Raw genomic sequence first — 63,757 nt, forward strand, 5'->3', positions numbered from 1 at the left:
ACACATTCCAGTGTTAATTCCATGTCCAAAGTTTCATTTAGTGATCATCAAAATTAGGTACGGGTGAAACTTGAGATATGAGTCATCCTGAGGCAATATTCCACTCCAGCTAAGAACCTAAACAGCTGCCTCCTGGGCCCGTGGTGGGAGTGGCAGCCCTGAGAATCTCTAAATCACCTTTGGGGTTATTTTCCCCTTTCTTAAAGGATAAGGCATTTGAATAGCTCTGTTATCCTATTCTGTAGAACCCCAGAAGTCCAAAATCCTTCCACTAGCAAGTCTTAAAAAAAAAAAAAAATCAAGCCCCTGTTCCCTTTGGTAGTGTCTCTGCTGGTATAATCCCATCTCTACTCCTAGCTTCTTCTGAGGTGGCTGATTCACTCCTTGGTTAATCATGGACAATCTCCTGATGGGGTGATTGTCTAGCCATACACTTGATGTTCTCTCTGGAACAAGCTTTCTTATTTTTGCAATATGAATAGGCTGAGAACTTCCCAAATCTCCACGTTCTGCTTCTTTTTTTGCTTAATCTTTCCTTCAATTCCTTTCTCTCCTCTTGCATTCTACTCTAAGTAAACAGCAAGGAGAAGCCAGGTCAGGCCATCAACGCTTTGCTTAGCAATCTCCTCAGCTTGATAGCCAAATTCATTGCTTTTAAGTTCTACCTTTCAGGTAACTCCATAACACAATTCAGCCAGGTCCTTTACCATTTGCAACAAAGATTGTTTTTCCTCCAGTTTCCAATAACATATTCATCACTTCAGTTTGAATCCTCACTGGAAGCACTGTTAGTATTCATATTTCTACCAAGTCCCTTCAGGGCAATCTAGGCTTTTTCTAACATGCATTCCTAGCATGCATCCAGTCTATACCCATACCCGGTTCCAAAGCCACTTTCACATTTTTTATGTATTTATTACATCAATACCCCACTTCATGGTAACAATCTGTATTGGGAAGAGTTCTCCAGAGAAACAGAAACCTTAGGATATCTAAGGAACTGGTTTATGTGGTTATGCAGACTGACTAATTCCAAGATCTGCAGAGTGAGTTGGCAAACTGGAGCCCCAGGAGAGCTGATGGTGTAGTTCTGGTCCCAGTAAGAAGATCTGAGAACCAGGAGAGCTGATGATGCTGTCTCAGTCCTAAGGCTGGCAACCTCAAGACCCAGGAAGAGCCAATGTATTAGCTTGACTCTGACAGCAGGAAAAAGTAGTTCCAAGGCAGTCAGGTAGGAGAAATTTTCTCTTATTCCAGAGACGGTCAGCCTTTTTGTTCTATTCAGGCCTTCAACTGATTGGATGACATCCACCCACATCATGGATGACAATCTTCTTCACTCGGTCTCTCAATTCAAATGTTAATCCTATCCAAAACACCTTCTCAGAAACGCTCAGAATAATGTTTGTTCAAATATCTAGGCAACCAGTGGCCCAGTCAAGTTGAAACATAAATTAACCATCACAGTAATTCCCTGTCTTATTTATTATAGCCATTCCAATGAATGTGAAGTGATGTCTCACTGTGGTTTTTGTTTACATTTCTCTAATGACTAATGGTGTTGAGTACATTTTTGTATGCTTAATAGCCATTTGTATATCTTCTTTGGTGAAAGATCAATTTATATGTTTGCTCATTTTTTTTTTTTAATTTGGGTTGTTTGTCTTCTTATTGAGCCTAATGTGTTTTGCAATTAATTTTTTTCTTATGAGCTCATATTTATTGACACTTTTTATGTGGGAGCTTTGGGGTCAGGTTGAGGGGGAAACCCAGAGGTACTACAGACATTGGTCCACTTTCAATCAAATTCTCCCTGTAGTTTCTAGGTCAAACAGGTAATGTAATTTTCTGCTTTTAATTTTGATGTGGCTCTGGTGACCTTATTTTCTTAACAACAACAACAACAACAAATCAGGATGCACGGTCAGAATGGAAGTACTTGTGGGAACCAAGGACAAGAGTATTTAATAACATGACTACCTGGGAAATCCAAATTGTATATAGTGATAGGACCATCCTCACCCTGAGCTTTGGAGCCTGGCAGGGCCAAGTAGACAGAACATGATGTTATGAAAGTATCATCTATAATTTAAATACTTTAAACAGCATGATATGTGTATGCTATTTTCAATCGGTATTTTGGGGACCGTTAATTAACAATTGACATGCCCAGGTGAGAACTATAAACTCCAGGAGAGATTGATTAGCTGTTGGAAGATTCTAAACAGATGTTCACACTTTAGAGAGAGAGCTTCCAGCATTTTATCTCCAATTACCACTGAGACTACACAGATTTTCCTTCGGTGAAATAAATAGTATTTGTGATGTATGAACTGGCTACAAATACTGTACAGAGGCCACTTATTCTTGCATGACAGGATATAGAAATCTAGGGAACCTAATGCGTAGACCCTTTTTAATGGTGCTCTGGTTTAGATTACAAAATCAACAGCTTTAGAAAATTATCTGAGGATTGCTATTGTGAAGATCTGCTGAATCTTCCCCTTAAAATACTTCTTGAGTATGGGATGAATCTTTTATAAAAGGTTTAGTAAGAGTGTACTGGAGGGCAACTGAGTCCAGGGCTCATTCTGCCTGTGCTGCTCAGCAAATAGACTGACACAGGAGTTAGTTATTTAGAATAAGTTTTTATTGTCAGAGCACCAGTGATCTGAGAAGGCAACAGGTTAACACCTTCAAAAACTGCCTTCCCTTCTCAGTCGGGCTTAGGGTATTTGAAGGAAAATCTGGGCATTATTCCAGGGGCTACGCAATGGTTCCAGGGAGTCTGTTGTGCTTAATGGGAGATGTTCCTCTGGCAATATGGTCCTCTGGTGGCATTAGCAACCCAGGAGCAAAGATGGGAGTAGTTTCAAAAGAATGCTAGACCAGGATTATGATCAGTAAGCATGAGGGCATTCGTCATAAGTTTCAGGGCAACTTTTTATGGCAGGAGATTTTCCAAGCTCTGGGGACAATCTATTGTTAAGCTATAGAACATGAAAAAGTGAAGTCGAGGATGCTGTGAGGCCTCTACTACAGGGGTTCCCAACTGGGCTCTTCTTCAAGAATGAGTACCTACCTATAAGGCCAGGGAGTTGGGCCTTTATCAATGTTACAGAACAGTTGTATATCTTTTTGAGTGCATTTGCTACTAAATGTTTGGAAAGGCAACAAAATAATTCTGCCTATATGTTATGATAACATAACATTGTAACATTGTAAGGTAGAAAGGTTGTAGGGGTTGAAGAACTTACAATGTTATAATATAATTTTAAACAAATAACATTTACAAAGAGCTAAGGGGTATCCTGTCAATAGATCCTGTTTTGGAAACCTTCCTGCTCCAATAATTTCCAATCCATCCTGATTTGGGAAGGAGAAGAGTGTTCTTGAATGTATGGATTAAAACAGATTTGAGAAATCTCAGGCTTGGAAAAGGCTTCTTTTATCTTTTTCCACACAAAGCATTTGTATGTCTCTAAGGCGTCAGCCAAGATCTTTCCAAGCTTGACCCCAACCACTTCAGAAAAACGGATTGTAGGGTGGTGGTGGTGGTGGTGGTGGTGCCTGTTACTGCCAAAATGGTTGGGAGAGGGGGAGAAATCTTTATTTCTTTAGGTGAACATATTTTGTAATTGAAGAATTAACCATCAATCGTTTTATATAGTTTGAAGAAAGCTCTTCTTGGCTCACAGATTCAGGCATCAACAAATAGGCAATTTATAGGCAACATTTATTGCAGGCAATCTTCTTGTGGTATTTCACATACATCGTCTCATGAATGTATGTACATTTCTATACAATCCTATGGATGCTTTAATTCCTATTTCCTATGCATAAGGAAAATGAGGCGCAGAGATCACATACTTAGTCGTTTGAACGTAAACTGAACCTTACTCTTTCCTATTCACCACCTATACCCCTATATTGTCTAACCGGGAAAGGTGAGACAAGTCAATTTCAACATGAGCCTGGAAGCTAAATCTGTTTACAGGAGTTGCCCACATAAAAGAGTCAGGATTTTTTAAAAATGTGACTCTTCAATGCTTAGACTCACTCCTGATATCTGGACCCCCATTTCCAGCGCCCCTTTGGAACGAACCTCCCTGTAGAGCAAGGCTGCTAGAAAGGGAGAGGTTCTTTCTGTAGGGGAGCCAATGACATGGCTGGATATCGTGAGCGGCACGTCGTTGAGCCAATGGGCTCAGGCGCTGAGGTCCCGCGAGAGGACTGGAAATTGGCGTCTGAGCATGTGGGCCTTTGGGCGTGGCGGGTGCGTTGAACGCAGGGTTCTCTGGAGGCTCGCAAAGCCAGCTGAGGGCTCGGGCCCTGGTGAGTGGACTGGACGGAGGTGCGGAAGGCCGGAGAGGCCGAGGCCGCCCTCCTGAAGGCTGGTGGGCTTTCACGCAAGCTCGTGGTGGTGAGCGGGGTCCCTCCAGGCCCCCTGCGGACCTTCCCCTCCCCCCGCCAGGCGCAAGGGGCTCTGGGCCCCGGCTGCGGCGGGAAGTCGTTATTTGAGGCTGGGTGTGTAGGAGAAGGCAGGACCTTGAAAAGGTGGTAGCTGGAGGAGAGAAGGAACCCACGTGGGGTTTGATTGGACGTGAGTGTTATTTGTACCGAAAGAGTGGGCCGGGCATCCAGGTTTGGGGAATGGTACATTTTCTGGGATGGAAGGAGGGGAGGATTTGCCTTAGGGAGGCTCACTTCCTGTTAGGCCTCTGTCCTATTGCCCCAGCTCGAGCTTGCTCCTGGAGGTAGGAAAGGTAGGCCTTGCCTGTCCTGGGACCTTTCCCTGTTGGATCTATGGTCAGCTAACTTTCTAAGGAGAGAGGGCCTCTTGGAGGAGGTGCCCAAATCTATAGATAATGGAGGTGAGGGAAGAGGTGGACAAAGAGGATTCCAGAAATCCTGTAACTGGTAGGTGTTATGGCATCTCGCCGTGTGTACCAGTTAAGCAGCAGATTGTTCTGGATTCTTCAGGTGGTGGTGGGAAGGTGTGAGCGAAGAGGTCAGGCTAACGGGAATGGAGTTTAAGCAATTAGAACTGTTGTAGTGTTGTAGTGTTTGACGAAGGGAGGCATATCTTGCCATTTTAGTGTTAAAAAGTTTAATTAAAATTTTTGTCAGATTCTGAACTACCTCCACCTAAAGTATTGACTTAGGAATTATGTGTCAGTCAGTCTTTGTGTACATGGCCTGATTGCTCTGTAGCTAATACTTAAGACAGGTTTGCGAAAGTTAAGAAGAGGCTTGTTTAACTTTTCAGCTGTAAATGATTTTTCAGAGATCCAGGGTGGGTCAGGACAATGGAGGGGGCCCATTAAAGGAGTCCTGAAATCTATAGGTTATTAAATGATTTTGGGGAGGCCTAGTGGACCTGAGATTTGGGGAGCAGGAAGAGCCTCATCCCTGATTACCCTGGCAAGGAGAAAAATATGTAACATGTCATCTGAGATCCAGCAGGTATTGTAGGCTCAAATCAAAAAGGGTCTGTTCCGGTGAAGTTTGAAGTTTTATATAGGAGTTGGGTAAAGATGTAGAGAAGCCACTAAGGAGATCAAGGAGGAAATAAAATAGTATAATGTGATAATGGACTGGAAAAAATGAGAACTCTGGTAAAGGAAAGAGGCCAAAAACAAAACCCATAAATATTTTTTGACAGAATAATTTTATAATATGGTTGTGTTAACTGTAAGCTTTCTTATGCTCATATATAAAAAATACTTCCTTCTACGACAGGTGGTTAACATAAGGACTGGGTTCTCCGAGAGTCTGTTTAAGAAGAAAATACAAGAAAATTCACGGATGGGTTGGCAGCTAAGGGATTGCTAATAGGGAACATCTAGAATATTCTGGGCTACATAGAAGCTTTCGAAGTGAACATGGTATAGAAGGCTGGTTGTATCTCTGGTCTGACCTAAAGTTAGTTTTTTCATTTGTTTGTTTGTTTGTTTAATGCTTTGTGAGTCTGTCTTGAAGGAAAAGGAAAACAATTAGGACTCTTCCATCTTTATAAAATACTGGCAGGTAATTAACCAGAACAGGATCGTCAACTGTTTCTACTGCAACCTTTCAATGGATCATGTCCGACCACCCTTCAGGGGCCCTTCTCCTGGGCACCCATCTCAGTATGTGCGGATGCCAGGGTCTTGGATACATACTCCTAAACCTTTGGACTCAGCTTTGGGCAGGGCAAGGCCTGTGGGCAGAGGCCATGTATTTGGAAAGCCAGAGGAACCCAGCGCACAGAGTGGGCCAGCACAAAGGGTAAGACCATGTCTGGATGCATAGTAGTGGCATACAGCTTGTCAGAGAAAATAATGGGTTTCAAAATGCTTAGAAGCGTGAAGTCCTGAGTGAAAACAAGGATTGGTTGTTACTATTTTTTTGTTTTGGGTTTTTTTTTTTTCATTGTTCTTGTTTTTCCTTTGCCAAGTAGTTGCATCTTCTGGGCACATATTTCAAATCCTAGAGTTGAGAATCTAGATAAAGTGCCTCATAATGAGTGCTGGATGGACTTGGGTAAATGCTTTAGTCCTCTAGTTTATACAAATATAAATACATACATAAATGGTAGATTTAAATGTACGTTACATTTTGGAATGACTTCATTTTTTGACTTTGCGTAGGAACCTATGGGTTTGGTCTCCATGTTCCGAGGCCTGGGCCTTGAAACAGTGTCGCGGACCCCTCCGAAATGGGAAATGCCTTCTTTAGGTATGTGGAAAACTAACTTAAAACATGATGGTGTGTATGATTGCTTTGTTCTTAAATTCATAGTTTATCTTCAGAAAAATAACTGCTTTATAACATGTTCAACTCACAGTTAAAGCTGGGGTTTGATTATTTATTTAGGTAGAGGCATTTTAGGTCGAGGTTTGTCTACCAATATGTTGCACAAGGACAAAGAAGAACCCCGTCCCACTTTTCCGGATCCGTCATTGTTGGCAGCTGGGGATAGCAAGATGGCAGAGGCCTCCATTGGTTGGAATAGGTGGGTAAAGTTGCCTTCTCAGGGAACTGTCAGATTCAGATGAAATATCTCTTATAAGTCCAAAAAGAAACTCTAAAAAGGCTGTATTATGTCACAAACAAATAATGTATGGTTTTATATAAAACAATGGATACTTTCTAAGAATAGTCAGCAGCTATTGATCCAGTCAGTCATTGCAAAAGGGTAAAAACGTAATTCTCCACTGGGCAGTTCACAACTTCATTTGCCCTCTTAAGTTAACCTGATTGTAGTGGTCCTTTAAGTGAGTCAAACTCCACCTCAATTCTGGCAGGGAAGTTGGTTGGCTCTGAGAGTCAGTATTAGTAGGAATTGGTGAGTCATGTTGATATATCGGACTTGTAGAGCAGTGGTCCCCAACCTTTTTGGCACCAGGGACAGGTGCTCCTATGAGAATCTAGTGTCTGATGATCTGAGGCGGAGCTGAGGCGGTGATGCTAGCGCTGGGGAGCGGCTGGAAACACAGATGAAACTTTGCTCGCTTGCTACTCACCTCCTGCTGTGCAGCCTGGTTCTAAATAGGCCACTGACTGGTTCCAGTCTGCGCCCTGGGGTTAGGGACCCCTGTTGTAGAGAATCTCGAGGCTTGGGTCCCTCCTGCTGACCTCTCCAAAAGGAGAGTGTAGACTTGGAGAATCATTTGCATGGGGCAGACATAGAAGCATGATTAAGAAATTCCTGATTTGCTCTTTTCAACGTTTCAGAATGCTTGGAAGAGGAAATTCAGATACGACTATATTACCATTGGGAAGAGCAGCTGGCGGTATAGGCAGAGGCGTGTACAAGGCTCCCGGTGCTGTCAGCACGGCTTCTAGGGGTCCTGCCCAGCAGCCGTCACCGCCACCTCCGCCCTTGTCATCACTGCACTCTCTGGATCGTCTTCCGCTGGGGACTGGAGAACACAAGGAAAAGTAAGCCAGAAGCTGGCCTTCTCTGCTTGGGGGTGATGTGAGAGGGGGCCTTCTCATAGTATTGTAAACGCTATTTCTCTTGTAGCCGAAGTCCTCTGTGGGCGGGTGGTACTGCAGGGTTGTTCGTTTCGTTTTTTGCTTGTAGGGAGAATGGCAAAGAGGTGGGACATTCCTAATGAAGTGAAAATGACGTTAGTATAGAGTGTACCAGAGAGTGGACTCATGACTTTACATTTTATTCCCAATTCAGACATAGCCATTCTTTGTCATGTTGAAGATTAGGGAATTATTTAGGAAAAATACTGCAGGAGTTATATATTTCTCTATAGAATTAATTCTTGTGTTCTTAGTTGGCCTAGTTTAGTGATATTACTAGAACAAATAGGGTGACCTTGCTTCTTAATAGAGATTGCTATTCATTTGTCTACTAGCCTTTAAAGCTTATGTTTGTGTATCTCAGTTCTTGCTTTGTGTATCTGTAAGCAAAGGGTGAATTACTACTTTTTCTTTTCCTTTTTGATTTTGTGGTGTGGGTTATTTGGGTTTTTGGTTTTGGTATGTGTAGGTGCTTTTGTTTTTTTTTATTTTCCAGAGAGCGTCTTGTGAAGCAAGGATCAAAAGGAATACCTCAATGTTTGGGATTGAATCTTATCAAAATACAGTGTCATAATGAAGCAGTTTACCAATATCATGTGACTTTTAGGTATTCACAGCTTTTTTCTCTGTAGCCACTTCTTAGCAGTAATGAAATCATTCCCCTGGAATAACAATATTTTCTGTGTAATTCCTGACGAACCTCTCTCCCCACCCCCCCACAATAATGCATGTACTCAGATCCTTGCAATGAGTTAAAGGTTACTGTTTTCTTTTTGTATTAGGCTATATTGCCAATTCAGATTATAACTTAATAGGTGCAGTTTTATGCAACTATTGTGAGATTAGAGGTGGATTTACTGTGAAGTTAACAGCTTAAGTTCAGGGCCTTGTATTTACATAGACCCCTTCCATGACCTTTTAACTTACTTTGTATTTGTAATTTTGTGTTCCTCCTCTTAAAAGGTGTCCCTCTTCCCCAGTGGTACAAGGTACACATCCCACAATACCTAGATCCTCCCTGCATGAATCTCATACCAGTATTTGACGATTCTCAAGTGACAGTCTAGGGTTAAACTTAAGTGTGAGAAAATCAGAGAAAATAACTTCAGTGTTATATCAGTGAATTTAGGATTGATCACATGGCCGGGGGTTGGGGACCTCTAATGTACTGGGGCAATTGTGTTACAAAGTACCTACTAGAGCTTTTCAAAGCTGTAATATTTGTGGTAGTGAATCAATAAAAAGTTGAAATAGCCATGAGCGAAAAAAGGATGAAGTAAAATCTCATAATAAAGTTTTACTGGAACATAGCCGTGCTTATTGGTTTGCATATTTGGTCTGTGATGCTTTTGTGCTATGTCAGCAGAGCTGAGTAGTTGCAGTACAGATCATATGGCCCATAAAGCCTAAAATATTTACTGCCTGGCACTTTACAGGAAAAATTTTCCGATCCTGTGGTCTAAACTCTGGAAGAATGCATACTGACATGCTAAGGCAGTTGTCTTTGGGGGTTGGAATTATGGTTTTTAAAAAATGTTTTGTGAGCGAATATCTGTGGGTCAAAGTTCTTTTTCAGTCAGATACAGTATTTGAATTTTTAATATGACCACTAGATGGAGCAGTAGTTACAAGAGACTGTTAGAGAAGCAAACCTATTGCACGGCTATAAAAAAGACTGCTCTTTGAGTAAAACTGAAATAAAATCCTCTTTATTATTTTCTAGCCCCAATGTGGAGTGCAAAAGTATGAGGTTTGGCATGCTGAAGGACCATCAAGGTGTCACTGGAAACGTCACTGCTTTCGATGGATCCATTCTCTATCTGCCTATTAAGCTTCAACAAGTGAGACCAAATAGGAAATGTACTTTCAGATGAAACCTAAGAGTTTTGAATGGTGGGAAATCATTTGAGTTGTACTTTCCTATTCTTAGAGGGAAGGCAGACTTCTCCGTAATAAAGAAGTGACAGACTGAGAAACTTACATTTGAGTTCTTCACGAAGTCCCTTCTCGCATAAGAGATGGGATTGGAAGCCTTTGACCTGATGACAAAGGTTTCAGATTTCAAATTTAAAGGGATCTATTGCCAGTTCTCATTGGGTTTCTTCGACCAAATCCTGTCTTGAATCTGATTGTCATGCTGTGATTTTGTCCAGTGTGGGCAGCAAATTGATGGGGAAGTAGAAAACATGTTTAAGATGTTTTAGTGTTTTCTAGGACACAGTTGGATTAGATTAGAGTTTGGTTGTTTTGTATTTCTTTTTACTTGCGTATGTTTATTTGTTAGGTTCTTGAGTTAAAAAGTCAAAGGAAAACTGATGGTGCCGAGATCAGCGTTAAGATTCAGTTGACCAAGATCCTGGAGCCCTGTTCTGACTTGTGCATTCCCTTCTACAATGTTGTTTTCCGTCGGTGAGAAAACAGTTGACATCTTATTTTCTTTAACCTCAGTCTTGTGTTTGTAACAGTGCTCTTCAAGACGCTTGGATGGTACTACACTACAGAATGTATATAGAAGAGTTTGGGAACATTTAATAAATAAATGGATGATATTGAGGCTAACTTACTCAAAAGTTATCCCAAGTGATTGACCAGATTTGGGTATGTGAAAGTAGGTGTAAACTAGTTGGATGGGGGATGGGTTCCTTTGGATTCATTCAGGAACTTTAAAAACAGATGTTTATAGGATATACTTATTGATATTAGTAATGGGGCTATTTGAAGAGGTAGTTTGTAAAAATTTTGGCTGGGAGAATTTTTCCCTACTCCCTTGAATTTTTGGATACAGAGTGCTTATGATTTTTAAACTTTTTTAAAGACTCATTTTCGTAATGTTATTCCCAAACCACCTTTTTTTTTTTTTTAATAAAACACAGGACCTAATTTCTACCTAGTAAGTCGAACTACCAAGAATAAACATAACTTCCTATGTCAGACTGATATTCACAAATTTAGAAATTAACTCTCATGTTTTTTTTAATTAATGGTGAAAGTCATATAAATTGAGCCTGGGAAATCAATCCGAGTTTTGGTACCTAGTAAGTAGAAAAGCTGCAGTCAGTTGCATATACTCCAAGATAAATGCTGTGGAACATTTTTTTTTTCCTTTTGGCAAGCGTGTTCTCAGGATGAAGCTATATTGTGCAAAGAGCACTGATGTTTCTGACCTTTCAGGCTTCTTCCAAAGGACATGTAGCTAAGAGCAGTGGAATTGATTTTTTTTTTTTTTTGTTTCTTCTACTAGAAAAGCCATTCTTGCTCTGTATTTCAGGGTAATGAAACTTTTAGATATGAAGCTCGTGGGGAGAAACTTCTACGACCCAACAAGTGCTATGGTGCTGCAGCAACACAGGTCAGTGGCGTTTTCCTCTTCCTCACTTTAGAATATTTGGGAAAGAAATTTTTCATTGCAATCACCGTATTTAGGACAAAAATCTCAGCAGTTATTTTATGGTAGTACATTTACCAGTTAAATTTATTCCGTGGTTTAGTATTTTAGTAAGTTCACATTAGTGTTGACTTAATTTGTTGTCTGGAGCTTTTCTCATTGCTAGTAGGGAGGAGCAGTGTCTGCTCAAGGAATTGTTTCAGATGGGGCATGAAAGGTTCTGTAGTTCTTTTAGAACCCTAATGTAAAGCCCACTTATCTCTTCAGATTGCAGATCTGGCCAGGCTATGCGGCTAGCATCCGGAGGACAGACGGGGGTCTCTTTCTGCTAGCCGATGTCTCCCATAAGGTCATTCGAAATGATTCCGTGCTGGACGTCATGTGAGTGAATGATGGGATCTGCCTTAAACAGCTAACAATTTTCTGCAAAGTGCAGTGAAAGCTGGTACTAAGTACAGATTAGCCGTTGTTCTGTTTGGGTTTTAAATTGTAAAACAGATAAAGAATGCTGAGCAGATGTGCTCCGTTCTGTGTAAGCCCCGCCAAGACAGGCATCTGTGTAGAGACCTGCTATGCTTTGCTGAGGAGGAATTTTATTTAAATCTCTGGTTAAGAAGACTTGATTCAATATACACAGTCTCTGAGGTTTTTTTTTTAAATGTGTTACTGTCGCAAATATTTACTGTAGTAAGTATAGATGTATATCATTTGTAATGACTACATGAAGTGCACCTCTGATTTATTTTTGAGGCTCTGTACTTAGAAGTAGAATTACTGAATGAAAGGGCTAAACCTTTTAAGGACTCTAAATAAATATTTAATATAATAAGATATTTAAATATATCAACAGATTATCCTCTAGAAGTTTATTTATTCAGTTTATTTTCCCACCAGCTGTGTACAACTATTGGGTGTTATTAGGGCCTTATAAATCTGTTTATCTGATAAATTCACTCATTCCTTCAGTGTGTATTTACCGAGCTCTCGTTGTATATCAGAGTCATGGGACACACCAGTTAACAAAACAGGGGACGATCCCTTTTCTCATGGAGTTTACATTGTAGTCAGGTAAGATAGACAATAATAAGCATGATAAGTAAATCGTGTTGTGTGCTGTAAGTATTGAGAGCTATGGAGGAAAGAACATGGTGGGAGGAGGTGAAGGATACCAGGGGTGGGGCAGGGTGAGAGCAGAGAGCTGTGACTTTAAGTAGAGTGGTCAAGCTCATTTGGGCCAGCACGTAGAAGAGGTGAAAGAATTAGCCAGGTGAATATATGGGCGAAGGGAATTCTTGGCAGAGGGACAGCCAGGGTAAAGGCCTTCAGACTGAAGTATGCCCGGCTCGTTCGGGGGGAGGCAGTGACGCTGGGGTGGCCAGAGCAGAGTGAAGGATGGAGCACATGGTGTGACGTGAGTGTGGGAGGATCTCTCCAGGTGCTGCGAGGAGAATAGACCAGCGTGGGCGTGGGATAAGGGGGCCAACCAGGAGGCCGTCGTACTCCAGGGGGGGAATGAAGGTGGCAGCGGTGGAGGTGCTGAGAAGTGATCGCCTTTGGGGTAGATCTTGAAAGTAGTGCTTAGTCGGTTTCCAGACTGGATGGTGGAGTGTGACAGAGAGGTTGAAGAGGGCTCAGACTTTTTTGGGTGACTTCGTAATGCTTTATTCTCTCTCTTCTTGATTGCGGGGGCCGTGTCTGTTTCTCTCACATGTTACACGCATCTCTCGTTTATTCCTAGCATGTAGTAAGTGTTCAAGAATACTAAATAAAAATAGGTGTCTTCAAATTCACTATTTCCTTCCTTCTTTATGATTTATGCCTTCACTTTTCTGCTTAGAAAGGTCTCCTTATTTTGTTTTACATTTTCCAGTGTTTTAAGCCTTCTGGAATTTATCTTCGTGTGATGTAGGGATCATCATGATTGGTTTGGTACTATTAGACAATTTATTGACAATATTTTTCTTTAGATTTAAATCACTATCTTTATCATATTCTGAAATATTTAGATTTATTTCTGAATATTTCATTTTGATCCACCAGTCGATTCTGTTTGATACTATTTTAATTGTAATTTTATTAAGTTTTAATATTTGTCAAAGAATTTTGTTTTCAGAATGCTACCCACTTTTTCATGTGATCTGTTGAGTAATTTAGTGAAAATAATAAAAAGAGTCAGTTGGCATTTTGATTGGCATTAACTGGGAAGAACGTTCACTGAGTCTTTCTATTCACAAATATAGCATGTCTTTCCATTTATTGAATTTTTTTATTAATGTTTTACTTTTGTAAAAATTTTAGTAATATTTTGACTACGCAAAAACTATATATATAAGTGAGCCGTGTAGTATATACTGATTGTTTTTGTTTTCTGCACATTGTTTAGCTTAGATGCAAAAATTGCCTTTTTATTTTTATTTTCTAAGCTTAGAATTGTATGTGTGTTTACCATTAATTCAACTTCAAATTCTCCTCAACTGTACATTCCAAAGCTGGGTATTTTGTCAGTTTCATCCTCCTCCTCTTCCTTCTCCAAAATTTTATTTCCCGGATTGTCTAAATCAGACTAGATCAGCTTCGAGCACCTGTTCTCCACGATGGCAAGGAGCCCTGTGTCAGGCATCATCCCGTGGTGTTTGCGATCCTGGTCCTCCGTCCTCCCTCACGCCCCTGCGGTTGCTGCAGACTTGGAGCTCCGCCACCTCTCTTCCCCTGTGTCCTTCATGTTCTTGTGAAACACTGGGAACCACAAAAGAGCAGTTTGCCAAATAAGGTTAAGTTTCACATGTCACTGTTAAGTTCTCGATTGTTCATGTAATGACCCATCCCTGCAACAGTCAGTATCATCTTAGAAATCTCTGAAGTCTGTGTTAGACCCATCAGTTTGGACCGGTGGCTCTCCAGGCTGGTTGGATAACCGCTGACTTGGGGTTCCTCTTCATTGCAGTGAGAACTCCCTTTCTCTCTCACGGTGTACCTGTAGCTCAGGTTCGTGACTACTTCTTTCTTGGTTTAGTCTCTTGTTTTGGTGTAGAGCGTACCTTCTAGAATTTTCCTGAGGAAGGCTCATTGCTTTTGAGATCTTAACATGTTTGAAATGTCTTTATTTTACCTGACTTTGGGCATAAAATTCTAAGTTGGAGATCATTTTCCCTCAGAATTTTAAGAGCATTGCTATGTCTTTTTTTTTTTTTTTTTTTAGTATCTTTATTCACATTCACATATCCTTTCACAATGAGACCGTTTGTTTCCTTTTAACTTTTGGGCGTTCTCGTAGTAATACTCTATTTGAATACACCTTATTTCTGGATTTTCCCACATCATCCTGTAGGTGAGTAAACAGCCATCTCCTACACTATCATTCTGTCTTAATAGAAGATATGTATACCTTTAGGGCAAGCCCCAAACTTGCTATGACATTGCTGTTGTCATTTTGCTTTCTGATTTGCTGCTGGAAAAAACCTAAAGCCCATTCTTACCCTGATCCCAGGTCTTTGTACATCTCTCCAGCCACACAGCCACACCCCTCGGAAGCCTCGGAAGCTTCTCCTTACTCCAGCCTTGTGGAATTTGTGTTTTTCATTTCTTCCACATCTCAGGAATCTAGTTTCCCCCTGCCTGAAGAATTCCTGTAGGGTATTTCCTTTAGTGTCGACTCTGCTGGTGACATATTCTCTCAGTTTTGTTTATTTAAGAATAAATATGTGCTTTTAACTTAGAATTCTAGGTTTTGCAGTTATTTATTTTAAACACTTTGAAAATATCCCATTATCTTCTGGCTCACATAAGGTATTATGTCCCCTTTTTATTTGGCCTTGGGTTTTCAGCATTTTACTATAGTGTGTCAAGATGTGGTTTCCCAGTATTTATACTGTTCAGCTCTTCTGTAATCCTCTCCCCTTGAGTGTGGGCTGCATTTATTGACTTATTTCTAATGAATAGAATATGGCAGAAGTGATGGGATGCCATATATTTTTTAATTGAGATATGATCAATATATAATATCATATTTTAGGTGAACAGTATAATGATTCCTTTTATGTATATATCGTGAAATAACCAACACGACACGTATATTAACATCCATCACCGTTTATAGTTACAAAATTTTTTTTTGTCAGAAAAGTGTTCTCAGTAGTACTTTTAAGATCTACTCTTTCAGTAACTTTCAAACATAAAATACAGTATTATTAACTAAAGTCACCACGCTGTATGTCACATCCCCAGGACTGATTTCTTTTATACCTGAAAGTTTGTACCTTTTGATCATCTTCACCCATTTCACCTGCCTCTGGCAACCAGCAATCCGTTCTCTGTATCTATGAATCCAGTTTTTTCTTTTTTAGATTTCACATGTAAGTGAGATCATATAGTATTTGTTTTTCTCTGTCTGATTTATTCCACTTAGCGTAACACCTTCAAAGTCCACCCATGTCATGGATGGCAGGGTCCCTTCTATTTTTATAGCTGAATAATGTTCTATTATATATCACATTTTCTTTATTTGTTCATTCATTATGAAATACTTAGGTTGCTTCCATATCTTGGTTCCTATAAATAATGTTGCAGGGATCAGGAGGGTGTATATATCTTTTATCTTTTTGAGTTGGTATTTTTATTTCCTTCAGATGAATACCCTCAAGTGAAATTGCTGGATTATATGGTGGTTAAATTTTTTGAGGATCTTCCATACTGTTTTCTACAGTGGCTGCATTCCCACCAACAGTGCACAAGGGTTCCTTTTACTCCACGTCCTTGATAACACTTTTTTCTTGTCATTTCGATAATAGCCATTTTAACAGGTGTGAGGTGATATCCCATTATGGCTTTGATTTGCATTTCCCTGATGATTAGTGACGTTGAGTACCTTTTCATGTACTCATTGGCCATCTAAAAATCTTCTTTGGAATAAAATTAGTTCAGAGTCTCTGTCCATTAATCAGATTGTAGTTTTGCTATTGAGTATGAGTGCTTTGTATATTTTGGATATTAACCCCTCAACAGATACATGATTCGCAAATATATTCTCCCATTTGTTAGGTTCCCTTTTCATTTTGTTGGTGGTTTCTTCTGCTGTGCAGAAGCTTTTTAGTTTGATACAGTCCCACTTGTTTATTTTTGATTTTGTTGCCTTTTCCTTAGCCTTGTGAAAGACCCTTGACCAAAGGTACCCAACTGTGCCACACCTGAATTCCTGACCCACAGAAACTGTGAGATAATAAATATGTGTGATAATACTTTTTTACAGCTTTGTTGACATAGAGTTTCCACACTACAATAGTCACAGAGTTGTGCATCCATCACTACAATCAATTTGAGGACGTTTTCATTACCTCAAAAAGAAACCGCATCTCTTAGCCGTCACTTCTCAATTCTTTCATCCTTCCCCCCACCTGGGCAATCATTAATATACTTTCTATATCTGTAGATTGCCTTATTCTGAACATTTCATATAAACGGAACTGTATAATATATGTATAATAACCTTTCACTTGTCATGTTTTCAAGGTTTATCCTTGTTTATCCTTATCAGTACTTCCTTCCTTTTTAGTGGCTAAATCAGTGGTTCCACTGAATGGTTATATCTTATTTTGTTCATCAGTTGATGGACATTTGGGTGGTTTTCACCTTTGTGCTAACAAGTAATGCTGCTATAAACATTGACGTACAAGTGTTTTGGTGGACATAGGTTTCATTTCTCTTGGGTAGATACCTATGAGTGGAATTGCTGGATCGTATTGTAGCTTCATGTGTAACCATTTGAGCAGCCGTCAAACTGTTTTCCAAAGCGGCTGTACCATTTTACATTCCCACCAGCAGTGTGTGAGGGTTCTGATTTGTCCGCATCCTCACCATCACTTGCTGTCATCTGTGTTGATGATTGTTGCCATCTAACTGGGTGAGGAATAGTGTGATTTCGATTGCATTTTCCTGAAGATTAATGCTGCGGATAAATTTTTTAATGTGCTTATTGGCCATTTGTGTCTTCTTTGAAGAAATGTCTATTTAGATCCTTTGCCTGCTTTCGAAATTGGGTCATTTGTCTTTATTATTGAGTTGCAATATTCTTCTTATGCATTCAAGATACAAGTCACTTATTAGATATATGATTTGGAAGTTTTCTACCATTCTGGGAGTTTTCTTCAGTTTCTGTATAGTGTCCTTGGAAGCACAAAGTTTTTCATTTTTAATGAGATCTGTTTTATCTATTTTTTCTTCTGTTGCTTATGTAAAGATCCTTTGTAAAATCTGAGGTCATAAAGATTTACCCTTATGTTTTCTTCTAAGAATTTTATAGTTTTAGCTCCTACGTTTAGGTCTTTGATCCATTTCAAATTAATTTTTGTGAGTAGCATGAGGGACGGGTCCATCTTCTTTCTTTTGCATGTAGACATCTTTGTCCTGTTATCTCAGCAACATTTATTAAAAAGACTGTTCTTTCCGCCATTGAATGGTCTTGGCACTGTTGTTGAGAATCAGTTGATCAAAGATACCTGGGTTTATTTCTGGACTCTCAGGTCTCTTCTGTTAATCGATATAACTATCCTTAAGCCAGTGCCACACTGTCGTCTTATCGTTGGTAAGTAGTAAGTTTCGAAATTAGAAAATATGAATCTTCCAACCTTGTTTTCTATTTCAAGATTGTTTTGGTTATTCTGGATCCTTTGCAACTCCACATGAATTTTAGAATCAGCTTGTCAATTTCTGTGAGGAGGGATTCTGATAGAAGTGTATTGAATCTGTAGATTAATTTGAAGAGCATTGCCATCTTAATAATATTAAGATGGTCTATGAACACAAGAATTTTTCTATTTGTTTAGATCTTTAATTTCTTCCAACGGTGTTTTGTAGATTTCAGAGTACGAGTTTTACATTTATTCCTAAGTATTCTATTTTTTTTCTGGTGCTTTGGTAAATGAAATTTTTTTTATACTTGATTTTCAGATTGTTCATTGCAAGTGTATAGAAATACAATTAAATTTTGTGTATTGATCTTGTATACTGAAGTGCCTGCGATCTCATTTATTAATTGTAATAGTTTTTTTCATGGATTTCTTGGGATTTTCTTTGTAGAAGATCTTGTCATCTGCACATAGAGATACTTTTACTTCCTTTCCAACCTGAATGCCTTTTATGTCTTTCTTGCGAATGGCCCTGCTAGGACCTCTAGCAGAATGTTAAATAGGGGCAGAGTAGATATCCTTGTCCTGTTCCTCATTTCATGGGGAAAGTATCCAGTTCTTCACCATTGAGTTTGATGTTAGCTGTGGATTTTTTGTAGATGCTCTTTATCAGGTTGGGAAAGTTCCATCTTGTTCCTAGTTTCTTGAGTCTTTTAGTCATGAAAGAATATCGTGTTTTATCGATTGCTTTTTCTGTGTCTTTTGAAATGATCCCTTTTTTTAAAAAAAAAAAAAGTTCTGTCTGATTTTAAATTGATCTTTGGATGTTAAATTAACCTTGCATTCCTGGAATAAAGCCCATGTGCTCATGGTGCATAATTCTTTTTTACATGTTGCGGGATTTGGTTTGCTTGTATTTTGTTGAGGATTTTTGTGTCTATGTTCAGAAGAGATATCGGTCTGTACTTTTCTTGCGATGCCTTTATCAGATTTTGATGTCTGGATAATGCTGGCCTTATAGGAAGAGTTGGAAGTATTACCTCCCTCTCCTATTTTTTGGAAAAGTTTGTGAAAAATTGGTATTCATTTTTCTTTGGATGCTCGGGTTTTTCATTGTGTGCAGTTTTAAAAACACTAATTCTAGCCCTATACTTGTTAAGAGGTTTATTCAGATTTTCTATTTCTTCTTGGGTCAGTTTCAGTAGTTTATGTCCTTCTAGGAATTTGTCCATTTCATTTAGGTTGGCACACTACTGTTCACAGTGTTCCCTTATCATCCTTTTAAAAGGAATTACAAAAGGCAGGCTGTCCCCTCTTTCATTCTTTCTTTCAGTAATCCGAGTCTCATTTTTTTCCCATGGGCTGTCTAGTTTAAGGTTTCTCAGTATTGTTGACCTTTTCAAAAAGTCAATGTTTGGTTTTTTTGATTTTCTCTATTGTTTTTCTATTCTCTGTTTCATTAATTTCATGCCTATATTTATTATTTCCTTCCTTCTGTTTGTTTTTAGGTTTAGTTCCTCATTTTCCAGTGTATTAAGGTGAAGAGTTATTTATTTGAGATATTCTTTATTTTTAATGTAGAAATTTACAGCTATAAATTTCCCTCTAAGTATTGCTTTAGGTGTGTCCTATAAGTTTTGGTATGTTGTATCTTCATTTTAACGTAACTCAAAATATTTCGTAATTTCCCTTATGATTTTTTGGTCGATTCATTGATTACTTAGGGGAGTATGTTGTTCAATTTACACATACTTGCATTTCCCTGTTTTTTTCTGTTACCGGTTTCTAATTTCGTTCTATTGTGGTCAGGGGACTTATTTTGTATTTCTATGCTTTTATATTTACTGAGGTTTGTTTTATGACCTAGAGTATGATCTATACTGGACAATGTTTCATGTGTGAGTTGAACATTTTAATTTACTTTTTTTTTTTTTTTTTGCCTTTTACTGAAGAAAGTACAAGAGTTAAGATTATAGTATGCCTTTATATCAGAAGCAAAAATTCTTCCAGGGAGAGGTTGAGAATTTGACATAGGCAAACCTGTGACAGACAAGAAAGGAGCATTAAGGTCGTCTAAGGATGTGTGTTTGTGAACCATATCTCAGGTTCCAGCCACAGATAGGAAGGGGTCATGAGATCAGCGACCCAACTATCACTGACCCTGGAATTTGGACTAAATAAACAGAGTGGGCTTCTTTCACAAATTAACAAGACAAGGAGTGCCTTCATGACATTCAACTAATCGCTTTTTTACAGATTGGTCATTGGTCTAATGGACCTCCACCTGTGATCCCTCAGGAGTGGGTTGGCTTGGTTTTGAGACTTACACCTTCATCTATTTTCTATAGGACACTCTCTTGTATGTATAATAGAGACAAGAAAATCCAGGACAAAACAAAACACATGAAAGAAGACTTTGGGCATATAGACAAATAATAGCAAAAGCAATGGAAGCAAATGGCCAATAATCAAGTTAATGGCAAAAATATTTTCAAATGGTATACTCTCAAAACCAAAAGCCTGAAACCCGGGTTTGATTTTATATCCAATAATATATTTCTAAACGGAAGACGTCAATATTATACCAGAGCCTAACGAAAGAGACCTCCAGTAGATGCTGGGAGTGACTCCCTTGACAGCAGATCTGAAGAACAAATCGAGTTAAGCACAAAGGGCCCAGCAAGAGCAGCTGTTGCCTGAGACTCCCTGGAATGTTGCCTAAGAAGAGTTTACACACTTATCTTGGTGAGACCTCCAGAACTGTCAAAAGATGAGACATCTATTCTGTCTGATGTAAAGAAGAAGTTGACATACTGCTTACTAGAAGAGACCGCTGGTCTCAGAGAGAGTATGTGGGAAGTGTATAGTTCAGAGTTTTTTAAGTGCATAATTCACTGTTTTTTAGTATATACACAAATCATTGTATATAACAAATGGTGACAGCTAAATAAGGCCACTAATTCCAGAACATTTTGATGACCCCAAAAAGAAACCCCTTACCAACTTTTTTTTATATTTGAAATGCACATTTTTTCAGAACTTTCAGATTTAGATCTTTTTTCATTACATTGGCTACTGTTTTTTGAGCTCTTTCAATTGGATCCAACTCTTCAGTTTAGTTATTTTCTTTTATTTCTTTGATTGTTTCCCTTCTGCAAATTTTATATATATATCTCTTAGACTTGTCTTCTACATCTAGGTGTCCTTTATTTTATCATACTCATCTCTTTCTCATTTCCTCGGAGTATTAAAACAATTTCTTAAACCAATTATTAAAACAATTTCTTAAATTTTTTAATTTATAAATTTGATTTCCAAGCTGAGATTTGCTGCCTCCATCATCTTTGCTAAGACTTCTAAAAGTTGGCAGTCACGCTTTATTTTTTTAAAGCAATTTCTACTGCTCTCAAATTACTTTCCTTTCATAGATTCAGTAATCTTTTGAACATCATCGAAAATAAGAATTACAGAGTTATAATTATTTTCTGTTTTATATATACTAACTTTTTCTTTTTTAGGATTAGAAAACAGTGTCGAATTTTTGTATTTTTCCCTCTCCTGCCGGAGTGTATTTATAATTTAGTTATTATTATATATTTTTGACTTTTAAGAGTTTATGAAAAATTTAAAACATTTACAAAAGTAGAGAGAATAGTATAATAAATCTTCTCATCTCCATTTATAGATTCAACAATTATCAATTCATGAACAACTTTGTTCCATGTAGTCTCCTACCATTTTCCCCAGCCAAACTGCATTATTTTGAAGCAAATCCCAGACGCCTTATTTATTTCACAGATATTTTAGTGTATATATCCTAAATTGACTTTGATTTTAAAACATAACTAATAAGTCATTATTGCACCAACGTTTTTAATTCCTTACGATCATTGTCACACCGGTATACCTGTAAGTTCTTCCTGTACCAGAGTCTCTTCATAACTCAGAACCAAAGCTGGCTAATTTTAGTTCTTTGGAATCTCACATGACTTGTTCGAAAGTAGTCCTTTGTTTACAAACCTTATATGTTTATATCACCCCCGGAAGACTATCCAAATGATATCAAGTTAAAAATGAAGTTGTAAAACAGTGTATGTGGTATGATTACACATACATATTTTTAAATTATTAGTATTCACAAATTTAAGGAAAGCTGAGGGAAAGTGGGTCTCTATCAGGAAGGGATTACAAACTATGTTCAATTTCTGTGTTTTGTAATTGTGTTTTATTTTACAATGAATGTGTAACACTGTTTAAGCAGAACCATAGTAATGATTAAATAACAATCCAATAAGAAATTGGGCACATACGAACAGACATTTCACCAGAGAGATGATATGGAAGGTAAATAGGACATGAAAAGATGTTCGACATCATTAGCCGTTAGCAAAATGCAAATTATACTACAATGAGATATCAGTGTACACCTATTAGAATAACTAAAAATACAGTGAAAATACCTAATGCTGGTAAGGATGTAGAGAAATTGTTCCTCATATGCCATGGGTGGGAATATACAATGGTTCCACCACCTCAGGGACTTTTGTGGCAGTTTCTTATAAAACAAAGCCTGCCCTTCCCGTCCTCTGCTCCCCTTTCACCTGCCCAGTGGCAGGTCCTAGTTCGCCCCCTGCATGCTGCCGCCTCCGCCGTCACTCGCCCTGCCGTGGTGTTTTCTTCCTGGCAGGGTGCTCCTTCGGGGATCAGCTGCCTCTGTAAACTTTTCTTGACTCCCTGGGCGTATTTCTGCAGGTTTGCTGTGTTGCCTTGTTCACTGCACTGTTAGGTTACCACAGAGAAACATTTGTATATGATGAGCCTTTTCATCTCTGCATCTTTAGCATCTTCACCAGGGCTGTCTTCTGATAGGTACTGTAGTTTCTTCCTTCAGCTACAAAGGATACATATAGTTCAAAGAATGTTTTATTATTCCTCTGTAGACTATGTCCTAATGATGACAAAAAAAAAATAGTAATTATTTTGGTGTCTAAAATATTTTAATGAATACAGTGAATTTTATTAATTTCTAGTTGCTGTTTTCAGTTCGATTTTTATCCTTTTACTATTTCCTGTTGATTATTTATTTATTTATTTATTTGGTAATACCAAAAGAAAAGAGATGAGAATCCTCTCTTCAAAGAGACACTGGAGCCTTTTGTTACTATATAGCTGTGATTATACCCGTAAAATATTTACTTGCATCCCCCATCCCTTTCATATTGCTTTGTGTGTACAAATGTGATCCAAAAGTCTTTTTTCTCTTTCCAAAGGCATGCCATGTATCAGCAGAACAAAGAAAACTTCCAGGATGAGTGCACCAAGCTTCTGGTCGGCAATATTGTCATAACCCGATACAACAATCGTACCTATCGTATTGATGATGTGGATTGGAATAAGACTCCAAAAGATAGCTTCACGATGTCTGATGGAAAGGAGATCACATTTTTGGAGTACTACAGGTAGAAGAGACTGGGCTTGGGTCTGTGAGTGGGGGCAGATAGTAGTCTATAGTCCTCTATCAAGGTATTGAGTTCCATAGTGGTGTACTATGGGACAGTAAAAATAATCGGATTGATAATGCACCTTAGATTAAAGTAGCTCTGAATATGTCACCTTTTCAAGTTTGTTTCTTTCACTACTTTTGGAAATTACTTCATAAATGAATCTCAGAGCTTTGAATTGTACTTCTTTTGCTGGTTTCGTTAGAGGTCTGGTTTGAGAGATAAAATGCAAGTCATTCATTTGACTATTATTTGCCTGTCCAGTTGCCTAAGCCTTTTATCCTGATGCAGTTTACAAATTCTTTTCTGACTGTTAGCCTAGTTCTCCTCTATTTAATTACAAGATGATTTGAACCAGCTTGTCTGGTTATAAATATGCTGTGATGAGTTTCTGATGGACCCTTGACAAAAAGATTATGCAACTTTGTATTTCAGTCCTGGTTAAGAGACTCAGACTATGTTGCTATAAGAGAAGTGATGCAGCTTCTGATTTTTTTTTCTGCTTCTGCCCTGCCATAGCAAAAACTATGGGATCACAATTAAGGAAGAGGACCAGCCACTACTGATCCACAGGCCCAGTGAGAGACAGAACAAACAAGGCATGGTGAGTGGGGGTGTCCGTTAGCCGCTCTTCACCTTCGTCTCGGCTCTGGGAGCTGAGGGGCAATGATGACGGGGCGGCGGGGAAAGCCGTGCAGGGTTTTGTCTGCCTCATCTAGCTAGGGGCGCCTCCTAACTTTGTAGGATTTGCTTTTGAAGTCCCCATAATAAGGAGCTAAATATCCATATGAGTGAGTTAGGTGAAGGAATCACATAGTTTGCTGCTAAAGAATAAAACACTGTAAGGGAAATTTTAGACATTTTAAGAGGGCTCGAGGCTGAGGGAAAGCACCTTGACACCTGACTCCTCTGTCTTAAGTGTAAAACCTGAAGATTAACAGGCTAAGAAGAGGTGGAGGCAACAACTTGATAGAATATATTGTCTTAGCTTATCTGGAGGCCCAAGAGTGACAGAAGCTTTTTGTTTCTCTAGTTTCTCTCCTTTTGACAGTTATAAGGAGTTATAAGGGGAGAAAGGGGTACTATGCCTGGAGTGTCTCGCTGCCCTCTTCTCTGTGGTTTCATGTTCTTTAGTGTGTCAGTGGCAGCCCTGCAGGGCCAGCCCTGGGCACCGCATGTCCTGTACAGGTCACGGGAACGGGATCCTTTCTTACCGCCTGGTTTTTCTCTTTAAAGCTGCTGAAAGGTGAAATTCTGCTGCTGCCTGAGCTTTCCTTCATGACTGGGATCCCTGAGAAGATGAAGAAAGACTTCAGAGCCATGAAGGTGAGAAATGCCTGCTCTGAGTGGGAGACCTTTTCAGTAGCAGATTGAGCAAACTCGGGCCTGGCTTGCACCTTTACCTGGGCAGGTCTGTTCTTTCAAGTTCCAACTTTCTTCGTAAAACATGATCCGTGTTTCTTTTCGCACACTGAAAACGCTGATCAGAGCTCCCTTTTGCAGGTTGTTAAAACAGCAGAGTGACTAGGTTATTGGATAAAAGGGAACAATTCTGTCTTCATCCTTCTCAGTTAGATGGGTGACTGAGAGCACTGAATTTTTAAAAACATTTCTAAGTGTTTAATTTGTTCAAAGGAATGGAGGAGATAAGTTAGCAAAAAGTAACAAGTCAGAGGATGAGGTAAAGGTATAGAAGTTGATCCTGCAGGGCTCGGGGTGTCCCAGGAGGTAGGCTCTGTTCCAGGAGGAGATGGCCAAGAAGCAGAGGTGTGTGCCACAGACGAGTCCGGAGCCTGTGTGCTTCACCCCCCTGCTCTGTGACTCCCGGGCCTCTCCACGTGGGGGCCGCTCTGCCGCCTCACTTTCCCAGCCCTTGTCGCTCTCGTCTCTGAACCATGTGTGTCTCAGAGGTCACATGTTCTTTTCAGTCACATCACGAACAGCCTGAAGGGATGCTCAGAATTCATGTAAGAGATTCCATTCATGTTTACCTTCTGATACCTTTTAAAAGGTCTTTCCATACAACTCCCGGTTTCCCGATGACTTTATGATCACAGAGCTACCCTTATAGCTCCACAGACTTACTGTCCCTAATGACTGCCTCTCAAGGAACAACAGCTGAATAATTTGTTAGTCCCAGAAGAATAAAGAACTCACTTATGTGATTCAGAATCTTCATATACACATGTCGGATACGCATTCAACAATAAATATTTAGAAAGCAACTATTATGGGCTAATATCTGGACAAAAAAAATGTCTTATTGTGACATTAAATGGCTGCTATAGTATGAGATGAAGTGTAAGACTGGATGTGATGTTCCATCTTGTTATGCTCGGCTATGTGCCTGGCACAGGGCATCCCCCACTGGTTTTCCCAGATATGAGATAGGTATACTCCAGCCCACTTTTCTCCTGTTGCATAGAATCTCTTAATCTCTTAGTAATATTTTTAAAATTCAAAACATGGCTTTAAGAAAGAGATACAATTTAGAAGTCAAGAGGGAGAAAGAAACAATAACATTTAAAATTATTACTTTTAGGATTAACATTTTAACCTTATACCTATTCACATTCCTGAGAGATACTTATTAAAGTCCTCGGAGATACTTGAAAATTTCTACAGATTTCAGTAAGATTCTTAAGGAAACTTTTTAGACATGTTGGGGTTTATTTAACCTCGTGTCGGAGAATGTAACACTTATAACTTATTATCTCCCATTTTAATTATATTTAGGATTTGACACAGCAGATCAACCTGAGCCCCAAACAGCACCATAATGCTCTGGAATCCTTGCTACAGAGGATTTCAAAGAATGAGACCGCCAGCAATGAACTAACACGTTGGGGACTCTGTCTGCAGAAGGATGTCCATAAGGTAACTGCGGGGACGTGGTGGGGCAGGAAACAGCATCAACCGATTCCAGAGCTCGTGACACTGTGTGATGACTCCTATCTTGTCTTTATTTTGGAGTTTTTGCTTTATTATAACACTTTTTATTTTTTTGCTCCTCATCATAATACTTGAACTTCCTTGACTTAATTAGCCAAGTATGTCTAATAGCTTTTCCTCTGTATTTCCCAGAGATCCGATCTCATTTTCCAGGTTGCAAAAGGAATATTGACTTGAAATTTATCTCATTTTCAGTTTTCCAACACAAATTATTCTTATTGTTTTACGTCTTTTTCTTTTTTTCCCGTTTTTCTCATTCCCTATGATTAACTTGTGTTTCTTTGACTGTACTGCTGTCACTCTCTCTGTAGGCATAAAGAGCCTCACAGTTGTACAGTCTGATTTTCTTGTGGCCCTTCCGCCTGCAGTTGCGGTGTCCTGCGTTGCGTTTGTGTGGCGTGATCTGTAGCGCAGAGGCAGCCTGAGGTGGCGGCGAAGTCCTGAGCCTTTGGGGTCAGCTCATTTGGCTTTGAACCTCTTCTACCATTTGGCATCTTGGTTACTTTGAGCAGATTGCTTGATATCTCTTAATTTCTTTACCTGTAAAATGAGGATAATGATTGAGTTAAAGATTGGTAAAATCTTTAGCGTAATATCTGATACATAGCAAGTGCTCAATAAATATTAGCTATTACTAGTTTTCATCATTTGAGGTTATATCAAAACAATGGTCTTTTCTTTAGTTCTCTCGCGCACTGAATTGACTCCTTGCTTACATTTTCTTCTTCTTCTTTTTTTTTTTTTTAATAAAAGTAATAGTCAATATTGTGGAAACTTTAGAAAGTATAAAAAATGAAATAAAAATATCAGTAATTTCATTATACAATGATATCTCAGCGACTTATTTTGGATACATGTAAAAGATAATATTTTCAATGGAGTTCCTTCCCCTAAACTTTTTTCTCAGAGTGAATCTTTTTCTTATAAAATTGTAATTGTACTACATATGGTTTTGCATCTTCTTTTTTTAATTTAATATTGTCTTTAACATGTTTTTATGTTAAATATTATTTCAAGAAAGAAAACATAAGTCAAAAAAGAAAAAAGTTCACGCGTGATCTCGCTCTGTTAAATAACCACCGTTCACATCTTTGTGCATATCCTTCAGTGTTATTTCTGTGGGTGCGCATGTGCACGCTCACACGCAGTATGTGTTCGTATGGTCTCCTTTTTTCCTTCCGTATATTTAGAAAGTTTTTGCATGTTATTTAACATGTTTCTAAATATGTTAATAGCTGCCAGATATTTCATTTTAGTTGCATTTCTTAATCTTTTACTTTCAACTTGAATTTATTTCTTATTACAAATAGTGATTCAGTGAACATTCTTGTAACTAAATCTTTACACATGTTATTGTCTGTTTTCATAGTCACATTTATGGAGGCAAAATTATTAGGTCAGGGGACATTTATGTTTTTAGTACTTTTATAACATATTGCCAGTTGCCCTCTAAAAAGGTTTGACGGTTTTTAACTTTCAGAAGCATAAGGTGAGTCTGATTTCTTACACTCCTGCTAATGTGGATATTGTCATTCATTGTATTAGATTTTTATAATATTAGGAAAACCATTGAATTTTTTTTCATTATAGATAAAATAAGTATTTTTTTTTTAAAGCAAAAATAAGTCCCTCTCAGTGCCTTTACTCTGTCTCTTACTCCGTCTCTGAGAGGAGACCACACTCTGTGGAGTGTTATCCTTTTTCGAATTAATTTTTCTTTTCACTCCAAAAAAGAATTAAAAAAATAAAATAAAAAGCAAAAATAGTAGAGGTCACAGAAAGTAAGTATTCTCCATAATTACCCTTCTCCAGAGATAATCGCTACTAATTTTGGACTCACACAGTTTTTACGATGCATATATAGCTATTTATTTATTTACTTTAAACAAACACAGGATTATACTACATGTAGTTAGAAAATGACTTTAATGATTGCAGAGTAGTCCACCATGTTTTGATATATCATCAACCTAGTCATCTTTCTATTTGGGGATATTTAGATCGAACTAATGTGTTATTCTTAACCTTAATTTGTTCTTTCCTTATATCTATGCCTTTTCCTTCCACCTTTTCCTTTGTATAAGGTAGAATAGTTTGTGTTCAGCATTGTTAAGAAATTTTACTTTATTTTTCTTTCAATTTTTTTCTTAATATATGTTTAAAGATTATATTCCTGTTCACCTTGAAATTATAATTGTTTTACATGCATTCACCGCTTCAAAAGAGACAATGTTTTTTCATTCCTTTCTCGGGAGACCATATTGGAAGCTTCAATAATTAAAGAGCAGTGCCTATAAAAATTTTATCTGTATATGTCCAGGGTTTTATTAACACGGACTCTCACTGCTAGCAGTTTCATTTTTCTGCCATTTTCAAAAATTATGACAGGGGCAAGTTTATTAGTGGAGCTGGCCAGAGAGATCAGTAATAGTGTCTACAAATGGCTTATGTCATTGGTAATTTCTTTTCTGTTTAGATTGAAGGACGGGTTCTGCCAATGGAAAGAATTAACTTAAGAAATACTTCATTTATCACATCCCCGGAACTAAACTGGATTAAGGAAGTGACCAGAGACCTTTCCATTTTGACCGTAAGTGATTTTTGAGGTGGTAAAGAGAGGACCAGTATTCCTAAAAGTGTGGAAATTAGGAAGCAGGGATGATTTTTAGTATCTTCTTTTTGAAAGTCCCCACTGAATTTCCATCCTGATACTAAATAGGGTCCTTCAAACAGAGCAAGGTAATGAGTTGTTAGAAGTAAGCCCTTTGCTTGACCATGGACTTAGGAAAAGAAAACAAATTGCTGCGGTAATTACTGTAGTGTCAGCTTCCTCCCACCCTCCCTGTTTCCTTCCTTCCTCTTTCCCACCTCTTTTTCCCTCGGGGTTTCTGGAAGGAGTTTTTATTCATGAAAGAAGCCAAATTAAAAAGTTCCCTACCACAGGCAGCAAAAAATAAAATGGTAAATAATTATTTTTCAATGTCTTTGGTTAACTTGGTTTTTATGGCCACACATAGAGTACACACATCTGTTTCTAAAACTTTTTATTGGAATATATTTCAAGAAAAAGTACACTTTTAAGTGTATAGCTTGATGAATTTTCACAAGTTAAATTGACCTGTGTCATCAATATCAAGGATTAAGAAACAGAACTTAACTTGTGCCCCAGAAGCACTCCGTGCTCTTAGTTACTACCTACCTTTCACCCCCACGCACCCAAGAATAGCTCCTGTCCTGACTTGAAATCATACAGTATACATTCTTGTATGTCTGGCTTCATTTCTTCAACCTCGTGTTGGCGAGTTTCACTCATGTCGTTAGGTGTGGTCATAAATCTTCTATCCTCATTGCGTCTACACTACTATCTCCTGGGTGTGAGTTTGGAGTGTTCAAGTTGTGGGAAATACTAAAATTAGCTTATGGTTATTTCTAGGTCCCCATGCATTTCTGGGCACTGTTTTACCCAAAGAGAGCAATGGACCAAGCCCGAGAACTGGTTAACATGTTAGAGAAGGTAGCTGGCCCCATTGGAATGCGCCTGAGCCCACCAGCCTGGGTCGAACTAAAGGATGATCGAATAGAGACCTATGTCAGAACCATTCAATCCATGCTTGGAGTTGAGGTACTAATTTAAGTAGATTTATAGGATGCCTGTTCTAAAATACTGGAATATTTTACTTTAAATGACCATGGTTAGCATTCTGCTGTTAATGTTCAGAAACCCCGTGTCTTATTCATCTGTGCATGAAGTACTGAACTACGAAAATACTCTTTATGCCCTTTGGTTAATTTTGCTTCTCTCATTCTGTGTAGGCATTCTCACTCTAGTGTTCTATTTGTCACGTAATTGGCTGAGAGAATAGCTGAGTTAACTTTAGTTCGTTATCTATATAGAACATGTCGTACTCAGAAAGCAATTTCTTGGGCCAGGTGCCATCCTGCACAATTCAGTACTGAACTGTAGCAGTCTGGTCTAGTTTGAGATTCAGATTGTTTTAGTGATGAACCTGGCTGGCAGATGGCCTATCAGCTTGGTGCTGTTGGCCGATCAGGACCACTGGAGCTGAGCAGGTCGTAGTGCTCAACAACTGAGTAGTTCAGGCCTATGGTTTTTACCTCTTTGTACAGAAAACAGGATTAAAGAGGAAACAAAAGCAGAGGAAAGTTTTGGGAAGTAATCCTTGAATTGAAGATTAGTTCTTGTGAGATCAATACTAGAATTATATTATCTTGGCATCACAGTTTTCTCCGTTTGATCTACTACTCTGGGTGCATCCCTCTGTAGCGGCACACTCATGTTCTTTCTCTCTTTTGTAATTTCCTCCTTCCCATGCCTACCATATTCTGCCATGGCCTGCCCCCCAGGACTGGTAATTGATGAAGTCTGCTCTGCTTTCAAAAGAACAACCCGGTTTAGTGAATCAACTCCCCCATTCATAGCTCCTCATGCTCTCTTCATGAGATGTAATGCTGTTTTCACGCAGCGTCAACACGAGTTTCATTCACGTTTATCAGACTTAACGCGTATTGGTTTTGCTCTATCTCTCTGTAATCTTTACAGCGTTCTGTTTTATTATTCTCTTAGTTATGGGTCACAAACTCAGATTCCTTGGGAGCCAGATGAGTAATACACGTGTGTGAGTAGGCCAGGACGGGACCGTGGTAAACTAAAGAGAGTAAACTCCATGATGGCAAAAAAAAGCTCAGCATTGTCCTATTGATTTTAAATTTGTTTTCTATAGAAGCCAAGAATCTGGATTTGCTTCTGTGTGTACCTCCCTGCATTTAACGGTTAATTAAAAAAAACTTGTAAATCATTGTAGGGACTGAAAAACCACATCTGTTTGCTAGATCCAGCCCATAGACTCCCAGTGTGCAGCCTGTGTTCTACGTGACTTTGGAAGTTCTTTGATGATATCGGTGCAATGTCCTCTGAGAAGTCTTAATCTAACACTAATCTTGATTTGAAATAGCATACTATTGATTTAGCATTTATAGTTGTTTCTGGTATAAAGAAAAGTTGGCAGCTTTATCTCACTTGAGCGCTACTTTTCTTTATTCAGACTTTGAAAGGCCCTCTGTTTTTTGTATCGGATCTCTAAAGCAGCGAAGAGGGTGCCGACTCGAGGTGTGCTGCTGGCAGGATCGTTCTGTCTCCTAGCCAGAGTGTCAGAGCGCTGCGTATGGATTTGGCAGTAGCTTCATGTCCGCGTGCATTCAGCCCTAAAGCCTTTCTTGTGGTGTTGCGTTCCATGTGTCCTCGGTTAACGTTTTGTGGTATGGATGCAATAAGATGCTTAGTTTACTGAAGAGAGTGGTAAACAGACATTGAAAGCAGCAAGCAGTAAGTAAATAACCGTTGCATATTTTCAAGCCTGGTCCTTTTCCAGGCATCGCAAGCTTGCTAATAAATCAATCAATCAGGTTATCAGCTCTCAGTGATCTATGGTAACATGGTACGTATCTATGTAGAGAAGCCCTAGGCCCAACACTTATGGTCCAGGATTTTTTTCTATGTTAGAATGTCCGCCCCCTTTGCTTCAGTCCCCTCTCTACCTTAAAATTCCTGTGGTTTCGCAGACTCTCGAACTGTCCCTGACTGGAGCCTTGTCAGGGTCCCCCGAGAGTTCCAAAGCCTGACTTGTGTACACTTTATCTCCTCAAGGGGAAGATACAGATGGTCGTTTGCATCATCATGGGGACACGTGATGATCTCTATGGGGCCATTAAAAAGCTATGCTGTGTACAGGCTCCAGTGCCCTCACAGGTGAGTGGGAGCCAGGCCGGATGCACAGACAGACACTCTGGCCTCCCTTGAGTCTTGGGAAAGAGGGAAAGACTAAAGTAACTGTTAGAAGCCAGCATGTGTAGACTCTCCTGGCAAAACCTTCCCCTTATTAGAATAACCAGGAGAATAGCAGATGCTCTTCATAAATGCTGCATTCATGTTCCCAAATTAGTACTTCTGCTGCTTCAGAGGATGAGTCTCCAGGTGGTTTCACATGACTGGGTTCTGAGAGTATTGGCTCCGCTCTGAAAGGGGAAAGATGTTTTTCTGTGGAGGTTAAACAAATTTACTCTGCATGAGATGTTTAGGAAGTTTTTGTTTTTTATTTGGTTTGTGGTGTGTGTGTGTGCATGTCCACGCACCTTCCTAGAAACCCTAGAACTGAAACTTAATACAAAGGGTATTAAATGCTACCTGGAGTTTCTTAAACAAATATAGTATTTACTTTGAGTTGTTTACATTGTCCGAGAGGTTGATAGTATCCTCCTGCCCCATGCCTTTTGGTCCCTTTGTGATAGGTCATCAATGTCCGAACCATTGGTCAGCCCACCAGGCTTCGGAGTGTGGCCCAGAAGATTCTACTTCAGATCAACTGTAAATTGGGTGGCGAGCTCTGGGGAGTGGACATTCCTCTGGTGAGTGATGCCGAGATGTGTTTTAATTCAGCTCTCCAGAGAACCCTGCGAAGCTATTTTCCTCATTTTCCTTAATAGCCCTACTCTCTGTGTTTCATAGTCTAAATGGTTCATTGCCTGTTTTTCAAATAAAATTAAGACTAATGTTTTCTGACACATGAAAGTTATGTGAAATTCAGTTTTCAGTATGATGGATCACTCAGGGATTTTTTTTTTATTTGTTTTTTTGTTTTGTTTTGTTTCCTAACACAGAAACAGTTAATGGTCATCGGGATGGACGTTTATCATGACCCCAGCAGAGGCATGCGCTCCGTGGTCGGCTTCGTGGCAAGCATCAACCTGTAAGTGTTACTCCTAGTGCCACTTTATTTGGTGACTTCCTTTGGATGCCGAATCTTCTTATAAATACAGCGGATATTTTTTGAGTATTTCATATGATAGTAAAAATATATTTACTTTTACCTAATACACAAACGTATATTCAACTCCTTCCTGCTCCATGTTCTTATGATCTATCGACCAGGATCTATCGACCAAACCGGTCACGCGCGAAAGGTTTTTTCCCAGCTGCAGTGTACTCTCCTTTACAATGGGGGCTGTGTCTTGTAGGTGATGATTTTTCTCCCAGAAACGAGGGTTTTTTTGTTCTGATTGTAAAAATACGGCATGTTTATTCAAATATCCGAAGAAATATAGAAAGCGAAAATTTCTTACAGTCCGTCTTCTATTAACCACGGCCTAAGGCCTGATGTATATATTTTAGATTCTCTTTTGTGCACGTGTTAACACATGTAGGTGCTGTATACACGTCTTCACAAACGGCGCAGTACGATGTGCACTGTGCCTCAGCTTGATTTCTGTACTTCAACTGTATATTTTGCACATTTTCCCATATCAATACAAGGAAACCACAGCCAATTCTTTCTAACTGCCGCATGGAGTTTATCGTATGCCACAGCCCTATATATTTAACTAGTCTTCTGTTGGTAGATATCTAGATTGTTCATTCTTTTCAATCGGAAGCAGTTTTGTAGCAAGTATTTACCATTATGCCTGTATTTTTACGTTCTCTATGGTTCATGTATATCTTTTCCTCACATCACCATGTGTTTTTACATGTAACGTAAATACATTTGCAACCTCTCGTCGGGCTGGTGCATCGCGAGGCCTGTGTGTGCTGATGCTCACACCGGGGCCCTTCCGTGTGTGTGCCTGTGTGTTCCTCTCTCTCTGCCGCAGCACTCTCACAAAGTGGTATTCAAGAGTGGTGTTCCAGATGCCTCATCAGGAGATCGTGGACAGCCTGAAGCTGTGCCTGGTGGGCTCCTTGAAAAAATTTTACGAGGTGAGAACAGAAATCGCAAAGTTCAGGGTTTGGAAGGACTGCCTATCTGAGCACTTCGAGAAGTCTGAATTCCGGGGAGGGCTCCCACATCCACGGTGAGTCTCCTGAACAGACTGTGGGGTCAGTCGTTGCTGAGCAGGCGGCTCGGAGGGGCTGCTCACAGGCTGCTGCTTGTGTGGAGCAGCTTAAAGAGCCAGGCGCTTTGATTTGGGCTTGGTAAGTAATGATTATTTCCCAGGTTGTCAGCCCGATGCTTGTAGACATAGGCTTTGTGCCCTTATCAGGGAAGCTGGGGGTAATTTTCAGCAGTTAAAGTAGTTTATGAATTTACTCAGCTTTATGGCTATCATTAGGCACTGCCTTTTTTCATTTGGATTTAAGACAGATGCCTCCCTATAAATTACCTCTAGAGCTTAAAGGAATGCTAACCATGGAGAATTGCTGTTATTAGGCTGATATTGGGTCTAGAACAAAGAACAAACAAAATACTTGTTTTGTCTTGGCCAGTACATCAAAGGAAGCACTGATAAGTGACTTTCATTTCTTAGGGTCAGAGTTAGTTAGCCCTTTGCATAGCAATTAACCAGCAAGAAATTTAATAATTTCAAATGATTAAAGTTAAGTCTCTATTACTCTACTCTGTTTCTTTTTAAAGTAACTATTTCCTAAGGTTTCCCTTAAATAGTTTGAACTGTCTCAGCATTAGAGATTATGTAGAAAAGAAGTTGAGTTTTTGTCTCTAAGGAGGTCCCTGTGATATGTCACTTTGCCACTGGGTACTACCTCACCTTCCTTTTGCTTGTTGTTATTGCTGCAATTGTCTTCCTTCAAAGTTCTGTCTTTTAGGCCCATGTTCAAAAATTGCTTTCGTGAAGCCTTTCCCATTTCCCCCCACTGTTCCAGCCTTTATCTAGGCTTATAGCTTTATGTTTCTCTCCCACGGCTCTTTATTTGTATTACGTGTAGTGTAGCACGTCCTGCCTTATATTAGTCACTTGTCTCCTTATGGCTTCCTTCCTCTGGGTTGTAAAGTACTTGAGCACTGTTTGGTTATTGATGGCTGTCTAACTGATTACTCTAAAACAGCGACGTGCAGTGAGCATTTATGGTGTTCACCGTCAGGCAGCTGGACAGGGCACAGCGAGCTGCAGTTCCTCTTCACGTGGGCCTCTTCATATAGTCTTCCCACGTGAGTTAATTTGGGCTTCCTCACAGCATGACGGCTGGGTTCAAAGCATGAGCGTTCCAAGAGACTGAGAAGAGCCAGATGCAAGGCATGCCACCTTTTATATCTTAGCCTGGAAAAGCATGCAGTATCACTTGCACCTCATTCTGTTTGTTGAGTAGTATCATTATGAATTTGCCTAACATATATTATGTTAGGGAACCTCAATTTTGCCAGAGGGTCAAAGCACAATCCACCCCAATAGGTCCTTAGGGACTCTAACATACAGGTTTAAAATACATAGTTATAGTCTCTTAGTTAGAGATTATTATGGGTTGAATCATGTCCCCCACCCTCCCAGCCAGAAAAAGAAAAGATGTTGAAATCCTACTGATGAATGTAATCTTATTTGGAAATAGGGTCTTTGCACTGATCAAATTAAGATGAGATCTTTAGAGTGGGCCCTAATCCAATATGATGGTGTCCTTATGAAAAGAGATTTGGGCACAGAGACAAACACACAAGAGGAAAGACAATGTGAAGACACAGGAGATCACCATCTCCAAGCACAGGAACACTCGAGGTGACGAGAAGCTAGGAGAGAGTCATGGTTCCTTCCTCACAGAAGGAGCCTCGCCAGTGCCTCGATTTCAGACTTCTAGCTTCTAGCCCCGTGAACCAGCACATTCCTGTTGTTTAAGCCACCCAGCTAGTGGTCCTTTTTTACAGCAGCCCTAGCAAATGAACACACGCCTAGCTTCTGGCACCTGCAGTTGCAGCCCTGGTTCGAGAACCACTACATCAGGTAGAAAAAAGTGTTACGGTCATGTGGGGGAAAACAAAGTATTGTTACACCAGTGTTTTCTGGATGCCCGAGAGAAGAGGAGGACTCTGTGTAGTGGGACATTCCCTTGGCCTCACTCATGTTGACTGTGAGTACACACTCATGAAAATGTGTAAGCTAGACCTTCTCACCTTTATTCCCTCCATTTTAGACAAGAAATGTTTCGATTCCCTATTCTAATTCTCTGTCAAAATGTTACTCTGAGAATGAAAGTGTGTTCCTTGGTCTGAAGAAATGTGACTCGGGGGGCCAGATTGGTGAAGTGTCTTCTGTTTTAGTCCTTTTTTAGTATTTTCGAGTATTGGCATTTACCAGCAGCTATGCAAAGCCCAGGCCAGAGTAAGTTCGTTTCTGTCAGGAACCACTTGCAGCCTCCTGGAGCTGCCTGGGTCGAGACAGTGTGCTGGTCCTGTGTAGGGTGCTCCTCTCGGGGGGTCTGCCCCAAAGCCATCTGCATTCAACACAAAGAACAGTTCTTGTTGGCACTTTGCACTTCACAGGAGGCAAGAGAAGTATGTTTAGCTTCAGCCCATTTCCTCTTAGCGGCAGCCTCCAGTGTCCATTTATTTCAGGGACCCGGGGGCCACCTCGGGCAAGCACACCAGGGTATCCACTTGCTGATTTCAACCACTTTCTGACCCCGGAAGGAGGTAATTATTCCCCGTACACCCTTCCCCTACTGCTAGTAACATCTGCTCTGCTTTCTGTCTGTATGGATTTACCGATTTGGGATATACAGAAGTAATCATGAAATATGTGACCTCTTCTGTCTGGCTTCTTTCATTGAGCATGTTTTTAAGGTTCATCCAAGTTGTAACATATATCTATAATTTGTTCTTTTTTATAGATGAATAATATTCCATTGTATGTTTATTCCACAATTTGCTTATCCATTCATCATTGATGGACATTTGGACTGTTCCCACCTTTTGACTATTGTGAATAATGCTGCTATGAACATACCTGTATATGTGTTTGAGAACCTATTTTTAGTTCTTTGGGGTATGTACCTGGGAGTGAAGTTGATGGGCCATGTCCAATTCTATGTTTAACTTTTTCAGGAACCATTTAACTGTTTTTCACAGCAGCCATGCCATGTTACATTCCCAACAACAGTGTAAGAGGTTTCTAGTTTCTCCACATCCTTGCCAACACTTTTTATTTTTCATTTTTTAATTATAGTCATTGCGAAGTGGTATCTCATTGTGGTTTAATTTGCATGGACCAATGGTATTTATTGTCCATTTGTATATCCTCTTTGGAGAAGTCCTTTCAGATCATTTTCCCATTTTTAAATTGAGCTATTTCTCTTTTCATTGTTGAGTCATAAGAGATTTTTTTTTTTTTTTTTTTACATATTCTGGATACAGAACCCTGTCTGATATGTGATTTGCAAATATTTTCCCTTATTCTGTAGGATGTCTTCACTTTCTTGATGTTATTTGATACACAAAGTTTTAAATTTTTATAAAGTCTAATTTGTCTTCTGTTGTTGTTCCTTGTGCTTTGGGTTTCAAGTCTAAGACTCTGTTGCCAAATCTGAGGTCATGCAGATTTACCCCTACGTTTTTTTCTAACAGTTTTATAGCTTTAGCTCTTGCATCTAGGTCATCGATCCATTTTGAGTTACATTTTGTATACATAGTGAGGTAGGATCCAACTTCATTCCTTTGCATGTGGTTATCCATTTGCCCTAGCACCATTTGAAGAGACGGTATTCTCTCTCCCTAGAGTGGTACTGGCACCCTTGTTAAAAATCAGTTAGCTATAGACACTCGGGCTTATTTCTGAACTCTAAATCCAGTTCCATTGGTCCACATGTCCATCCTTATGTCAGTACAATACTGTTTAGATTACTGTTTCTTTTTAGTTAGTTTTGAAATTGGAAAATATGGGTCTTCTAGGTTTTTTTTTTTCCATTATTGTTTAGCTATTCAGGGAATTCCTATTTAGAATTCCATGTGAATTTGAAGATAGGCAATTTAATATCTTAAAAAAAAAAACGCCACTAGAATTTTGATAGAGATTGTACTGAATTTACAGATTTCTTTGCAACTATTTCCATCCTATTAATATTCAGTCTTGTAATTTATAGACACAGGATGTTTTTCCATTTATTTAAGTCTTCTTTAATTTCTTTGAGCAATTGTAGTTTCATAGTTTCCAGGTAAAGTATTTTTACCTCCTTGGTTAAATTTGTTCCCAAGTATTTTATTCTTTATGATGCTATTGTAAATGAAAAGTTTTCATAATTTCATTTTTGTATTCATTGCTGTTATATCAAAATACAACTGTTTTTTTCTGTATTAATCTTTAACCCTGCAACATTTCTGAATTTATTAGCTTTCGGTTTTTAAAAACATTTTTTGTGGTTTTCTATAAATAGAATCATGTCATCCGCGAATAGATAGTTATACTACCTTTCCTATTTAGATGCCTTTTATTTGTTTTTCTTGTTTAGTTGCTCTGGCTGGAATTTCCAGTACATTGTTGAATAACGGTGGTAAGAACAAGCATCTTTGTTTTTTTCCTGATCTTAAGGAGGTCGTTTGAAGTCTTTTATCATTGAGTATGATGTTAACTGTAGATTTTCCATAAATACCCTTTATCATGTTAAGTAAGTTTCTTTCTGTTCCTAGTTTTTAGCGTTTTTATGTTGAAAGTGTGTTGGATTTTATCAGATGCTTTTTCTGCATTTTAACTTACAAAACCTCATTCAGATTAATATCAAATTTCAATAGCATAAAAAAACTTTGTTCCTATATAATTTTATTTTCTCTTTCTTTGTGCTAATTCTTCAGTATTAGGTTTCTCCAGAGAAACAGAACCAATGGGGCGGGGGGAGGCGTGTGTGTGTGTGTGTGTGTGTGTGTAGAAAGAGATTATTTTAAGGAACTGGCTCACATTTATGGAGGCTGGCAAGTAAAATATTTAAAGGATTGGCCAGCAGGCGGGATACCCAGGGAAGAGCTAATGTTGCAGATCAAATTTGAATTTATCCTACTTGGCATTTCTTTGGCTTCTTGAATGTTTAGTTTTTTCTTCAAACTTGGAAATAATCCACTATCTCTTCAGATACTGATATTTCTCCTTTCCGTTCTCTTGTAATGAAGCTAATTATTTATGTGTTGGTACGCTTGTTTTCTCACAGGGTTCAGAAGCTGCATTAATTTTTCTTCTTTCTTTTTTCTTTCTTTTTTCTCACAATGGATAATCTTGACAGACCGATCTCCTAGTTTGCTGTCATTTCCTCCTAGTCAAGCCTGTTGTTAATCCTCTCTAGTGAATTTTTAAATTTCAGTTATTATACTTTGCAACTTCACAGTTTCTATTTGGTTGTATTTTGTTTCTATCTCTTTGTTGATAGCCTTTATTTGATGAGACACTTCTCGTATTTTCCATATGGTCTTTATATGTGATTTCCTTTAGTTCTATGAACCGTATTTAAAATAAAGTACTTGTCTAGTAAAACTAACATCTGGGACAGTTTCTGTTGACTACTTTTTTCATGCATATGGGTCATACTTTATTCCTCGGCATGTCTCAAAAAATTTTTTTTAAACTGGACATTTTTAATATAATGCGGCAACTCTGAAAATTATATCTTTACTCTCAAGGATTGTTGTTGTTACTTTTTGCTCTTTCGATGACTTTCCTGGCCTGATTCTGTGATCTTTGTGATATGAACTGTTTGTAGCCACTAGCATCTCTCCTGAGTTAGCTTAGTGATCATCTAATGACTGGACAAAGATTTCTTTAAATGCCTTGAACTTGTTTTGCCCTCTCCAGGGACTGCTAGATTATTTTCCCATTTTCTCATGGTATTGCAGCTGCAGGTGTAAACAGCTACTGCAGAGAAAAAGGGATGTGCATAGAACCAGTTAAAACACCACAAAGCACATCGTTCTTACTGAGGTTCAGTCATTTTTATTGGATAACTGCTCTTCAGATTGTTACAAGCCTCTGGTTAGTATCAACAGTTCTATGAAAGTTGTATGACCATTTTCGTAGTATACCTGTCACTTTTATAAGGGAACAGATTTTTGGGGGTTCCTGCTTTCCCATTCAAGAAGTATTTTCTGAAGAGTGCTTTTGACAACCTTAAAGTTTTCTAGGTGGACCGCGGTTAGAGTCTAGTAGGACCCACTAAAGGTAGATGGCACTGGAAAACCTCCATCATTTTGGTTTGGGGGGCCCCAAAGGGCTACACCCTAGGAATAAAAGTAATTGAGAGGTATATAAACTTTTAGAGCAAACTACAGCTCATCTTTGAATTATTTCAATTCTTAAAATCATATGTGATGACCCAGAGTGCTAGTGTCCCCAAGATTCTCATAGTACGAATACTCCAGAAACCTGGGAGAAACAACTGAATTCTTCTCTCTATAAAAAACATCATTCCTGGCCCTACATTATTTCTATTAACAATATTGTGAACACTGTTTGGCACACAATTTTTAGAAAGGAATATATCTATATTATACATTGGCATGTATATATACACACTTATGTGTGTATGCATGTATATGCATATGTAAGTATAGGTATATGCATACATATACATACATGCATTTATGTATGTATATATGTGTTTATATAGAGTGTGTATGTGTGTGTTTACATAGGAGGAGGGGAGTTTAAATGAAGAGTTAATAAAGCAAAAGAATGAGGAAGCCTTGATTCAAAAAGACGGAAGCCCTAGGGACATATACTAATTCTGGAAGAGGCAGCTAAAAGGTCGAAAAGGTTTGCAGCTGTTTGAACGTCTTTAGGGATCAAAACCGGAAGGCCATGGCACTCCAAATCAGTGGTGGTCCCGAGTACACTCCCTACATTTTGGACTGTAAATCTAAAAGGGCTACAAACGAGGAGGAAGGAACTGTAGGTAGATCAGTACTAAATCGTTGCAATCCCTGAATGTAGATTATAGGTGAACCCTGGCTGCTAGCTTCACCGCTTACTTGCCAGAAGCAAATATAAATCCTTTGAAGGAAGATAACATCATCCTAGACATCGAATTGTTTCTATAATGTCTAATAATCATTAATAATAGCTGATAACACAGGGAGGGAAAATGAAGGGACTGAAAACCAAGAAAAATAACAGATAATCAACCCCGATCCACAGAGGATTCAGGCGATTGCATCAGACACATGTAAAAATGGATACACAATATGTTCAAAGAGATAAGACAGCATTAAGAATTTTAACAAAGTATTGGAAACTATTTTTAAAAATGGGAATTTCTAGAACTGAAATTTATGCTAACCAAAATTAAATACTTAATGAATGAGTATATTGGGTTTCTAGGGCTGCCATAACAACACACCATAGACTCAGTGGCTTAAACAACAAAGTTTATTTTCTCACAATTCTAGAGGATGAGAAGCCTAAGATCAAGGCGCTGGTAGGGTTGGATTCTCCTGAGGCCTCCCTCCTTGTCCTATATATACTTAGTTGCCTCTGTCATATGGTCTTCAACGCGTTTGTGTCTTTGTCCTAATTTCTTATAACATCAGTCATATTTGATGAGAGCTCATCCCAATGACCTCATGTACACAAAAAAATCTCTGTAAAGACCCTATGTCCAAACATAGTCACATTTTAAGGTCTTAGGGGTTAGGACTTTACCATAAAAATTTGGGGGAAATACAACTCTGTGCATAAAAACAGATAACAGTAGTTTAAACTTAATTGAGGAAGTAGCCCGTCAACTGAGAAGCAAGAAAATCAAACTGAAACACTGAGATACAAAAGGTTAGAAAATATAGGACAACAGACATGGGAGATAGAGGATTAAAATGTAATATGTGCATGATAGGCAGCCCATCAAGAGGTCGGAGAGGGTCTATGGCAGAGGAACTATCTAAAAAAACAATGGTAAAGAATATTCCAAAAACGATAGAGAACATCAAGACACAGATATGAAAAAAATCCTCTAAGCAAGAATATAGGGAAAAAAGGAAACTTAGGAAGTACACTTAGACATATTATAATAAAATTGTTGAAAATAAAGACAAATTTATGCATACACACACATGGAAAATAAAATAGGCTACCTTCAAAGGAGCAACAAATGGACTAATAGCTAACTTGTAAAAGAAACAGTGTCAGCCACAAGATAAAAAATATTAGTTACATAGTGTTAATAGAAAATAACTGCCAACATAGACTCTAATATCCACTAAAAATAATAAGGTGAAGTGAAGACATTCCATGGCAAATAAGAAATTGAGAGAGACTGTCACCAGCAGACTTGCACTGAAGTAAATACTAAAGAGCATTTTTCACCGAGAAGGAAAATGATCATGGAGAGAAGCTCAGAAATGGTTAATAGAATAAATAGGAACAAAAGCAGCAAATACAGGGATAAATTTAAATGACACATACCATCTATTGTAATGTTTTGAGTGGTCATATATTCATGTGTGTACGTTTGTATAAATTTCAAATTAATGACAGCGCATTTATCAGGAGGAAGTAAATGAAATTCCGATGCTTTTAGTTCCTTGACTTGTTGAGGAAAAGGTGAAAGTACTAATTTATATTATACTTTGATGTGCTAAAGATTTATATTGTAATTTCTGTGGTTGCCAGTAAAGCATAATAAAAGAGCATATAACTTTAAAGATGAGAAAGAGAAAATAAAATAATAATAAAAATTTTTTAAGAAAGAAAAAAAGAATGTCGACTAGGTGAGACAGCTAGTAATACTGGAACCTCGAAAATGTTCCACTAAGTAAAAGAAGTCAGTCACAAAAGAGCATATATTATATGATTTCATTCATAACAAATGTTCTGAATGGGAAAATACAGAAAAGAAAGTGGGTTAATGGTTGCTTAGGGCCAAGGTGGGGAGAAGGTGGGAGAGTTTAGGGTAGTGATAGCTAACAAATATTTTTTTGAGTTGATGAAAATGTTATAAAACTTAAGGGTTATAACATATCTGTGAATATACTAAAAAACATTCACCTTTACACTTTAAATCAGGCCATTGTATGTAAGTTATATCTCAATTGAGATTTTTTTTTTTAATTTAAAGAACCATATAGAAATTCCTGGAATTGTAAAATATAATAAATGGAAATTTCACTAGAGGGGTTTAACATGAAATTTGATTAGGCAGAAGAAATAACCAGTGAACTGTAAGATAGGTCAATTGACATTATCCAGTATAAGGCAAAGGAAGAAAAAAGAATGAAGAAAAATGAATAGATTTTTAGAGATCTATGGCACATCATTAACCATATCAACATAAACATAATGTGATTCCTAGAAAGGGAGTAAAGAGAACAGGGAAGAAAGAATATTGGAAGAAATAATAGCCTAAAATTCCCAAATTTGATGAGAAACAATAACCAACTTATTCAAGAGGCTGTCCATACCTAGACACATCACAGTAAAACTGCTAGAAGACCAAGAGGATGTGTTGAAAGCACCAAGAGAAAGCTCCTCTTTGTGTTCAGTGTATCTTCAGTAAGATGAAGATCTGACCTCTCATCAGAAATCAGGAGGCCAGAAAGCAGTGGGATGCCATACTCCAAATGGCGAAAGAGAAGGAAGGTCGTATCCAGAGAACTGTTCAAAAATGAAGGCGAAACCTTGACAGTGTTCAGTAACAAAGAGCTAGACATAATAAGCCACATTTTATGTTGTTTCATTTCTATGAAATGTCCCAGAGTAGGCAAATCCATTGAATCAGAAAAGAGATTACGGTTTTGCAGAAAATGAGGATGTGGGCAGGAATGGGGAGTTACTGCTAACAGGTACAGGGTTCCTTTAGGAATGATGAAAGTATTATAGAATTTGACACTGTTGATAGGTGCATAGCTTTGTGAGTATTCTAAACACTGAATTATAGACTTTAAAATGGTGAATTTTATGGTATGTGATTTGTATCTCATTTTTTTTTTAATGGAGAAATTAAGATATTCTCAGATAAACAAATGCTGGGAGGATTTGTCACTAGCAGACCTACAAGAAATACTAGAGGGAGGCCTTCAGGTGAGAATGATATGACACTAGATAGTAACTCATATCTACATGAAGAAATAAATGCCACAGGAAAGGTAACTATAAATGTAAAAGAAGCAAAAATGTGTTTTTACTTGTAACTTTTCTTTTACTCTGATTTCCAAGACAAATGCATAAAACTGTAAATGTACATCTGAGTAGCTATGCATACAGTGTGCGAGGATGCAATTTGTATGACAAATAAAAGGAGAGGGGATAGAGCTATATAGGAGCAAAGTTTTTTAATGTTATTAAAATTAGTTTTATATTAACCAGATGAGATTGTTGTAAGTTAATCAATTAATTGTACTCCACCAAGGAATCACTAAGAAAATAACTCACAATACGAAATAAAAATGGGATCTAGAAATGTCTAATGCAAAATCAGGCAGTCGTGGGAGACTGAAGGGGCAAAACAGGTTCAAGGCATGCGGAAGAGAGTAAAATAGCAGGTACAAATCTCACCTCATTGGTAATTACATCAAGTGTAAACGGATTAAACGTTTCATGCGAAAGGTGGAAATTAGCAGAATGGATTAAGCAGAAAATATGCATGTCTGCTTTCTGCAAGAGACACATTTTAGTTTGAAAGACAGTAAGTTGAAAGTAAAAGTCTGGAACAAGATAGACCATGCAAATAGTAACCAAAGGAGAGCCGGAGTCGGAGTCGCTAATATCAGACAAAAGAAACTTTAAGAAAAACAATAGGTACTAAAGACAAGGAAGGACATTTTATAATGGCAAAGGGTCCATTCATGAGTAAGACGTAAACACGTATGAACCTAACAACACAGACCCAAAAATATGTGAATCAAAAAATAACAACCGAAATAAATAGACATTTCAACAATAATAGGAGACTTCAGAACTCCATTTTCAATAATGGATAGAACAAGTACTAATAAGATAGAAGAAATAGAAGACTTGAACAACATTATGATCCAACTACACCTAACAGATATCTACAAAATACCCAATAACAAAATACACATTCTTCTCAAGTGTACATGATACATTGTCTACAATAGGGCATGTGTCAGGCTATAAAACAAGACTCAATAAATGTAGAAGGATTAAATTCACAAAATATGTTCTCAAACCACAATGGAATGAAGTTAGAAATTAATAAGAGGGAATTTTAGGAATTTCACAAATACATGGAAATTAAACAATACTTCTAAATAACCAAGGGATCAAAGAAGAAATCAAAAGGGAAATAAACTATTTTGAGATAAATGAAAACAAAGACACAACATACCAAAACCTTTGGATGTAGGTACAGCAATGTTTAGAGGGAAATGTAAAGCAATAAGCAACTAAATCTTAACCCAACTTCTAACTTGAGAAACTAGAAAAAGAAGAGCAAACTAAACTCAAAGCCAGAAGAAGGGAAATAATAGAGCATAAATAAATGGAAAAACCATAGAGAAAAGTCAATGAAACCAAAACCTGGTTATTTGAAAAGATCAACAAAATGGACAAACTTTTAGCTAGAGCACCCACAAAAAATAGAAGAATTAGGAATCAGGATTGAAGAAAGGAGATATCACTACTGATACTACAGAAATTAAAAGCATTCTAAGAAAATACTATGCCAAGAAATTAGATTACCTAAATTAAATGGACAAACTCCAAGAAAGACACAAACTACTAAAACTTTTTACTTACACCAAACATTTAAAGAATTAATACCAATCTTTCACAAACTCTTTCCAAAACTAGGAGAGAACACTTCCCAATTATACTATGAAGCCAACGTTATCCTGATGCTAAAGCTAAATAATATCAGAAAGTAGCAGAAGTCATCTAGACTGTAAATGAAGAAATAAAGTTTCTATTTCCAGGCGACATTATCATACACACACACACACACACATGAATGTGTGTATATATATATACACATACATATATGTGTATAACTAAGAGATACACAGATACAAATGCACATGCGTACACACACAGATGCACACAAAAACAGGCTAATGAGTGAGTTAAGCAAGATTAAGGATGCAAAAGTCATACACAGTAATTGTATTTCTATACCTTAGGAACACTCAATCCAAAAATGAAATTAAAACAATTTTATTTACAACAACATAAAAGAATAATGCAGGAAAAAATTTAAAAGACTTGCAAGATATTACTGAAAATTGCAGAATATTATTGAAAGAAGTCGAAGACAGCCTACATAAGAGGAAAGACAGCCCATGTTCATGGATTAGAAGACAATGTGGTTAAGATGGCAGTACTCCTTAATCTACAGATTCAGTGAAATCCATATAAAAAGTCAAACATTCTTTTTTTTTTGCAAGAATGAACAAGTTGATTTTCAGATTTATGTGGAAATGCAAAAAAAGTCTAGGCAAAATAATTTTGAAAAACAAGAACAAAGCTGAAGGACTCATACATTCTGAATTCAAAACTTATTGCAAAGCTAAATTAAGCAAGAGTGTCTGGTATTGACATAGAGGTAGACTTAGAGCTCAGTGGAGTGAAATCGAGAGTCCAAAAATAAACCCGTGTGCCTGTGGTGAACTGTTTTCCTACAAGGTTGACACTCAGGAGTGGAAAGAATATTCTTTTCCAGAAATGGTGCAGGGACTGACTACTGGATATTCCCATGCAAAATAATGAATTTGGATCTTTGCTTCTTAATAAAAAAATTTACTCCAAATGGATCAAAGACCTAAATGTTGGAACTAAAACTGTAAAATTCTAGATGATAAATAACATGGTGTAAATCTGTATTACACATCAGTTTATTAGATATGTTACTGAAAGCACAAACAAAACAAATTGGACTTCATCAGAATTAAAGTCATTTGTTCTTCAAAAGACGCCATCAAGAAAGTGAAAAGACAACTCATGGAATGGGACAAATCATTCATATGATATATCTGATAGTGGTCTAGTTTCCAGAATATATAAAGAACTCTTACAACTCAACGACAAAGAGATAACCCATTTTTAAAATGGCTGAACAACTCAGGACAACAAACAGCCTGATTAAAAGTTAGGGAAAATACTTGAAGAGACATCACCCACCAAAGAAGATATGCAGATGGCAAATGAGCATATAAAACAGATAACATTAGGAAATTGCAAAATAAAACCTGTTAGAATGGCCAAAATCCAGGCACTGACAGCACCAGATGCTGGCGAGGATGTGGAGCAACAGGAGCTCCCGTTCATCGCTGGTGGGGATGCACAATGGTGCAGCCACTGTGGAAGGTAGTTTGGCAGTTTCTCACAAAACTGAACACACTCTTACCATATGATCCAGCCACCACAGTCTTTGGAATTTTGCCTAAACGAGTCGAAAACTTATGTCCACACAAAAACCTGCGTATGGATGTTTATAGCAGCTTTATTCATAATTGTCAAAACTTGGAGTAAATGAGATGTCCTTCAGTAGGTGAATGGAAAAATAAACTGTGTTACATCCAGACAACAGAATGTTATTCAGGGCTAAAAAGATATTAGCTGTCAAGCCATGAAAAGACATGGAGGAAACAAATGCGTATTACTAAGTGAAGGAAGCCGGTCTGAAACGGCTCCATGCTGTAATTCCAACTATACGACATTTTGGAAAAGGCAAAACTATGGAGACAATAAAAAAATTAGTGGTTGCCAGAGGTTTGGGAGGGTGAAGAAGGGAAGGATAAATAGTTGGAGCATAGGGGATTTTTAAGGCTGTAAAAACTATTGAGTATGATACTGTGATGGTGGATACATATCACTGTGCATTTGTCAATGCCCAAAGAATATACAACACAAAGAGTGAACCCTAATGTAAACTGTGGACTTTAGTTAATAATGTAGCAATATTTCTCAGTTTAATAATGCGCCACCCAAATAAAGTAACAATAGGGGAAACTCTGTGTAGTTTGGTTGGAACTCTGCTATTCTCTCAGTTTTTTTGTAAACTTTGATCTAAAACGTTTTTTAATTTAAAAACGTACACATAACGAAATACCACCTCACACACTTTAGGATGGCTAAAATTAAAAAGAGATAATAACAGCGTGGTCAAGGATGTGGAGGAATTGGAACCCTCATACATTGTAAAATGGTGCACCGCTCTGGGAAACAGTCCGACAGTTCCTCAGGATGTTAAACATGGAGTTGCCTTATGACCTGGCCATTCTACCTCTAGGTATATACCCAAAAAGAACTGAAAACATATATACCCACAAGAACTTTTGCACAGATGTTCATACAGGTATTATTCGGAATAGCCAAAAATAGAAACAGTCCAGATGTCCATAAACTGATGAGTGGATAAGCAAAGTGTGATATATCTTGTAATGGAATATTATTTGATGATATGAAGGAATAAAGGATTGCTGCATACTACAACATGGGTGAACTGTGAAAACATTATGCTAAGTGAATTTATTTCGTCCGAAGAGATAACATACTCTCTTTGTCCAGAATAGCCAATCCAAAGAAACAAAATAATTAGTATGTTCCAGGAGTTGGAGGTGACTGCTAATGGGTATGAGATTACCTTTTGGGGTGATGAATAGGTTCTAAAATTAGATAGTGGTGGTTGAAAAATTCTGTAAATGTAAAAACTTTTGAATTTTAAACTCTAAAATGGTAACTTGTGGGTTAGCAAATTTTATCTCGTTTTTTTTAGACGCATCCCTGAACTACTCCTAGCCTTTTAGGTACCTTTGTGGATTCAACAAATTAGAAAATCCTGCTGGGAGAAAAGAGATTCAAAACCCTGATTTGTTCTTCTGGACTCCCATTCCTCCTCTGATCCTACGAAAATCTAAACCTAGATGTTTTTGTATTTCGTCCAGCTTTTCCGATTATCTTCAGTTGCAGGGTTTCTCAGAATTCGTGGTCCAGCACCTGCAGCCTCAGAGGCAGCTTGAGTTATTTAATTAATATCAGCATTTAGATTTATGTCTCTAGTCTAGCAGTTCTCAAAATTTTTGATTCAAGGAACTCTTTGCATTCTTTAATATTATTTGAGTTTTTGTTTATGTTAGTTTGTATCTAAATAATTACCATGTCAGAAATTAAAAAATTTTAATGTTTTTAAATTTACTTAAAAATAATAGTAAAAAATAACAAGTTTTGGTGAGGATGCGGAGAAAAGGGAACCCTTGTGCACTGTTGTTGGGAGCATAAACTGATGTAGCCACTGTGGAAAAGAGTATGGAGGTTCCTTAAGAAATTAAAAATAGAACTCCTGTATGGTCCAGCATTTCCACTGCTGGGTACTTATCCAAAGAAAATGAAAACACTAACACACAGAGCAGCATGCACCTTCATGTTCATTGCAGCATTATTTACAATAACCAAGGTGTGGAAACAACATAAGTATCTGTTGATGAACAAAGAAAATGTGACGTGTGTGCATATAATAGAATATTATTCAGCCATAGAAAAGAAAATGTGTGTGTAATGAAGTATTATTCATCTATAAAAAATAATGAGATCTTGCCATTGGCAGCAACATGGGGTGGACCTTGAGAGTATTATGTAAGTGAAATAAGTCAGACAAAAACAAATACTGTGTGATCTTATTTACATGTGGAATCTAAAAAACAAAAAACCAAGCTCATAGATACAGAGAACAGATTGGTGGTTGGTTGCCAGAGGCCAGGGGTGGGGAGGTGGGCAAAATGTGTAAAGGGGGTCAGAAGAAACAAATTTCCAATTGTAAAAGAAATCATGGGGATACAGTGTATAGCATGGCAACTATAGTTAATGCACATATTTGCAAATTGCTGACAGATCTTGAAAATTTTCATGATGAGGAAAAAATTGTAGCTATGGTGACACATTGTGGTGCTCATTTCACAATATATACAAATAGTGAATAATTATGTTATACACCTGAAACTGAAACTAACATGAGTGTGAGTGCCAGTGTTTCCTTCCATTCAAGTATGAAAATCAAAACCCAAGAACATTCTTGACTCAGCCTTATCCCTCACGATGAGTAATCACCAGATGGTGAAAGTTCATCTGTCGTTTGGCCTGAGCTCTAAGAAGATTGAACTCAGCTCTGGCGAATTCAGCTCCTGCTGGCGCCAGCGTCACTCTGGCTGTGGCCGCAACCGCACAGGGATCGGCTGGTTCTGGCTGCTGTTAGACCCTCGAGCGGGAATTAGTGGGCCACGGTGTCTCCTTTGTAAAGCATCAGAAGTTCCAGGCAGCTGTCGGATGTGCAGGAATATGGGTTCTTTCCGCTTTTTCACTTCCACCTTCACTTCCCTCTTCTCAGCGCATTGGGAGGAGATCGGGTAGAGAGCTGTCTTGAGCAAGTGATGATTGTTTGAGGGGATCTTCCAGATTTCAGCTTGCCCTTCCCGTACCCACAATTGCTGAGGGCTTTCCTGGCCTCTTCTTCCTTTTTCCTCGCAACTGTTTTACATAGAATATGCCATCTTAACCATTTTCAAGTATACAGTTTAGTGGCATTAAATACATTTAAGTGTATTTCATTTCCATAATTATTCTCATCTTGCAAGACGAACTCTTTACTCATTAACAATAACTCTCTGTTCTCCCCTGGTGACCCACCTGGCGGTCACCATTCTGCTTTCTCTCTGTTTTTAACTGCCGTAGGTACCTCATGTAAAGGGAATTATACCGTATTTGTCTTTTTGTGACTGGCTTATTTTACTTAGCATAATATCCTCTAAGTTCACTCATGTTGTAGTGTATTGCAGAATTCCCTCCCTTTTTAAGGCTAAATGATAGTTCATTGTACGTATATACCACATTTTCCTTATCTGTTCATCTGTTGATGAACACTTGGGTTGCTCCTATGTTTTAGCTATTGTGAATAATGCTGCTATGAACGTGGGTGTACAGGTATCTCTTTGAGACTCTGCTTCCAGTTTTTTAGGGTATATATCCAGAAGTGGAATTGCTTGATCATAGGGGAAGGCTGTTTATAATTTTTTGAGCCGCATTCTTTGCTGCAGTAGCTGTACCATTTTACATTCCCACTAACAGCGTATAGGGGTTCTGATTTCTCCACATCTTTGTCAACATTTGTTTTCTGTTGTTGTTTTTTTCCCCAGTATTAGCCATCCTACTCGGTGTGAAGGGTATCTCACTGTAGTTTTCCTTTGTGGTTCCCTAACGATTCTTCCTTCCATTCTGTGAGTTTTTGCCTCATGTATTTCAATGGTCTGTCATTAGCTATGTAATTGTTAGATCTTGTAGTACTTAACCTTTTATTAATGTATAGTGTCCCTCTTTGTCCCTTAAAACCATTTTTGATTTAAAGTCTATTTTGTCTAATATTAGTATAGCCACTCTTCTCTTTTTAATGGAATATCTTTTTTTCATTCTTGCATATTCAGTCTATTTGTGTCTTTGGATCTAAAGTGAGTCTCTTGCAGATCATGTGTTTTTATTCATTCTGCCAATCTTTGTCTTTTGATTGGAATGTTTAATCCATTTACATTTAAAGTAACTGCTGATAAGGAGGGACTTCGTCATTTTGCTATTTGTTTTCTATATGCCTTATAGATTTTTTTAAATTATTTTTTAAGCGAGGTGACCCTTGGTTGACCTCACAGATTGCAAGGACCTTGTCAGCTTACAATCCTGTATTTTTTAAATGTTTATGTCTAAGCACCTGGTCTTCCTAGGTGGCCTCCTATCCAAGCACTAACCAGGCCCAACCCTGCTTAGCTTCTGAGATCAGACAGGATCGGGCTTGTTCAGGGTGGCATAGCCGTAGACTGCCTTATAGATCTTTTGTTCTTCATTTACTGCATTACTATCTTAATTTGTGCTTGCTTGATTTTTTTTGTTGTTGTTGTTGTTTGTTTTTGTTTTTTTGTTTTTGTAGTGAAATGGTTAAATTCCTTTCTCATTTCCCTTTGTGTATGTTCAATAGCTGTTTTCTTTGTGACTGCCATGGGAGTTACATTTAATATCCTAAAGTTATAATACTCTAATTTGACTTTATAATAGCTTAGCTTCAGTAACACATAAAACCTCTGTTCCTTTATGGGTCTTTCTCTACCCCTTTCAGTGGTTCACAAAATTACATCTTTATGCAGTATGTGTCCCAAAACATAAACTAATAATTCTTTTAAATGCATTTGTCTCAAGATTTGTAGTTCCAAACCAAAGTTACAGTAATACTAGTTTTTAGACTAGTAATTTTTTCTTTAAATGTGCAGTTTCCTAAATCATGTAGAAAGCAAAAAGTGTAGTTACAAACGACTGTCGCAACAACACTGATTTTATGACGGCCCGTGTATTTGTCCTTACTGAGACCTTTATTTCTCCACACGCCTTCACGTTGCCGTCCAGTGTTCTTTCGTCTCATTCTTACAGGGCACGTCCATTGGTAACAAACTCCCTCAGCTTTTGTCTGTCTGGGAATGTCTTAATTTCCCTTTCACTTTTGAAGGAAGGCTTTGCCAGAAGTAAGTTTTGGATGAGTTTTTTCCTTTAGCACTTTGAATGTATCAGCACGCTACATTCTGGCCTCCAACGTTTCTGATGAGCAGTCTGCTGATGATCTTATGGGGGATCCCTTGTATGTGATAATTTGCTTCTGTCTTGCTGCTTTCAAGATTCTTTATCTTTGGCTTTTGAAATTTTGATTATAATGTGTCTTTGTGTGGGTCTCTTTAAATTCATCTTAGAGCTCATCAAACTTCTTGAATGTTTATATTATTGTCTTTCATCAGATTTGGGAAGTTTTCAGCCATTATTCTTTCAAACATTCTGTCTGCCTCTTTCTTCTCCTTCTTGGACTCCCATGATGTGTATGTTGGTTCACTGGCTGCATCTCATAAGTCTCTTAGTCTCTCTCCTCTTTTTTTTCTGTTCCACAGACTTAGTAATTTCCCTTGTCCGATCTTCAAGTTCAGTGATTCTTCTTCCTGTTCATATCTGCCTTTGGATTCATCTAGTGAATTTTAAATTTTAGTTAACATACCTCTGAGCCCTAGAATTTTTTTTTTGGTTACTTTTTAAGTTTTTCCTTTATTGATAGTCCATTTTTTTAATACATTGATTTATTTACTTTCTCCATATCTTCTTTTGGTATCTTTAAGATGGTTGTTTTAAAGTCTTTGGCTAGTATATCTGCCACCACATCTTTTTTTTTTAGCAGCAGTATCTGTTGATTTAATATTTTCCTTTGAATGGGCCACTCTTCTGGGGTTTTTTTCCCTATGCTTTGTGACTTTTTTTTTTTTGAAAACTGGACATTTTAATCTAATAATATGGTAACTCTGGAAATCAGATCCTCTCCATTCTCTGGGATTTGCTATTGTTATTCTTTTTGTTTTCTGGTCGTTATAGGCTATGTCTGTGCTGGGGTTCAGCTTGCAGTATAAATTTAAGGTCTTCTCAGGTCTTTTCTGAGCCTTTCCCTGGGCATGTTTGGTCACTTTCTAATTTTCCCCTACATGTGCAGTTGTTTTTTTTAATGTTCTGGTCTTTGGCGTCTGACACAAAAAAGAGGAAAAGGAGAAAAAGTAATGGGAGGGGGTCAAGAGGGAATGGCATCAGCCTGTTCCATCCCCTGGAAGTCACTTCAGCTGGAGGGGGAAGTGCAGCAACAGTGGCCACCAGCCCCTTTGTCTGCACTCCTGTGATCAGCAGCAGCAGTCAACAGTCGGCACAGATCCTAGTATTGGTAGGACAGGATCCTGAAATGCAGCTGAGGGTGAGGTTTGGAGAGCTGCTATTGTGCTAAGAGCTGAGCTTACAGCAATTTACTTTCCTCAAAGGTTGCAAGCTCTCAACAGACTCTAGATTTCCAAAATAGTTACATCAGACAGATTCTGCCAATGCAGTTGATATTATCTAGGTAGGGAGACAGATTCCTGGTGCTTCCTACTCAGCCATCTCCCCAGAATCCTGTCTGTCTAGCCTCTCGTTGACCTGGTAAACGTCCTTAGACCTCAGGTCTCCTCTTTCTGATGCCCATACTTCTGGCATTTGACCCTTGAAATCTTCAGAAATTCACTGCTCACCTGCAAAGCCTCCTCTTTCTGGAAATCAGTTTATCAGGCTTTATGTAACTGCTGGTGTTTGATTGTTACACACATATGTCTGATTTTCATATTATTTTGATTTTTCTTGTGTTACCACGGGAGTGAAGGTTTTCTATATCTTTTGACAACTTGGACTGGAAGTGATCTCCTAATAGTCATTCTCAATCACCTTCAATCTTGCAGAGTAATCATCTAAACGTGGGGCTGATCATATATGTCAGTCATCATTCATTTACTTAACTCTTATCTGGACATGCTCTACCTGAATTCTTTTACCCTTCTTTGCTGACCGAATTGTCTAATTCTTTCATTATGCCTTTTCCTGAGGCATGATGTTCACTTTTCTTTCCAGAGAACAAACGTCTTATGCTTCTCTGTTCTTATAGCATTTTAACTAAACCTTAATTATGTCATTTATGATGTTTCGAGAGTATTTGCTTTATGCATCTGTCTCCCAGTTCTAATTTGACTTCCATGAATATTTGGATGGGATTGAAGTAATTCTCTAATTTTCCAAGATAAGCACACTGGCTCTCATCTAGAGGGCAGTAAGTGTGCGTTCCATGAATGAATGGAGCCACGCATAAAAAACAATCTCGGCCTTTCAGCAGATGTTTATTTTCTCCTTGCCTGTCGGCACCGTACCCAGTGCTAGAGATACGAAGCCAAACAAGCACAATCCTGCCTTCAAGGTGCTCTTTACTCTATTGTTTCCTATATGAAGAACTTCAGTAACACGCAGTACATTTGCCATTTGTACGTCAGTATTGTCCTTTGTCACATTTTCTGACCCCCCCCTGAGACCGCAGTTTTATCGTTTATGAAGTGATGAGAGTGGGCTAGATGACCTAGAAAAGTTGCCGTTGTTGACTGTAATTAGGCTTTTAAGTTCCTTGAAAATAGGGGTCAGGCCTTTCACTTACTTCCACTGGAAGCTCACGTAGGGCGGAGTACAGGGCCTCGCGTTTGGGTTGGCTAACACCTTCTGAAGCCAGTGAATACTTGAAATGAACTCGATCCTGTTTTTCACTCCATCGATTTCATTATGTGTCATCTCTGTGCTTCAGAATCTCTCTATTTCCTTAAAGTAGCCCAGTTTCAATTTTTGTGTACAGCTTTAAATATACGTATATATTTAAAACACAGTTTTTTACTTTATCCCTCTTAACAATCCTGAGAGGAAGATAAAGTGGTCACTTATCTCTGCTTTTTCAACTGAGGAAACTGAGTCTTCAGCCTTATACCTGGTCTAGGGCCATGCCACCCTGAACACACCCGGTCTCTCTCGTCTGATCTCAGAAGCTAAGCAGGGTCGGGCCTGGTTAGCACCTTGGTGGGAGACCACCCAGGAAGACCAGGTGCTGTAGGCTTTTAAAAAACAAACAAACTTAAAAAAAAAAAAAAAGATTATAGCTGAAGAGCAGCAGAGTCCCACTCAGTCTCAGGCTGCCTAACTGTAGATCCAGTGTACTTCCTTCTCCTCTGACTCCTCATCTGTGAAATGAGGGTTTCTTCCAGGTCTGAATGCCTGTGGTACCCACCTTTTAACACAGCATATCGGTTGGGGTTCTTTGGAATCACAGAACTGTGCTAACATTAGCAAAAGTGGAATTAATCGTTCAGGTCATGGAGAGTCTCAAAGGACTGGGGAGAAGGTTGAGCATCAGGCTGGGAAATGAGCAGGAGACAGGGTGGCTCCTGGAGTTCCAGAAGCAGGGACCTAAAGAGGACCACCCCAGAGGGACCACACTCCACGCGATTCTCGTCCTCTGCTCAGGATTTGGAGTGAGTGAGGAGCGTTCTGTTGGTGTGGCTTGAGTCACCTCTATGTCCTTGGGTTAGTGCAGTGGTTCTCAGCTGGCGGGGGCGGGGGGCGGTTTTGTCCTCCTAGTGGGCAGCGTCGAGGGACATTTTGGGTTATAACTGGGGGAGATTGCTACTGGCATCTAGTGGGTAGGAGTAATGCTAAGTATCCTATAGTGTCAGCCCCCGATTAACAAAGAATTATCCAGCCCCACATGTCCGTGGTGCTCAGGACCAGAAAGGCTGGGTCAGGAGAAGGCACCGCAATTAATAGTCCCACCAGACTGTCGAGGCAGGAGGAAACTAACTGCTCCGACCAAAAAAAAAAAAAAAAAAAAAAGTGGGATAGATGTTAGATGGCCCAAAACAACACGGAAACAAAAAATGCTACAGACCGGGGTGGTGATTTTAATCTTGGAATGTGAAGATGAATTACACGTTTGTGAAGGTAGTACTCGAGGTCTCTCAGGAAAAGGAACATTTATCAAATACTCGAAATTCTGAAATTCAGCTCCAAAAAGAGTCTAGCGATTATTTATTTTAAAAAAGGTTCTTTGAAATGAAACTTAAATTTTCATGTTGAGTAGCCTATAAAGAATTTATAGTATGGGCATATTTAATTCAGTGATGATTTAGGTTTTGTGATCAAAAACCTAGAATGAGCCACACTCTTACACTGTCACTTATTGACTGAATTAAATGAAGTACTTTCAGTGAACTTCAAGTTTAAAATGGAACATCTTATTCTCCAACTATTGAACACAACTAGAACATAATTATATTTCCTAAATGGAGAAAAAAGTGATTCTTCAAACTGACTCAGGCCAGCATTTAATTTGATTTGGATCTGTGGACTATTTACCATGATGGTTTGCTAATTTGTTACAGTAAAAATGTTTCACCTTAAACCTGATTGTAGGATATTTAGGAAAGAGCCCTTTCACTTGTAGCAACTTTGGACATTGCTGGTACATAAAACAAGAGAGCGGATCTCTGGGCTGTGTGGTCTACGCTAGGATTTCTCTAACAGCTCACCTTGCTCTTCACCTTGTTCTTGGCCTAGACAGTAATTAGTATTAAATCCAGTTAGAAGGAAGATTGATTCAGCCTATAGTTTTCCAACCATTCCTTCTAACTTTGTTCACACTGTTTGAGTGTGAGCCATATGCGTGTGGCTCATAACTTGTTTTGTTTTCATGTTTTATAATGCCTTTGCTGTGCCAGGCCTCTTTTACTGTCCTGAGGAAGTACAGAAATGACAAGAAGCTTTTCCCCCCTGCCCTTCTGACGTGGTGGCTTTGAGCCAAGCCGCCAGCGGGACCTCCTGCTGTGTCTGCAGGCCGTGCTCTGAGCGCCTCCCACTGCCTGTGCTCATCAGCCCCAGGGCTGCACGCTTACCTCAGTGTGTGTCATTTCAGGTGAACCACTGTCTCCCAGAGAAGATCGTGGTGTACCGTGATGGAGTGTCTGATGGCCAGCTAAAGACAGTTGCCAACTATGAGATTCCTCAGCTACAAAAGTGTTTTGAAGCTTTTGAGAATTATCAGCCCAAGATGGTGGTATTCGTAGTTCAGAAGAAAATCAGCACCAATCTGTACCTGGCTGCTACTGAGCACTTTGTGACCCCCTCCCCTGGGACTGTGGTGGATCATACAATAACAAGCTGTGAGTGGTAAGTGGACAAAACATGGCATTTCAGCAAGACTAGGTTGCAGAAGTTATCCATTCCCTTGGTAATGGAGCGGGTAGGTTGCCTGGAGAGAGATGGAATGGAATCTTCAGAGATGTTACTGTTAAAAAATAAAGCTTTGAAAACTCTCCGGGGGAAAAAAATTCCAACAATAAAGTTTTTACCTGGTAAGTATAAAATACTGAACCATACCCTAAGGACATGCGTGCTTACTGCTCAGCACACAGAAATGGCGGGTTCCGCCTCCATTCTTGAATAGCCTGTTGAGTCAAGAGACCCGAGTTCTAATGGTGGTTTGGTCCCTGTGTGTCCTTGAGCCAGTCATTTGACCCCTCCGAGCCTTAGATGAAGGAGCTCCCATAATCTCTAAGATCTTTTCCATCTCTGTTTGGCCAGATCCAAGCATCTCATCACTTTGTCCTCTTCCCTTACTAGGGTGGACTTCTACCTTCTCGCCCATCACGTACGGCAGGGTTGTGGCATCCCTACCCATTATGTGTGTGTGCTCAACACTGCAAACCTGAGTCCCGACCATATGCAGAGGTGAGCTGACCAGTTTCTCACTCCTTCTCACTTGTAAATCTGTCTGGCCTGCTAAGGTAGAGTCACTGTCCACCTCCAGGAGTCTTTAGACTTGAGTTTCTTCATGTCTTTCATGCTGATGGTATCTTTTTGAGGAGTGATTGGTAATCTTTGCTGTAAACTAAAATTATTTGTTTGAAAAGCTTTAAAAAATATACTGATTTCCAGTCACCCCGAAGTATTCTGAGGCATTCGTAAGTTTAAAAACTGCTCTGGATGATTCTGAGACCCAAAGCCCCTAAGCTCAAATGATATAAATACTTTCCCGGGGTACTTACCCTTCTGCAGCCTATTCCTGAGGGGGGAAAAGAAAATTCTCCTTGTTTTCCTTGTTTTGATTAAAAAAAAAAAAAAAAAAAAAAGGTGGAGCAGAGGGGCGGAGACCTAGAGTGAGAGAATTTACCCACATCCTCTTGCATTACAAATAGTGGAAATAGAAATGATTCTACTTAAAAATAATGATTCCCAAAAGTCGCTTCATATAAAAAGAAAATTAAAAACAAAGTTGCATCATGCATTCCTTAGTCCCCCAGTTTGCCGGAAAGCGTACACCCATAGGTACATAATGATGCCCCAGACTGAAGGTGAGGAGTCATAAGAATCATATTTTCTTCTTGCCCTACAGGTTGACTTTCAAACTATGCCACATGTACTGGAATTGGCCTGGTACCATCAGAGTTCCAGCTCCTTGCAAGTATGCCCACAAGCTAGCTTTCCTGTCAGGACAAATCTTGCATCATGAACCAGCCATCCAGCTGTGTGAGAACCTGTTCTTCCTGTGACTGGGCAACCAGGCTATGGGCTCGTTAGAGAAATTAGACTTCTGAACTCAGCCGTAACTCATGCAGGATCCGCAGAGACCGAAGGGGGTTTTGGGTTCATGTTTTCCCTTTCGCCAACCAAGTGGCAATTCGGTGGTTTTTAAACTCCAGGTCTTCACCTCACCCTACTCTTTTTTCTTCTGTTTTAAACCTGGTTTCACCGAGAAGCAAGTTCCATTCTCAGTATCAGTTGGAAATCGCCTTGTTGCCTTTGTTGGTCAATTGGGGGCGATACTGCTACTGCGCGGATGGAGCGGGTGGATCCGGGGAACCTTCACGAGCCCTGCAAAGCCAGCGGGAGCCGCGCAAACCTGCAGGAGCAGCAGTTCCTCCTGGAAGCTCTGCTTACTAAGCAGGTCCCATTCGTAGTGCCAGGAGTGATCGTGGATGAAGCCACTGCACGTTTCTTAAAGTAGAGTGTTACTTTATTTGAGCAACTGGGAAAAGTAATAAAAAGACCTGTGAGGCAAAGTTTTTTTTCAAGATATCACTATTGCTGGTAAGTGTGAAAGGTGTGGTACACCAGCCGGTGTATAGTCAGGCCCTTGCTGACCTAATATTCCCTGGGTATTGAGTTTATGACTTGAGCTGGCTTTGAAAGGGCATTTCGCGCTCGCCTGGCCTCCTGGGAGAGGCCAGATAAAAAGTTTTTCTGTGTATTTTAGTTAGTTTACAGTAGACCATGTTGATTTCTTCCTACCCTCCCACCTACACACACACACCTTTGCTCTTTGTTACTGATCTTTGGTAAGTTTCAGCTTTTAAATTCAGAGTCAGAACCTGTGGAATTCAACATCAGGGAAGGTTTATGATGGGGCGTGGGTGTTTTCACCTTTTCCCCCAGCCTTCTCTTCTGTTGCTCTGTGCTTGTGAACTGAATCGCTCATCTCCCTTCCTCAGCAGCCTCCTCCTGGCCCTCGGCTCATTTCGTTGGGAGTTTTTCTGAATCCAGGTTAAGATTTCCAGAGGTCAGCTTTGGAGAACACGACCCTCCTGCCAGAGTCCAGACGTTTCAGTTTAGAAAGTTGTCACTGTGTCTGTGGCTGCCAGTGTTTAGGGGAAGCGCTGTTTTTCCTGTTTGTCGTCCCTGTTTTAAAGTCTCCCAATCCTTTCAGGGTTACTTTGGTCTTGCCTTGCTTTAACTGCGTTCTGAAAACCAGCCTTATTTAACATTTTCAAATTTGTATTTATTTATTTATTTATATCTTGGTGCGATGGCAGGGAGGGGACAAAGTAGAAATTCCCTTTTTACATGACAGTATGTGAGGAGAGAAACTTGAGCTTAAAACAACTCCTCAGAAGAACACCCAGCAAAGTGTCAGTTTGTAACAGCGCCCAGCAGGGGTTGATGGTCCTCAAGTACACTCTGGGTTCACTTGGGTTGCAGGGAGTTAGGGTGAGGAGAAGACCTGGAGTTTAAAAACCACCGAATCAGACAAATTGGAGCACTGGCCCCTGGCTAAACAGATTAGTTTTCTGGTTCTCTTTGGAAGCATTTTGAGTACTTGTAGGAAGGTAGATTTCCTAATACTCATTTTCTCTTATATAATCACAAAAGGCAAATATTTGAATATAATACAAAAATTTCTTCACTTTTTATTCCCAGTTTTCTTGCTTTGTTTTTCGGTCTTAATGTGAAATGATTGGTCACCAGGTGGGAAATTAAAACAAATTTGTATAAATGTGTAGTCGTGTTTGAAATAGTATCGTTGACACACTGATGTAGATTTTTCCTTCGTGGGGCTATAATACTTGTTAGAATTATTAATTTATTACTCGGCATGCGAGGTACAACTCTAGTATGAGTAGCCAGGTAATTTCGCTATAGTAAAATTTGGATAGTGAGATTTCTTGGAAGAGACATTAACAGTCTTATTTTGGGGGATAAATGAGTCACGTGTGTGTGTGTGTGTGTGTGTGTGTGTGTGTGTGTGTGTGTTTTAAATCTCTTTTTCCATCAGACAGTTTCTATTGGCCTTTGCGACAGCCAGCTCCCAGTGGTGGCCCGCCTGCACTTTTTCTAATGCTTGCCCCTCTCTGCATGTACTTCATGGTGTGTCTATGACGCTTAAAAATGCCTTCCCAAAGCACCCTGGCTGCTTGCTTCACCACGACATCTATTTATTTAGAACTCCATTCTTAAAAGATGCAGTGCTTTTCAGACTCATTCTAGAAAGAACTTAATTTCTATACAGCAATACAGGGCCCTTTTTACTTGGGCAGCATTTTGTCGAATGGTGTGTAAAAGGAAGTTTTCCAGGTAACTAGCTCTTTATGTTGAAAATATTAAAATTTGTGCCTGAAATTTCTCAGTGATTTGGGATTATTGGAGAAGACCTTATTCTCTCTGTGGCTCTATACCTGGATTTATCTGAGTTTCTTAGTAACTTTATTGTATGGATTCATTTTCTTTCTTTAAAAAGCAAGGCAAATCAAGATAATGAGAAAACAAGCCACAGACTGGGAGACAATATTTGCAAAACATTTCTGAGAAAGGACTGGTATCCAAAATATACAAAGGACTTTTAAAACTCAATAAGAAGAAAATAACCTGATAAAAACTGGGCAAAAGAACCGAACAGAAATCTCACACCAGAAAAGATATACAGATGGCAAATAAGCATATAAAAAGATACTCAATATAATATAACATTAGGAAACTGCAAATTACAACCATGAGATACCACTGCACACTTGTTAGAATGGCCAAAATGCACTGACAGCACCAGATGCTGGCGAGGATGCGGAGCAACAGGAGCTTCCGTTCATTGCTGGTGGGGATGCACAATGGTGCGGCCGCTTTGGAAGGCAGCTTGGCAAGTTTCTTACAAAACTAAACACACTCTTACCGTATGATCCGGCCATCGCACTCCTTGGAATTTTGCCTAAACGAGGTGAAAACCTGCATACAGAAGTTTATTGCAGCTCTATCCATAATTGCCAAAACTTGGAAGCAACTGATACATTCTTTAGTAGGCGAATGGAAAAATAAACTGCAGTACTTCCAGACAATGGAATATTATTCAGGGCTAAAAAGAAACTAGCTGTCAAGCCATGAAAAGATATGGAGGAAACAAATGCATATTACTAAGTGAAGGAAGCCAATCCGAAAAGGATGCATACTGCATGAGCCCAATTATGTGACATTCCGGAAAAGGTAAAACTATGGAGACAAAAAGATCAGGGGTTAGAGGAAGGGGAGGGATGAACGGGCAGGGCACAGAGGATTATTAGAGCAAGGAAACTATTCTGTATGACATTTTAACAGTGAATACATGTCATTATACATTTGTTCAAACCCACAGAACGTGAAACAGCGTGAAACCTGATGTAAACTATGGACTGTGGGTGATTAGGGGGTAACAATGTAGGTTCATCAATTGTAACAAATATACCACTGGGGGGGGTGGTTGATTGGTGGTTATTGTTGATAGTGGGGGAGGCTGTGTGTATAGGGGAAATCTACTTTCTACACAGCTTTGTTGTGAACCTAAAACTTAGAAAATATAATATTTTAAAAAAATGATGACTAAACTAGGAAGACTTCTGGTAACATGGCACACGGAGCTGACCATACGGACAAATGTTGGTCAGAAAAGAAAAAATTTTTTTTTAAGTCGCTGAGCTTGGGAGAAATGGAACAAGGAAAAGGAGGGAGGGAGAGAAGGAGGCGGGAAGGAAAATATCAAAGTACAAGAAAGAAAGGGCAGCCAGAGTGGTGACTGCTGATGACGACACAGCTCCCGGGGTCACGCACAAAACGCAGGAGCACTGAGGGTCTCCACCCCGGGGTGGAGAGGGGGCGCAGCCTCTGCCCCTGTGAGGTGCGTGGTTGCTGGGGTGAAGTCTGGATGGAGGGAAGTGGAGCCCAGAATGGGGGCGGAGAGTCCCTGCCAAGCTTTTGGGGCAGCAGCGAGGAAACTCAGAGGTAAAAAGGCATCATGAGACATCCCTAAGCCTGGGCCACATACACGTGTAGGTAGTCCGAATTTATATTACTAGCATGTAGAAGGACCACAAGCTGAAAAATTACCACGAATATTGGCCCAGACTGGTGAGAGCCCTGCAGAAACAAACGCTAAGTCAGTTGGATTGCAGCACAGAGAGGTATAAATGGGAAGGATGGAAGAGGAGAGAGGAGAGGATGATATACCACCAACATTTGTCAAACAGGAATTCCTTCAAGTTAGAATACGCAGCACGCAATATGGAAGACAAAGAATTTTCCGGAATTAGAGACAAATATGAATTCTCTACCTGCAAAAACTCGTTGAGGATAAAGAAAAGCATCCAATCCTACATGTACGTGAAGCTCTAGAACACCAAAGACAGAATCTTGAAAACAATCAGAGGTAAAAGATTGCTTACAAAGAAAGGTCATCAAACCAGCAGCAGATCCTGATCACTCACAAAAGATGCTTAAAACAGAATAATAACAATGCAATGGCAAGTAGGAATTCTGCTCCCAGCTAAACATTCCTTCCGAGGTGAGGAGAAAAATAACGATCCTCTAATAAAGATCAGAGCAGAAATTAATGAAATAGAGAATAGAAAAACTATAGAGTAAATAAACACCTCCAAAAGTTAGTT

General features: G+C 38.9%; 1 protein-coding gene and 2 pseudogenes across 5 annotated transcripts; 2 read left to right on the forward strand and 1 right to left on the reverse strand.

Moving 5' to 3' along the window:
- The first annotated feature begins 4,282 nt into the window (after positions 1–4,282).
- PIWIL2 (piwi like RNA-mediated gene silencing 2) lies at positions 4,283–60,509 on the forward strand. Of its 5 annotated transcripts, none has more exons than XM_016141593.2 (23): positions 4,283–4,335; positions 6,031–6,270; positions 6,633–6,720; positions 6,859–6,997; positions 7,720–7,926; positions 8,519–8,629; positions 9,746–9,863; positions 10,307–10,431; positions 11,291–11,371; positions 11,675–11,788; positions 23,298–23,486; positions 24,048–24,132; positions 24,765–24,854; positions 26,265–26,405; positions 28,957–29,070; positions 29,914–30,102; positions 32,146–32,247; positions 32,787–32,903; positions 33,156–33,244; positions 34,143–34,248; positions 57,493–57,746; positions 58,200–58,307; positions 58,972–60,509. In XM_016141593.2, exons 2-23 carry the CDS (start codon positions 6,079–6,081, stop codon positions 59,126–59,128), a joined length of 2,916 nt encoding a protein of 971 aa, XP_015997079.2. In that variant the 5' UTR covers positions 4,283–4,335; positions 6,031–6,078; the 3' UTR covers positions 59,129–60,509. The 5 variants fall into 5 exon arrangements, with proteins under 5 accessions (XP_015997079.2, XP_015997081.2, XP_015997083.2 ...); XM_016141595.2 differs by having other exon boundaries at positions 4,307–4,354; XM_016141597.2 differs by lacking the exon at positions 4,283–4,335 and adding an exon at positions 4,364–4,423.
- LOC118612718 lies at positions 51,875–51,992 on the reverse strand (annotated as a pseudogene).
- LOC118612622 lies at positions 55,519–55,641 on the forward strand (annotated as a pseudogene).
- Positions 60,510–63,757: the final 3,248 nt, after the last annotated feature.

Source organism: Rousettus aegyptiacus, unplaced genomic scaffold, assembly GCF_014176215.1.
Source record: "Rousettus aegyptiacus isolate mRouAeg1 unplaced genomic scaffold, mRouAeg1.p scaffold_m13_p_16, whole genome shotgun sequence".
Lineage (NCBI taxonomy): Eukaryota > Metazoa > Chordata > Mammalia > Chiroptera > Pteropodidae > Rousettus > Rousettus aegyptiacus.

Coding starts and splice junctions, on each gene's coding strand:
- PIWIL2 (XM_016141593.2), top strand. CDS start 6,079: ATGGATCATGTCCGACCACCCTTCAGGGGCCCTTCTCCTGGGCACCCA. Junction 9,864..10,306: donor TGCCTATTAAGCTTCAACAA/GTGAGACCAAAT, acceptor TTTATTTGTTAG/GTTCTTGAGTTAAAAAGTCA. Junction 11,789..23,297: donor GATTCCGTGCTGGACGTCAT/GTGAGTGAATGA, acceptor CTCTTTCCAAAG/GCATGCCATGTATCAGCAGA.